This window comes from Bombina bombina, chromosome 7 (assembly GCF_027579735.1).
Source record: "Bombina bombina isolate aBomBom1 chromosome 7, aBomBom1.pri, whole genome shotgun sequence".
NCBI classification, from domain to species: Eukaryota; Metazoa; Chordata; class Amphibia; order Anura; family Bombinatoridae; genus Bombina; species Bombina bombina.
The window spans coordinates 289,875,189-289,947,277 of NC_069505.1; positions in this window are offsets into that span (position 1 = coordinate 289,875,189).

Below are 72,089 nucleotides of genomic sequence, written 5' to 3' on the forward strand. Positions count from 1 at the left end.
AGCGAGATTTACAGGGGAAAATGTGAAGAGAAATTTCAGCCCCTGTTCAGCCCACTGATCTTAATTGATTTAACAATAACAAAAACAATACGCTTTACCTTTTGTATTAGAAATACAATTTTCACAGGCATTTTTGGCAGTGCAAGGGTAGTTCTAGTTCAATTTTGACTGTGCAACTTAAATTGCTTTTTTTCCCCTGTGTAATTTCAATGTAAATTTTAATTTCTCTATAAAATGTGATTTTGTTACAATTTTTAGTCAAATTCTTTTATTAACATAGAAACTGTGAACGCTCCACATCTTTCCACACGGGAATCAGTAACATAAATAAGAACAATTTGCATGAACAATATCAGAGCATCGACACAAGTTCCAATTTTCAATGTGATAAGGAAGAACTAGATATGTCCAGAAAGAAAAAGGGTAGAGGAGAGAGAAAGGGGAGGGAAATCACAATAAAGCATAAATTATAGTAGCATCGAGTGTCCAGTCTCGGGGAAGCCACCCACCCCCAATCGAGTAGAAGGGACCCACAAACCCCAATAGTAAATAGTAGACGTAGCTAGAGTCATCATAGCACCCAGTTGCCTAGTGTGAAGTTTATGAAGTATTTAGGTAGTCATCCCAAACCGCTCGGATGGCTACGAAATTCTCTGTATTCCCTTTCTTATACTCAGAGAATTCCTCTAGTTCCAGTAATTCAGACACCCTGTCCCTCCACATTCTCAAGGAGGGGATATCTGTGGACCTCCAATTTTTGGCAACCAGTGTCTTAACACTATTTGTAAATATCCGAAATAGGGGGAGAAGAGATTTAAACGGCAATCTGACCGGTTTATTCAATAGCCATACGAGAGGGTCAGGGGGGATCTGAATATGTAATATGTTCTCGACTTCAGCTATAACTTTGTACCAGAAGTGGTTCAGTCTTGAGCACCACCACCACATGTGGCCCATGCCACTGCCCACATGGCCGCATCTCCAGCATTTATTATTTGTGTTTGGGTATAGCCGATGCAGTTTTCGAGGGGTAAGGTACCAACAGTGTAAGATTTTATAGTTAGTTTCAAGTATGGATGCTGAAATGGAGGATTTTTTAGTGTTTAGGTATATAGTAGCAGCCGTTTGTGGAAGGATAATTCTACCTAATTCCCTCTCCCACATCTCCATAGAATACGGCAGGTTGCCTGGTAATGGTTGGAGCAGGATTTTGTAGATGGCGGAGAGTGAGTGTCTCATCGGGGAGCTCGACAGGAACAGCTTCTCAAGGTTAGTGGGGGGACGGGTCATGTTATTTTTATGAGCGTGGGTGCTAATGTAGTTTTGGAGTCTTCTATAGGAAAACCAATTACGAGCCCATTCGTGGCCCGTGTCGATGAGCTGTTCCTGAGTACATAATCTTTCATTAGAGGTGACATTAAATACTTGTACGTTGTTGTCATTACAGGGAAGGGGACCACGGCTCCCGAGTGACTTTAAGGAAAATACGGGATTATGGGTCAAAGATGTCAGGGGGCTCGGGTTGGATGACAGGCAGAGGTTTTGCCGTATAGCTCGAACCCATACATCCGCTGTCTCCCGAGTGATCGGGAAAGATAGCATCTTAGTATTCTCGCGAAATGTAGGGCTCCAAAACAGGGTAGCCAACGACCGGTTAGGGTTAATATGTTCTTCTAAACGGACCCATCTCCTCTGTTCCCCCGCCACCCACCAGTCAAGGATCCTTTGCAAGTGTAGGGATGTTTTGTATTTATCTAAATCGGGGAGGCTAAGGCCTCCGTGCTCACGCAATAAGGACATGGTAACTTTGTTTATTCGCGGGGGTCTTTTTCTCCAGATGAAAGCACTAAATAAACTCTGTACCTGGTGTAGATATCTGGGGGGCAGGGGTATCGGGATAGCTCCCATTATATAGAGAAGCCTGGGAAAAATGTTCATCGTTATCGTGTTGATCCGTCCCCACCAAGAGAGCTTTTTCGAGCCCCAGGAGGATAAATTGCGCATAATTACGGTTTTAATGGGTATATAATTCTCCTGGAACAATCTGTCAAAAGTGTTAGGGAGGGAGATGCCAAGGTATCTAAGCGCCCCAGAGCACCACCTTAAGGGGCAGGTAAGTTTAATAGATGCTATCGAGCTCTCCGGGAGACCAATAGGCAGGATCTCCGACTTAGTATGGTTAACCAAGAAGTCAGTGAGGGACTGAAATCTTGCAAGTTCTGACAGAAGACTGGGTATCGAGGACTCGGGCCGGGTAAGGGAGAACAGGATGTCATCGGCAAAGAGCGACAGTTTGTACTCGTCGCCCTCCACCACGACACCCCGGACCCCTGGGGAGTCTCTAACTCTGGAGGCGAATGTCTTGATGAAGAGGGCAAATAGTAGGGGAGAAAGAGGGCAGCCCTGACGTGTTCCATTCCTGATATCTATGGGAGGGGAGAGGGATCCATTAACTATGATGCGGGCGCTGGGTGAGTTATATAAGGCGAATATTCGTTGTAGGGTAGTGTCTCCTATGCCGTATGCCCCTAGAGAGGCCCGGAGATAAGACCAGTTGACCCGGTCGAACGCCTTTTCGGCGTCTGTCGAGACAAAGGCAGTGGGGATGTGTTGATTATTGGCGTGCCAGATCAACATGACATTACGAACAGTGTTGTCCCTAGCCTCTCGGCCAGGGACAAAGCCCACCTGGTCATTATGTATGAGGGTGGGGAGAAAGCGGTTAAGACGGGTAGCTATTAACTTTGCATAGATTTTTAGGTCAGTGTTAATAAGGGAAATCGGGTGATAATTAGTGATTGAATCAGGGGCTTTATGGGGCTTAGGAATAACAGTAATGTGTGCATGTGGGCATGAACGACATGACCTATATTAGCAATCTACATATGTAGATTTTTATGTTATGGTAAATTTAAGGCTATAGCTGTATTCCTTAAGTAAGGTCATGATAGGAGGTTTATATGACTTTAATTTTGATTTAGGATAGACTCTTTTTTTTTTTTTTTTTTTCTTAAGTCATAATCCCTTTATCTAAGGTTAATTTTAGTTTGTCTCACACACATACGTTTTGTTATATGATTATTAAGAAAGGAAGAGGGTGGGTAAAGGATCAAGAAAAAGGAAAACATGATGTATTATAATGTTTTGTTGATTCATAACCTACCCTGTGTGGCAGGCTGAAATACTAAGTTTGCCCAACTATTATTGTTGTTCATTGTTGGATGTCTAATAAAAGATATTATAAAAAACAAACAAAAAAAAAACAGTAATGTGTGCTTGTAGAGATGACGGCGAAAAAGCTCCGGTGTCATATATGCTATTAAAATATCTAAGTAGGTAGGGAGATAGGATTCCCTTGAATTGTTTATAGTAAGAGTTACTGAACCCATCGGGGCCTGGAGCTTTCCCGGAAGGGAGAGATGACAGAGCTAGAAGGAGCTCTTCCTCTGAGAATGGGAAGTCTAATTCGCCCCTCTGGTCATCGATCAATTTAGGTAAAATTATGTCGCCTAAATAAGCAGCTATGTCTTCAGGGGCAGGGTCTGCTAGTCCTCGTCTAATGTTGTAGATTTTATCGTAAAAGTCTCTAAAGGTTTGTGTAATGTCTGTGGAGTTAGACTGCCATGTCCCCCTGGAATCCCTAATCCTCAATATGTATTGTTTGTTCGTTCTTTTTTTTAATTGTCGGGCCAGCATCCTACCTTGTTTGTTCGCGCCCTCGTAGTAGATTTTTTTGAGAAACAGGGCTTTATTCTTGGCTTCAATGCCAAGAAGTAGACGAAGTTGGTCTCTTTTATGTGTAAGGCTGTCAGTGAGGGATTTATCTGTGGGGTGTGCCAAGTGTAGGGTCTGAAGTTTGGCGATATCTCCCAAGAGGGCGTTGAGGTAAATGTGCTGTTGTTTACGTTTGGCCGTCCTGATTGCAATGAGCTCGCCTCTGAGAACACACTTATGTGCGCCCCAAATATCATGTATATCTGACTCAGGTATGTCATTTCTTTGGAAGTAGTCGAGTAAGGTCTTTTGTAATTGTACGATCATGTACAATCATTGTAATTGTAATTGTACGATCATGTACGACAATTGTACGATCATCGCCATGTAGACTGAGAAGGGTCTGTAGGGCGCCAGCCCAGCTGGCAGCTAATGATAGCATGGTGAGACCATGTTATGGGAAGGATATTTGTAGCAGTGATAGAGGATAAGCTAGGTACATCAGTGAAGAGATAGTCTATTCTCGTATATAACTGGTGGGGGTTGGAGAAAAAGGTAAATTCCCTATCATCGGGTGCTGGAGGCGCCATGTGTCATGTACGGCCAGGTGTGAGAGGGATTGTCTAACTTGTCGTAGCGTCTTACTGGATGTGGAGGAGGTGCCCGTTGAACAGTCAAGGGCAGGGTCAAGTGCTAGATTGAAGTCGCCCCCCAGAATCAAGCTACCCCTAGCAACCTCAAGGACTTTGTGACAGAGGTGGTGAGAAAATGGGACAGGATTCACATTGGGGGCATAGAGGTTCACCAGGGTGATGGGTTTGTGGTACAGGAATCCAACTAATATTATATAACGTCCTTCTTTGTCTCTTTGGGTAGAGGTCAGGGTGAAAGGTAAGTGTCCCATTCCTCTAAACCCCGTTGTGTTTAGAGGAATGGGAAGAGAAATAGCCAGTCCCAAATTTCCGGAAGCTAGCTTTGGGTTCAGAGCCCCTGCGAAAATGAGTCTCCTGGATAAAAAGAATGTCCCCCTTCTGTCTTTTGTAGTCTCTAAGGGCCATCAACCTCTTTTGGGGACTATTGAGGCCCTTGGTATTATGAGATAGGAATTTAATATGATGTAAGGTATTAGCCATGCGTCTGTGAGGAGAGGAGGGCATTAAGTCCACTAAGTACTGGGTCACCCTGGGTTAGATGAGAGGCAGGAGCCCGCCCCGATACCGGACAAAGAGATGAAATAAAAAGGAGATAATGAGGGAACAAAACAAGCACTGTAAACAATACATTTTGGAAAACATAAAACCAGAGGGAAACAATAACTTTTGTAAGAAGTGTATACATCATTCCGTTGTACACTTTACTAGGGGGGAAGAATATCGCCTTTTAAACTCTTAGGTTATAAGTAAATCAAGAAATTATCAGGGGTATATCAAATATAAATTTAGAATTAACCAATGCGGGGGCTGTAAAGGGATGTATGAAGTGCCATTTAATTGCGAGATAGTATTAGGTGGCAACTTGAATACCTCAACCGTGCCCAGCATCATGAGAGAAAGGCGCGTGGTTTGGGGGATGGCTCTACGGGGCAAGGGGGTTATCTTGTAAGTAGTATTAATGCTGATACATTACATGCCCAGGAATGACGCTCTGTTAATGGGTCGAGGCATATATAGAATAATAAACAAAAGGATCCAGCCACAGCGTCTACTTTTACTGATAATCATAATAATAAAAATAACCTGATTATCCGCCAGGCTAGGAATAAGGGGGGCCATGGGAATTAATGGTCTTCTAGGACTCCTCGAAATTTAATAAGGAATATTGGTAAAATATCTGGTCGCCACCCATTGTCATAGTCGAACGGGGAGGCATGGCCTTCGATGTAGGGGATAGATATATGGATTGAGGGGGGTTATCCGGGAGGTAGATCATGGGGATGTGACACTTCCCGCCTTGGGGACATAATATAAAGAGAAGATCATGAGGTATTAAGGGAACACAAATCATCCACAACAAGCTGCTGGAACAGTTGCATATGTCAAAAAGCCTCGTGAAAGGCAGGTAAAATTTTTTTTGCACGAAACAGTATAGAAGATTTTGTTACAATTTTTAATGAGATTAAACAAAACAATTTTTAATAATATTTTTTTAAAAAAATATTTTATTTATTCCATTCATTAGATTTTTTAATTATTTTTTTTTACTTAAAATCAAGTAACACCCATTTGTGATGCTCCCTGTAATAGAATTATAACATGGCTTCACAGTACTTATAGAATCTCACAAGCTCAGAGAGCTTTATAGACTTTCACAAGCCCAGAGAGCTTTATAGAATCTCACAAGCCCAGAGAGCTTTATAGAATCTCACAAGGCCAGAGAGCTTTATAGAATCTCATAAACCCAGAGAGATTTATATAATCTCACAAGCCCTGAGAGCTTTATAGAATCTCACAAGCCCCAAGAGCTTTATAAAATCTCACAAGACCAGGGAGCTTTATAGAATCTCACAAGCCCAGAGAGCTTTATAAAATCTCACAAGCCCAGAGAGCTTTATAGAGTCTCACAAGCCCAGATAGCTTTATAGACTCTCACAAGCCCAGAGAGCATTATAAAATCTCACAAGCCCAGAGAGTTTTATAGAGTCTCACAAGTCCAGAGAGCTTTATAGACTCTCACAAGCCCAGAGAGCTTTATAAAATCTCACAAGCCCAGAGATCTTTATAGAATCTCACAAGCCCAGAGAGCTTTATAGGATCTCCCAAGCCCAGAGAGCTTTACAGAATCTCACAAGCCCAGAGAGCTTTATAAAATCTCACATACCCAGTGAGCTTTATATAATCTCACAAGCCCAGAGAGCTTTATAGAATCTCACAAGCCCCGCAAGTTTTATAAAATCTCACAAGCCCAGAGAGCTTTATAGAATCTCACAAGCCCAGAGAGCTTTAAAAAATCTCACAAGCCCAGAGAGCTTTATAGAATCTCACAAGCCCAGAGAGCTTAACAGAATCTCACATACCCAGAGAGCTTTATTGAATTTCACAAGCACAGAGAGCTTAACATAACCTCACAAGCCCAGAGAGTTTTATAGAAAATCACAAGCTCAGAGAGCTTTATATAATCTCACAAGCCCAGAAAGCTTTATTGAATCTCACAAGCCCAGAACACTTTATAGAACCTCACAAACCCAGATAGCTTTATATAATCCACAACCCTAGAGAGCTTTATAGAATCTCACAATCCCAGAACACTTTATAGAACCTCACAAGCTGAGAGAGCTTTATAAAATCTCCCAAGACCAGAGAGCTTTAACCCCTTAAGGACCCGCAACGTACCCTGTATGTCACTGGCCTTTTTTTGGGACTTGATTGTTTTATAGCGTGGTCTTGCCACCAGCGTTGAGACTGCTCTATTCCACAAAGTCTGCTGGAGGGAGGGCATTAATACAGTGTTCTTGCTAGACCTGTGTTATTATGTCCTGAAAATAACCTTATTGACCAGTGACATACATGGTACTCAAGGGGTTAAAGAATCTCACAAGCCCAGAGAGCTTTATATAATCTCACAAACCCAGAGAGCTTTATAGAATCTCACAAGCCCAGAGAGCTTTATAGAATCTCACAAACCCAGAGAGCTTTATAGAATCTCACAAGCCCAGAGAGCTTTATAAAATCTCACAAGCCCAGAGAGTTTTATAGAGTCTCACAAGCCCAGATAGCTTTATAGACTCTCACAAGCCCAGAGAGCTTTATAAAATCTCACAAGCCCAGAGATCTTTATAGAATCTCACAAGCCCAGAGAGCTTTATAGGATCTCCCAAGCCCAGAGAGCTTTACAGAATCTCACAAGCCCAGAGAGCTTTATAAAATCTCACATACCCAGTGAGCTTTATATAATCTCACAAGCCCAGAGAGCTTTATAGAATCTCACAAGCCCCGCAAGTTTTATAAAATCTCACAAGCCCAGAGAGCGTTATAGAATCTCACAAGCCCAGAGAGCTTTAAAAAATCTCACAAGCCCAGAGAGCTTTATAGAATCTCACAAGCCCAGAGAGCTTAACAGAATCTCACATGCCCAGAGAGCTTTATTGAATTTCACAAGCACAGAGAGCTTAACATAACCTCACAAGCCCAGAGAGTTTTATAGAAAATCACAAGCTCAGAGAGCTTTATATAATCTCACAAGCCCAGAAAGCTTTATTGAATCTCACAAGCCCAGAACACTTTATAGAACCTCACAAACCCAGATAGCTTTATATAATCCACAACCCTAGAGAGCTTTATAGAATCTCACAATCCCAGAACACTTTATAGAACCTCACAAGCTGAGAGAGCTTTATAAAATCTCCCAAGACCAGAGAGCTTTAACCCCTTAAGGACCCGCAACGTACCCTGTATGTCACTGGCCTTTTTTTGGGACTTGATTGTTTTATAGCGTGGTCTTGCCACCAGCGTTGAGACTGCTCTATTCCACAAAGTCTGCTGGAGGGAGGGCATTAATACAGTGTTCTTGCTAGACCTGTGTTATTATGTCCTGAAAATACCCTTATTGACCAGTGACATACATGGTACTCAAGGGGTTAAAGAATTTCACAAGCCCAGAGAGCTTTATATAATCTCACAAACCCAGAGAGCTTTATAGAATCTCACAAGCCCAGAGAGCTTTATAGAATCTCACAAACCCAGAGAGCTTTATAGAATCTCACAAGCCCAGAGAGCTTTAAAGAATCTCACAAGCCCAGATATCTTTATATAATCTCACAACCCTAGAGAGCTTTATAGAATCTCACAATCCCAGAACACTTTATAGAACCTTACGAGCTCAGAGAGCTTATAAAATCTCCCAAGACCAGAGAGCTTTATATAACCTCACAAACCCAGAGCGCTTAAAAAAAATCTCACAAGCCCAGAGCTTTATAAAATCTCACAAGCCCAGAGAGATTAACAGAATCTCACATGCCCAGAGAGCTTTATAGAATCTCACAAGCCCAGAGAGTTTTATAGAAAATCACAAGCTCAGAGAGTTTTATATAATCTCACAAGCCCAGAAAGCTTTATAGAATCTCACAATCTCAGAACACTTTATAGAACCTCACAAGCCCAGATAGCTTTATATAATCTCACAACCCTAGAGAGCTTTATAGAATCTCACAATCCCAGAACACTTTATAGAGCCTCACGAGCTCAGAGAGCTTTATAAAATCTCCCAAGACAGAGAGCTTTATAGAATCTCACAAGCCCAGAGAGCTTTATATTATCTCACAAACCCAGAGAGCTTTATAGAATCTCAGAAGCACAGAGAACTTTATAGAATCTCACAAACCCAGAGAGCTTTATAGAATCTCACAAGCCCAGAGAGCTTTATAGAATCTCACAAGCCCAGAAAGCTTTATAGAATCTCACAAGCCCAGAACACTTTATAGAACCTCACAAGCCCAGATAGCTTTATATAATCTCACAACCCTAGGGAGCTTTATATAATCTCACAATCCCAGAACACTTTATAGATCCTTACGAGCTCAGAGAGCTTTATAAAATCTCCCAAGACCAGAGAGCTTTATATAATCTCACAAACCCAGAGAGCTTTAAAACATCTCACAAGCCCAGAGCTTTATAGAATCTCACATGCCCAGAGAGCTTTATAGAATCTCACAAGCACAGAGAGCTTAAGAGAACCTCACAAGTCCAGAGAGTTTTATAGAAAATCACAAGCTCAGAGAGCTTTATATAATCTCACAAGCCCAGAAAGCTTTATAGAATCTCACAAGCCCAGAACACTTTATAGAACCTCACAAGCCCAGATAGCTTGATATGATCTCACAACCCTAGAGAGCTTTATAGAATCTCACAATCCCAGAACACTTTATAGAACCTCACGAGCTCAGAGAGCTTTATAAAATCTCCCAAGACCAGAGAGCTTTATAGAATCTCACAAGCCCAGAGAGCTTTATAGAATCTCACAAACCCAGAGAGCTTTATAGAATCTCACAAGCCCAGAGAGCTTTATAGAATCTCAGGGCTCAATGATTTAAACTTTGCCAGCACAAACCTACTTTTCTCACTGACTCTCACAGGACTGCCCCGGTGGAATGATCATAAAAAAGGGGCAGTCCCTGCAAGTGACGATATGGCTCCTATTAAAAGTATTATAGCTTGCTGGATAGGGACTCTTTGCTCCTTAGAGGCCTATTTTCAAGCCGTCAACTATGCTGCATTCGCCTGCACCAAAACGCTCGCCTAACATCGTGGCCGCGGACCTGAATACACTCACCTTATTTATTAAAAAAGCTGTCAAAAACCCAAGCACCAAGTATGAGGCGATTAGCATCGGACTGTTGTTAACTAACAGTCATCGATCTCGCTGCTATTCGGCTTTTTACCAACTTTATTTATACCCTGTCACTAAACACCGCCACTATACTAAAATGTTTAATCCCTATTCCGCCGCTCCCGGACCCGCTGCAACTTTAATAAAGGTATTAACCCCTATCCCGCCACTCCCTTACCCCACCGCAACTCAAATAAAGTTATTAACCCCTATCCCGTCGCTCCTGGACCCCACCGCAACTCTAATAAATGTATTAACCCCTATCCCACCGCTCCCGGAGCCCACCACAACTCTAATAAAGTTATTAACTCCAATCCTGCCGCTCCCGGACCCCACCACAACTCTAATAAAGTTATTAACCCCTATCCCGCCGCTTCCGGAGCCCACCACAACTAAATAAATGTATTAACCCCTAAACCCCTGGCCTCCCACATCACTACCACTTACTAAACCTATTAACCCCTAAACTGCCAGCCCCCCACATCGCCATACACTAAAATAAGCTATTAACCCCTAAACCTAACAACCCGCTAACTTTACATTAAATATTAACTCATCCCTATCTTATAATAAATTTAAACTTACCTTTAGAATTAAAATAAACTATATTAAACTATTAATTAACCTATCCTAGCTATTATCCTACAATTACATTAAATTATATTAAACTATTAATTAACCTACCGTAACTATTATACTAAAATTACATTAAACTACAAATTAAATTAACTATATTATATATTTAAAAACCTAAGCCTACTCAAGTTATTTAAATGTTATTTAAATAACAACTAAGTTACACAAAATAAAAAATAAATTATCAAATATTTAAACTAATTATACCTAATCTAATAGCCCTATCAAAATAAAAAAAGCCCCCCAAAATAAAAATGCCCTAGCCTACAATAAACTACCAATGACCCTTAAAAGGGCCTTTTGAACAAAGAAATCAGGTCTTTAACCTGTATAATAAAATACAAACACTCCCCCAACAGTAAAACCCACCTCCCACACAACCAACCCCCCCAAATAAAATCCTAACTAAAAAACCTAAGCTCCCCATTGCCCTGAAAATTGCATTTGTATGGGCATTGCCCTTAAAAGGGCATTTAGCGCTTCTCCACCCAAAGTCCCTAACCTAAAATTAAAACCCACCCAATAAACCCTTAAAAAAACCTAACACTAATCCCCGAAGATCCACTTACAGTTTTTGAAGACCCGACATCCGTCTGGATGAAGGCTTCTGATCGGTTGGATAAAGACTTCGGTCCAGTGGTGTCACTGGGGGGGTGCGGGCCGCACCCGGGTGACACCCTCCAGTGGGTGACACCAACAGAAAACTTTATTGAAATTCAAAGAAATGCAATGTAGAGATGCATAGATTTTTTATTAGAGGGGCCAGCATTTGTGAACATTAGTGGGACTGGGGAAGTTGTAGACACTTAGGCCTAGATTTGGAGTTCGGCGGTAGCCGTCAAAACCAGCGTTAGAGGCTCCTAACGCTGGTTTTGGCCGCCCGCTGGTATTTGGAGTCAGTGATTAAAGGGTCTAACGCTCACTTTACAGCCGCGACTTTTCCATACCGCAGATCCCCCTACGCCATTTGCGTAGCCTATATTTTCAATGGGATCTTTCTAACGCTGGTATTTAGAGTCGTTTCTGAAGTGAGCGTTAGAGCTCTAACGACAAAATTCCAGCCGCCTGAAAATAGCAGGAGTTAAGAGCTTTCTGGCTAACGCCGGTTCATAAAGCTCTTAACTACTGTACCCTAAAGTACACTAACACCCATAAACTACCTATGTACCCCTAAACCGAGGTCCCCCCACACCGCCGCCACTTGATTAAAATTTTTAACCCCTAATCTGCCGACCGCCACCTACGTTATATTTATGTACCCCTAATCTGCTGCCCCTAACCCCGCCGACCCCTGTATTATATTTATTAACCCCTAACTTGCCCCCCACAACGTCGCCGCCAGCTACTTAAAATAATTAACCCCTAATCTTCCGACCGCAAATCGCCGCCACCTACGTTATCCCTATGTACCCCTAATCTGCTGCCCCTAACATCGCCGACCCCTATATTATATTTATTAACCCCTAATCTGCCCCCCTCAACGTCGCCGACACCTGCCTACACTTATTAACCCCTAATCTGCCGTGCGGACCTGAGCGCTACTATAATAAATGTATTAACCCCTAATCCGCCTCACTAACCCTATCATAAATAGTATTAAACCCTAATCTGCCCTCCCTAACATCGCCGACACCTAACTTCAATTATTAACCCCTAATCTGCCGACCGGAGCTCACCGCTATTCTAATAAATGTATTAACCCCTAAAGCTAAGTCTAACCCTAACACTAACACCCCCCTAAGTTAAATATAATTTTTATCTAACGAAATAAATTAACTCTTATTAAATAACTTATTCCTATTTAAAGCTAAATACTTACCTGTAAAATAAATCCTAATATAGCTACAATATAAATTATAATTATATTATAGCTATTTTAGGATTAATATTTATTTTACAGGCAACTTTGTAATTATTTTAACCAGGTACAATAGCTATTAAATAGTTAAGAACTATTTAATAGTTACCTAGTTAAAATAATAACAAATTTACCTGTAAAATAAATCCTAACCTAAGTTATAATTAAACCTAACACTACCCTATCAATAAAATAATTAAATAAACTACCTACAATTACCTACAATTAACCTAACACTACACTATCAATAAATTAATTAAACACAATTCCTACAAATAAATACAATTAAATAAACTAGCTAAAGTACAAAAAATAAAAAAGAACTAAGTTACAGAAAATAAAAAAATATTTACAAACATAAGAAAAATATTACAACAATTTTAAACTAATTACACCTACTCTAAGCCCCCTAATAAAATAACAAAGCCCCCCAAAATAAAAAATTCCCTACCCTATTCTAAATTAAAAAAGTTACAAGCTCTTTTACCTTACCAGCCCTGAACAGGGCCCTTTGCGGGGCATGCCCCAAGAATTTCAGCTCTTTTGCCGGTAAAAAAAAACATACAATACCCCCCCCCAACATTACAAACCACCACCCACATACCCCTAATCTAACCCAAACCCCCCTTAAATAAACCTAACACTAAGCCCCTGAAGATCTTCCTACCTTGTCTTCACCATCCAGGTATCACCGATCCGTCCTGGCTCCAAGATCTTCATCCAACCCAAGCGGGGGTTGGCGATCCATAATCCGGTCCAGAAGAGGCTCCAAAGTCTTCCTCCTATCCGGCAAGAAGAGGACATCCGGACCGGCAAACATCTTCTCCAAGCGGCATCTTCGATCTTCTTCCATCCGGAGCGAAGCGGCAGGATCCTGAAGACATCCAGCGCGGAACATCCATCCGGACCGACGACTGAACGACGAATGACTGTTCCTTTAAGGGACGTCATCCAAGATGGCGTCCCTCGAATTCCGATTGGCTGATAGGATTCTATCAGCCAATCGGAATTAAGGTAGGAAATTTCTGATTGGCTGATGGAATCAGCCAATCAGATTCAAGTTCAATCCGATTGGCTGATCCAATCAGCCAATCAGATTGAGCTCGCATTCTATTGGCTGATCGGATCAGCCAATAGAATGCGAGCTCAATCTGATTGGCTGATTGGATCAGCCAATCGGATTGAACTTGAATCTGATTGGCTGATTCCATCAGCCAATCAGAATTTTCCTACCTTAATTCCGATTGGCTGATAGAATCCTATCAGCCAATCGGAATTCGAGGGACGCCATCTTGGATGACGTCCCTTAAAGGAACAGTCATTCGTCGTTCAGTCGTCGGTCCGGATGGATGTTCCGCGCTGGATGTCTTCAGGATCCTGCCGCTTCGCTCCGGATGGAAGAAGATCGAAGATGCCGCTTGGAGAAGATGTTTGCCGGTCCGGATGTCCTCTTCTTGCCGGATAGGAGGAAGACTTTGGAGCCTCTTCTGGACCGGATTATGGATCGCCAACCCCCGCTTGGGTTGGATGAAGATCTTGGAGCCAGGACGGATCGGTGATACCTGGATGGTGAAGACAAGGTAGGAAGATCTTCAGGGGCTTAGTGTTAGGTTTATTTAAGGGGGGTTTGGGTTAGATTAGGGGTATGTGGGTGGTGGGTTGTAATGTTGGGGGGGGTATTGTATGTTTTTTTTTACAGGCAAAAGAGCTGAAATTCTTGGGGCATGCCCCGCAAAGGGCCCTGTTCAGGGCTGGTAAGGTAAAAGAGCTTGTAACTTTTTTAATTTAGAATAGGGTAAGGAATTTTTTATTTTGGGGGGCTTTGTTATTTTATTAGGGGGCTTAGAGTAGGTGTAATTAGTTTAAAATTGTTGTAATATTTTTCTTATGTTTGTAAATATTTTTTTATTTTCTGTAACTTAGTTCTTTTTTATTTTTTGTACTTTAGCTAGTTTATTTAATTGTATTTATTTGTAGCAATTGTGTTTAATTAATTTATTGATAGTGTAGTGTTAGGTTAATTGTAGGTAATTGTAGGTAGTTTATTTAATTATTTTATTGATAGGGTAGTGTTAGGTTTAATTATAACTTAGGTTAGGATTTATTTTACAGGTAAATTTGTTATTATTTTAACTAGGTAACTATTAAATAGTTCTTAACTATTAAATAGCTATTGTACCTGGTTAAAATAAATACAAAGTTACCTGTAAAATAAATATTAATCCTAAAATAGCTATAATATAATTATAATTTATATTGTAGCTATATTAGGGTTTATTTTACAGGTAAGTATTTAGCTTTAAATAGAAATAAGTTATTTAATAAGAGTTAATTTATTTCGTTAGATAAATATTATATTTAACTTAGGGGGGTGTTAGTGTTAGGGTTAGACTTAGCTTTAGGGGTTAATCCATTTATTAGAATAGCGGTGAGCTCCGATCGGAAGATTAGGGGTTAATAATTGAAGTTAGGTGTCGGCGATGTTAGGGAGGGCAGATTAGGGGTTAATACTATTTATGATAGGGTTAGTGAGGCGGATTAGGGGTTAATAACTTTATTATAGTAGCGCTCAGGTCCGCTCGGCAGATTAGGGGTTTAATAAGTGTAGGCAGGTGTCGGCGACGTTGTGGGGGGCAGGTTAGGGGTTAATAAATATAATATAGGGGTCGGCGGTGTTAGGGGTAGCAGATTAGGGGTACATACGGATAACGTAGGTGGCGGCGGTTTACGGAGCGGCAGATTAGGGGTTTAAAAAAATATGCAGGGGTCAGCGATAGCGGGGGCGGCAGATTAGGGGTTAATAAGTGTAAGGCTAGGGGTGTTTAGACTCGGGGTACATGTTAGAGTGTTAGGTGCAGACGTAGGAAGTGTTTCCCCATAGGAAACAATGGGGCTGCGTTAGGAGCTGAACGCTGCTTTTTTGCAGGTGTTAGGTTTTTTTCAGCTCAAACAGCCCCATTGTTTCCTATGGGGGAATCGTGCACGAGCACGTTTTTGAGGCCGGCCGCGTCCGTAAGCAACTCTGGTATCGAGAGTTGTATTTGCGGTAAAAATGCTCTACGCTCCTTTTTTGGAGCCTAACGCAGCATTTGTTTGAACTCTCGATACCAGAGTTAATTTTATGGTGCGGCCAGAAAAAAGCCCGCGGAGCGTTAACAGCCCTTTTACCGCCGAACTCCAAATCTAGGCCTTAATTTTTTTGCCCCTTGAGCCAGCGCTGCAATTTCCACAAATAGTTTTCCTGGCTGCTTTTGCTTGTTTGTACTGTGTTCCTCCCCTGCCCATTTTCACTGTAAATGTTGTGAGCATGCCGTGGGGCTTGCAAAGTTGCGCTGCTAGCCTAAACCTGCCTGCCTATCTGTGCTCACTGCTCAGTGATGTGTGGAGCAGTGGAGTCACTCACTGCTGTGCTGTCTCTCTAAACGGGAACCGGGAAATCATGAGGGGGATGCCTGGCACCTGACCGCATGACTGTCTGACACTGTCTCTAAAATGAAGGAGCCACGTATGATGCCCACCAGACCAGTACAGTTACAGTACACTAAGTGCACACTGAAGTGGTAGGAGGGGAGGGCGGGGGTCTGGGGGTGGGCAGAGTGCAGAGGTGATTGGCCATAAGAAGCGGTAGGCACGCGGCCCAGGGCTGTGCACTGACAGACTTGGAACAGAGTCAGAGAGCAGAATTTTCATAGTTTGCGCGCCTAAACCTTTTCTTTAGTGATTTATTTTAGAGTGCTCTGTTTATCTTTCATTTGATGTTCTGCTGAGCCAGGAAGCAGCTCTAGGCATGAGCTTCATAATTAATGCAGTGTAGTTTACATATTTTGTTTGTGTGTGTGTCTGAGTTTTTGTGTGTGCATGACTGAGTTTTTGTGTGTTTGTCTGAGTGTTTTTGTGTGTGTGAGTGTTTTTGTGTGTGTGTGTCTGAGTGTTTTTTTGTGTGTGTATGTGTCTAAGTGTTTGTGTGTGTGCCTGAGTGTTTTTGTGTGTGTGTGTCAGAGTGTTTTTCTGTGTGTGTCTGAATGTGTTTCCGAGAGTTTGTGTGTGCATCTGAGTGTGTTTTTAAGTGTGTCTGAGTGTTTTTTTTGTGTGTGTGTGTGTCTGAGTGTTTTTGTGTGTGTGTGTGTTTCTGTCAGGACCTCTTTTTCCTTTTTTCTGCCCCTATACCTTTAAGTTGTTAATTAGCCACACAAACATATTTAAGCTAATCAGTACCAGCATACCTTGCTGGATTATTGTATTGCCTGCCTAATCAGTAGGTGTGTCACAAACCTATCCTCACTATTGCCTATCGCGCAACTCACTAGTTGCTGACACCCTCAATGGAGATCCAGTTTCCCTGCTGCAGTTCTCATGCTCCAGTCTCCTGATCTCTATGTAGCGAGTCTCTGTCTGCTCGCTTACGTCATCAGCTGCAACCGGAGTTTCTCCCTGAACTTCCGCTCACCGGACTTCGGCATTACCCGCCTTCCAAGCCTCACAGCTGCTCAGCCTGCTTCACAGAGCCATCCCTGCACCATCCGGCAGCTGCAACATAGCCAGGTCGAATAAAGGCGTACTTACCTTTCAATATTGTTATAATACATTTTGCCTGATCAATCTATTTCTTGCTCAGTGTTAATGCGTGACTGCTTGCTGGATTTTATTTCTATGCTGACACACTTAGCACTGCATTATGAGTTACACTTCCACTTGCCTGGCAGATCTCTGTGCAGCTTCTTCTCAGTTAACTCAACACCTATCTCTGGGCTATAGGAAGACAGTAGGGATAATCTAAAACTATTTCAGATAGTTGTTATCCTCACTGTCACATTATACTAATTGTTACTTACCAAGTTAAGTGTAATTAGCTAAGCACTATCCTTACATTCTGCAGTCTATTTGAACAGAAAGTACTCATACAGATGTACACTCAGTATAGTTTTGACATAATACTGACAGTGTCTCAGTGTTTTTGTGTGTGTGTGTCTGAGTGTTTTTGTGTGTGTGCCTGAGTGTTTTTGTGTGTGTCTAAGTGTTTGTGTGTGTGCCTGAGTGTTTTTGTGTGTGTGTGTCAGAGTGTTGCAGGGGCGAAACTACAGGGGGTGCAGAGGTCACAATTGCGATTGGGCGCCCAACGGTGGGGGCCCAGCTTAAAAAAAAAAAAAATTCTTTTTTTTACAATAAAAAAATGTTGACCTACCACTGCCTGCACTGATATCATGTGAGTGTGACATGATGCTTCACTAGTGTCTCTGACTACAGTGGTTAGTGTTTCTGTTTTACCCATTGGTGTTTATGTGTGTGAGTGTGTATGTATGTATGTATGCGGAACCAGCAAATTACAGACCTTGTTACTACAGCAGGGGGTAAACAGTGTCACTATAAAGTACCACTATAAACAGAAGGGGGGGGGGCTGGACCATGTCACAGACTACTGTGGTCACTTTATAAAGTACTGGGGCGGGTAGGGTCAGGCCAGCCATCTCACCGGCAGATTACAGACTGTGTCACTGACTCACTATATACAGTACTGGTGGGTTAAACAGTGTCAATATATACAGTAATAGGGGGTCAGACCATCTCACAGACTGTGAGCACAGGGTACCTCATTTTGCAGACATGTAATCTGATTCACATTTTTTTTCTGTGTTAAATGTAAAAAAAAAAAAAAAGAGATGTATCAAATTCACTTTTTTGGAGGGGTGGGGGGGCATTCTTAGATTCTTGCACCTGAGCCCTGTGGTTTCTAGTTACGCCTCTGTGTGTGTTTCTGAGTGTTTGTGTGTGCATCTGAGTGTGTTTTTAAGTGTGTTTGTGTGTGTGTGTGTCTCAGTGTTTGTGTGTGTGTGTCTCAGTGTTTGTGTGTGTGTGTCTCAGTGTTTGTGTGTGTGTGTCTCAGTGTTTGTGTGTGTGTCTCAGTGTTTGTGTGTGTGTCTCAGTGTTTTTGTGTGTGTGTGTGTGTGTGTTTGTGTGTCTAAGTGTTTGTGTGTGTGTGTGCTTGAGTGTTTTTGTGTGTGTGTGAGTGTGTTTCCGAGTGTTTGTGTGTGCATCTGAGTGTGTCTGAGTGTTTGTATGTGTGTGTGCCTGTGTTTTTGTGTGTGTCTGCTTTCTGGGGGGGGGTGACACCATAACTTACCGCACCGGGTGACACCAACCCTAGTGACGCCACTGCTGTAAAGTTAGTGGGTTGTTAGGTTTAGGGGTTAATAGCTAAATTTAGTTTATGGTGATGTGGGGGGCTGGCAGTTTAGGGGTTAATAGGTTTAGTAAGTGGTAGTGATGTGGGAGGCCAGGGGTTTAGAGGCTAATACATTTATTTAGTTTCGGATGGGTCCGGGAGCGGCAGGATAGGGATTAATACATATACGGCTAGTTAATGAGTTTTGCGGTAAGAGCGGCTCGGTACTAACTTGCAAGTTATTTCCACCGCTCACCTCCCTACAGCGCTGCTATTACAGGTTTTCATAAACCCGGCGTTAGCAGGCAATATTGCAGCGTTGAACAAAATTGAGCTCCATACCGCACTCAAATACCAGCGCTGCTGTGAGCTGGTTTTACGTGCTAGTGCACGATTTACCCATAGACATCAATGGGGAGAGCCAGCTAAAATAAAGCCTAACACCTGCAATAAAGGAGCGTAAAGCTCCGTAACGCAGCCCCATTGATTCCTATGGGGAAACAAAAGTTATGTTTACACCTAACACCCTAACATAAACCCCGAGTCTAAACACCCCTAATTTGCTGCCCCCGACATCGCCGACACCTACATTATACTTATTAACCCCTAATCTGCCGCCCCCGACATCTCCGCCACCTACCTACACTTATTAACCCCTAATATGCTGCCCCCAATGTCGCCGCCACCTACCTACACTTATTAACCCCTAATCTGCCCCCCTAACATCACCGCCACTATACTAAAGTTATTCACCCCTAAACCTAATCCTAAATCTAACCCTAACACCCCTAACTTTAATATAATTAAAATAAATATAATTAAAAATTCCTATAATTAACTAAATCATATTTAAAACTAAATACTTAACTTTAAAAATAAACCCTAAGCTAGCTGCAATATAACTAATAGTTACATTGTATCTATCTTAGGTTTTATTTTTATTTTACAGGTAAGTTTGTATTTATTTTAGCTAGGTAGACTAGTTAGTAAATAGTCTACCTAGTTAAAATAAATACAAACTTACCTGTAAAATAAAAATAAAACCTAAGATAGATACAATGTAACTATTAGTTTAGGGTATTAACTATTTACTAACTACCTAGTTAAAATAAATACAAATGTACCTGCAAAATAAAACCTAACCTGAGTTACACTAACACCTAACCTTACACTACAATTAAATAAATTACATTAATTAAATAAATTTAACTAAATTACAAAAAAAACAAACGCTAAATTACACAAAATAAAAAATTAATTATCAAATATTTAAACTAATTACACCTAATCTAATAGCTCTATCAAAATAAAAAGCCCCCCCCCCCAAAAAAAAAAAACCCTAGCCTACAATAAACTACCAATGGCCCTTAAAAGGGCCTTTTGCAGGGCATTGCCACAAAGAAATCAGCTCTTTTACCTGTAAAATAAATACAAACAACCCCCCAACAGTAAAACCCACCACCCACACAACCAACCCCCCAAATAAAATCCTATCTAAAAAAGCCTAAGCTCCCCATTGTCCTGAAAATGGCATTTGGATGGGCATTGCCCTTAAAGGGGCATTTAGCTCTTTTTCTGCCCAAACCCTAATCTAAAAATAAAACCCACCTAATAAACCCTTAAAAAAACCTAACACTAACCCCCGAAGATCCACTTACAGTTTTTGAAGACCGGACATCCATTCTCAACGAAGTGGCAGAAGTCTTCATCCAAGCCGGCAGAAGTCTTCATCCAAGCGGGCCGAAGTCTTCATCCAAGCGGGCAGAAGTCTTCATCCAGACAGCATTTTCTATCTTCATCCATCCAGCGTGGAGCGGCTCCATCTTCAAGACATACGGCGCAGAGCATCCTCTTCTTTCCACGGCTAACGAAGAATGAAGGTTCCTTTAAGGGACGTCATCCAAGATGCCGTACCTTGAATTCCGATTGGCTGATAGAATTCTATCAACCAATCGGAATTAAAGGTGAAAAAATCCTATTGGCTGATGCAATCAGCCAATAGGATTGAGCTTCAATCCTATTGGCTGATCCAATCAGCCAATAGGATTGAGCTCGCAATCTATTGGCTGTTCCAATCAGCCAATAGAATGCGCGCTCAATCCTATTTGCTGATCCTATTGGCCATAATACCCAAATGTTGAAACACTTGAAAGTGATGCAGTATAGCTGTAAAAAGCTGACTAGAAAATATCACCTGAACATCTCTATGTAAAAAAAAAAGATATTTTACCTCAAAAGTTCCTCAGTAGCCACATCCCATTGTAAAGGACTTATAAGCAGCAAATCAGTATATCTGTCCCGGGACAGCTTATGGGTTGAGCCTATTCAGTTTAAAGGAAGTTTACTATGAAATCTCATGAAAATTAAGTGAAATGTCATGAGATCACAGTAAAAGAGTTCATGACCTCAGCACTGTTGATGCTGATTGGCTGCAGTTCATTTCTTCATATATATTTTTTTTTTAACTGCAGCTGAGAGCAGCTGAGTATAACTTTTTACACAGAATTTACTCTGCTGAGCTGAGGAAATTGTGAGGTAAAATATCTTCCTTCTTTACATAGTGATACTCAGGTGATATTTTCCTGTCAGCTTTTTACAGTTATACTGCATCAGTTTCAAGTGATTTAGCATATGAGTATTATGTCCCTTTAATGATAGTAATTTTTATTTAGATTTGTTTTAATTATATTAAAGTTAGTGGTGTTAGGGTTAGACTTAGGTTTAGGGGTTAATAACTTTAGTCTAGTGGCGGTGGTGACGTTGGGGGTGGCAGATTAGGGGTTAATAATATTTAACTAGTGTTTACAATGCTGGAGTGCGGTGTTTTAGGGGTTAATAAGTGTATGTAGGTGGCGACGAGATTGGGGCAGCAGATTAGGGGTTAATAATATTTAACTAGTGTTTGCGATGCAGGAGTGTGGCGGTTTAGGGGTTATTATGTTTATTATAGTGGCGGCAATGTCCGAAGCGGCAGATTAGGGGTTAATAATTTTATTTTAGTGTTTGCAATGCAGGGGGGCCTCTGTTTAGGGGTTAATAGGTATTTTATGGGTGTTAGTGTACTTTTTAGCATTTTACAGCGTTTACAGCGTTGTAACAAAAAAACCCCATAACTACTGACCATCAGTTTACGGTATGGATCTTGACGGTATAGGCTGTACCGCTCACTTTTTGGCTGGACAGGCAAACTCATAATACCGGCGCTGTGGAAGTCCAATTGAAAAAGGACGTTTTAAAAGCTGCGGTAGTTACGTTGCGTTCCGGCCAAAAAAGTGTGCAGGACAGCTATACCTGCAAGACTCGTAATACCAGCGTCATAACTATGCTTTTTCTCTCATACCGTAAAACTCATAATCTAGCCATTAGTTCATTGCGGTGGGGTCCGGGAGCGGCAGAATAGGGGTTAAAGAGACAGTCAACACCAGAATTTTTGTTGTTTAAAAAGAAAGATAATCCCTTTATTACCCATTCCCCAGTTTTGCATAACCAACACAGTTATAATAATACACATTTTACCTCTGTAATTATCTTGTATCTAAGCTTCTGCTGACTGCCCCCTTATTTCAGTTCTTTTGACAGACAAGTAGTTTAGCCAATCAGTGCTCACTCCTAGGTCACTTTACGTGCATGAGCTCAATGTTATCTATATGAAACATGTGAACTAATGCCCTCTAGTGGTCAAAATGTATTCAGATTAGAGGCAGTCTTCAAGGTCTAAGAAATTAGCATATGAACCTCCTAGTTTTAGCTTTCAACTAAGAATACCAAGAGAACAAAGCAAAATTGGTGATAAAAGTAAATTGGGAAGATGTTTAAAATTGCATGCCCTATTTAAAACATGAGAGGTTTTTTTGGACTTGTCTGTCCCTTTAATATATTTATTTAGTTGCAGCGGGGTCCGGGAGTGGCGGGATAGGGGTTAATAACATTATGTAGGTGGCGGCGATGTCAGGGGCGGCAGATTAGTGGTGTTTAGACTCTGGGCTTATGTTAGGGTGTTAGGTGTAAACGTAACTTTTATTCTTCCATAGAAATCAATGGGATATCGGACAGCAGCTAAACATAGCTTTCGCTGCTTTCAGACTCCCATTGATTCCTATGGCATCCGTGGCCTCCAGGGTGGCGGATTGAAGAGCAGGTACGCTGGGCCGGAATAGTGGCGAGCATACCTGTTAGAAGTTTGATAATTAGCAAAGGTTGTCAGCTAGTGCCGAATTTGTATTCGGAACATCTGTAATGACGTAAGCATTGATCTGTGTCAGACTGAGACCGGCGGATCGTATGTTATGCCACAGATTTCAACTTTTGCCGGCCTGTAGGCTTTGATAAATATGTTGAATCAGGCTCGCCACAATTATGCTGCGGAATTCCAGCGTATTTGCGGTTTTACGGCTTGATAAATAGGCCTCTTAGTGTGAAGTTCACAGGGAGCAGGGGAGCGATTTAAAATGAAAATCCTGCAGCCAATATAAATCACATTATGCTGCTTTCTGCATAGAGCATCTTTCATTCGCCTATATTTTCGTATGCATTTGTTTTACTGTTAGGGTTATAAGTATATTGAGCGTTTTGAGAAAAGCTTGCCACGTTTTAGTTGGCGAGAAAAAATGTGAGATCTGCAGTGCGAAAATCTTTATAGATTTACGCTGGGATTAGAGAGACATTTTCATATACGTCCATGTTCAGCCTATTTCATGGAAAAACAACAATTACACTTTGTATTTTGTATTTATAAGTACACATTTCTGTGTTTTTATGCACATCCAGTGTACTACAACTACGATTTACGCTGTGCATATTTAATTTGATTTATTCCTGTGTAAATTACATACAAATATTACTTTTTTGTTAAAATATGATTTTTGGTGAAGAATTTTGTTACGATTTTTGATGCATATTAAAGGGACATAAAACAAGTTTGGATAGAAACAAAATATAATAATATGTACTTTAATTACTTTACCTGCAAATTTATACTGCAGCTTCTCGCCATTAACCCTTTCTTTTTAGTTTCTGAATTGTAAAGCTTTAACTCCCCCCACACAATTCCTTCTATGGCTGTATCTATATCTATTGTTGTTTTGGTAGAATGAAAGTGAATAGGGATTATCTGCTGGAGCATGCCTAGGAGCTGTGAACTCGGTTGAAATACAATGCCTGTGTCACTCTAAACACTGATAAGGGGGGGGGGGGTGGAGTTGGCTTTCTCCAGGCTTATTTTTGGAAATTATTTTGAAATAGTCGCCAGCAATTTTTAAACAATTTTTTAATGCAAACTATTTTTAATTAATTAACCCTTTTAAGATATGCACAGATTTCAACCTGTTCTATGTTCCTTTAACAATACAAATGGTCCCTGCTTATTTTTGTGTGAATGGCTCAAATTTTTGTTTTGTTTGTTTAAAATACTAATTTTATTGTGCACATTTCATATAAAAATGCAGTATACGCCGCTTAGTGAGTCGCCCTGTTTTCAAAAAGTGGCTTTAGATCATTCCTCCAGGGTAATAGAAGGACTGGTGAGAGTTCTTTAATAATCTCTCCAGCCCAAAGAGCTTTCATTCATCGAGTCCTCACAAACCCAGAGAACTTAATAGAACTTCACAAGCCCAGAGAATTGTATAGAATCTCACAAACCCAGAGAACTTAATAGAACTTCACAAGCCCAGAGAATTGTATAGAATCTCACAAGACCAGAGAGCTTTATAGAATCTCACAAGCACACAGCAGATCATCTGACTCCTTGTCTCTAGTCATTTGCTCTTTTAATGTGGATTATTGCCCCAGTTATTCCTATGATGTGTCACAATCCTGCCCCTTCCATTACAGCCTAGCTCAAACTACCACCCACAAATTCTCTAACTTCTGCATTGCAGAAAATGTTGTGAAGTGTGATGTAGTCATCGAGGCCGAATTATCAAATGTCTGTCGGACCTGATCCGACAGTGCGGATCAGGTCCGACAGACATCGCTGAATGCGGAGAGCAATACGCTCTCCGTATTCAGCATTGCACCAGCAGCTCACAAGAGCTGCTTGTGCAACGCCGCCCCCTACAGATTCACGGCCAATCAGCCGCCAACAGGGGGTGTCAATCAACCCGATAGTACTCGATCGGGGTGAATTGTGGCGATTCCTGTCCGCCTCATCAGAGCAGGCGGACAGGGTTATGGAGCAGCGGTCTTTAGACCGCTGCTTCATAACTGGTGTTTCTGGCGAGCCTGCAGACTCGCCAGAAACACAGGCCCTCAAGCTCCGTACGGAGCTTGATAAATGGGCCTCATCTTGTAGAATCCTCTGAGGAGCTACACACGGATCTAGCGTGTCCCTTTACTCACAATAGGAGGGCTTTTTACCTTTTTATACAACTCACACAATTTACATAGCACAGCGCAGCTGTACATCACCTTTCAGCAAGGTTACAGAACAGGTAACGTCACTCATTAAACACCACTACAATAGCTCCTGTGATTGATCAGTTTAATGAATCCCTCTCTGTGAAGGATAAATGTCAGAGGAAGAGTTATTTAGTGCCCTAGTAATGTGCGTTCCCATTTATAGTATTGTTTTATCGTTCTGCAACTGACGCGGTCCCTCCTGCTTCTGATCTTCATGTTCCACCATCTGTCAGACATCATTTGTTTTATTTCTAATTGTTTTTTAATTTGAAAATAAAGTAGCTTTTTTATTAAGAAAGAAATCTCCAGCATGTCACTTGCAGAACATATTCCAGATTTACTGTTGGTCTAGGACACTCTGGGTCTGTATAATCGCAGTCAGTTATGATTATTTTTTAATCTATTACAGGAGAATCACATACAAAACTGAATATAAAATGTGTGTGTTTGCTTAGAACCAACATAGGTTTATTTTAGTGAACTATTATCTGTTTAATTCAGTGCTTCAGCTTGTAAATAGGCAGCAATGTCTCCAGAGCCAAATATAGCAGTGTACAGGGTTCCACGTACAAACAGAGGTGCCACTAAACACTGCCAACGCCAAAAACAGGGGCAGAACTACTATTGGTGCAGCAGGTGTGGTAGCACCAGGGACCAATTACAGGAGGCGAGAATTGCAGTCTATACATCGATGTGTGCAGAATGTGTACAATCTTAAGGCATGGGAGAGTTTTATCTATCTTTCTATCTATCATCTATCTATCATCTATCTAGCTAGCTATCATCTATCTATCTAGCTAGCTATCATCTATCTATCTATCTATCTATCTATATTCCATCTATCTATCTATCTATCTATCTATCTATCTAGCTATCATCTATCTAGCTATCATCTATCTAGCTATCATCTATCTAGCTATCATCTATCTAGCTATCATCTATCTATCTATCTATCTATCTATCTATCTATCTATCTATCATTCTATCTACCTATCCATCTATCATCTATCTACCTATCTATCTATCTATCTATCTATCTAATCTGTCAATCTATCTATCATCTATCTATTTATCCTCAAAAGCATTACACAGAGCAGCATGTATATTATTACTATTACTTACTACTGAGTTACCTTTGAGGGCGTAATAATAACTGTGCACCAGAGACCACTGTTGAGTAGGTCCGCTACTGGCCAAACACCTAATAATGGCTAGATTACGAGTGGAGCACTTTTCACTCAAGCTTAAACTGCACTAGTTGGAAGCTTTTTGCCCGTGTCGGGTAGCGAGCATATTACAAGATGAAAGTAAAAGGTTTGTGATTGTGCGTGTGCGAAATCCGCCGCACGCTAACCAAATATCGCTACCGCTTTAATAACGTATACACCCCATAGAAGTCAATGGAGAGCACAAAAGAAAGAAATTAACACCTATCGCTTGTGCGGTAACCCAACAGGAGTTATGAATATTTCACTTATCCAATGTTCTGCACATACAGAAAAAAGAAATTATTATTGTAAATATAAATGACTTTATATATCTAAATATACCTGTACCTGTATATTTATTCCTAGAAATATACAGAAATATAGATTTAATTATAAAAATCTGCGTACGTACAAATTTCTGGAGTTGCCAGTGACTTACGGCACTTTAGAAACTGCCGGTGCCTACAAAACCTGACTAAGTTATAAAATCTCCTGTACTGTCTAACACGCCTCCCAAACATAGCCCGACACGTATACCCCTCTATCCGCTATCCCCCCTCACTCTCCTAATAATAAAAAATGTATTAACCCGTAAACTGCCGCTCCCGGACCCCGCCGCACCTAATAAAGTTATTAACCCCTAAACCGCCGCTCCCGGACCCCGCCGCCACCCACATTAACTACCCCCATAAAATGAGCTCCTACCCCGCCGCCAGCTATATTAAAATTATTAACCCCTAATCTAATCCCCCTACCCCACCGCCAGCTATATTAAAATTATTAACCCCTAATTTAAATCCCCCTACCCCGCCACCAGCTATATTAAATTAATTAACCCCTAATCTAAATCCCCCTACACTGCCGCCACCTATATTACATTTATTAACCCCTAATCTAATCCCCCTATACCGCCACCACCTATATTAAATTAATTAACCCTTAATCTAATCCCCCTATACCGCTGCCACCTATATTAAATTAATTAACATGTAAAATACTAAACTATCCCTACCACTAAACCTAAGTCTAACTCTACAAATAGCCCTGAAAAGGGCTTTTTGCGTGGCATTACCCCAAAGTAAACAGCTCTATTGCCAGCCCTTAAAAGGGCTTTTTGCGGGGCTTTGTCACAAAGTAATCAGCTCTTTTGCCTATAATCTAAATCCCCCTACACCGTCGCCACCTATAATAAATGTATTACCCCCTAATCTAATTCCCCTACACCGCCCCCACCTATATTAACTATATTAACCCTAATTATATTAGGGTTAATATAGTTTATATAGTTATTATATTATATATATTAACTATATTAACCCTAATTATATTAGGGTTAATATAGTTAATATAGTTATTATATTATATATATATTAAGTATAATAACCCTATCTAACTCTAACACCCCTAACTAAATTCTTATTAAAATAAATCTAATTAATATTAATATTATTAATTAAAATATTCCTATTTAAATCTATAGATACAATATTATTAATAATTACATTGTAGCTATTTTAGGATTTATATTTATTTTACAGGTAACTTGGTATTTATTTTAACTAGGTAAAATAGCTATTAAATAGTTAATAACTATTTAATAGCTACCTAGTTAAAATAATTACCAATTTACCTGGTAGGATTTACCTGATAAATCCTAACCTAAGTTACAAATACACCTACACTATAAATAAATTAAATAAACTACAAATCTCTAAACTAAATACAATTAAATACACTAAACTAAATTACAAAAACAAACAAACACTAAATTACAAAAAATAAAAAAGATTACAAGAATTTTAAGCTAATAACACCTATTCTAAGCCCCCTAATAAAATAATAAAGCCCCCCAAAATAAAAAAAAAATAAAAAATGCCCTACCCTATTCTAAATTAAAAATTAACCAGCTCTTTTACCAGCCCTTAAAAGGGCTTTTTGCGGGGCATGCCCCAAAGTAAACAGCTCTTTTGCCTGTAAAAAAAACACAATACCACCCCCCAACATTAAAACCCACCACCCACATACCCCTACTCTAAACCCTGATTGAATCAGCCAATCAGATTTTCTTACCTTAATTCCGATTGGCTGATAGGATTCTATCAGCCAATCGGAATTCGACGGACGCCATCTTGGATGACATCATTTAAAGGAAACTTCATTCGTCGTTCAGTCGTCGGGCCAGCTGGATGTTCCGCGTCGGAGGGCTGAAGAAAGAAGATTGAAGATGCCGCTTGGAGGAAAACTTCACCCCGATGGAGGACCTCTTCTTTGCCGCTTGGATGAAGACATCGCCGGGATGGAAGACTTCTTCTTTGCCGCTTGGATGAAGACAACGCCGGAGGGAAGACTTCTTCTTTGCCGCTTGGATGAAGACATCGCACGGATTGGATGAAGAGTTCGGCCCGGCTGGGTGAAGACGACTCAAGGTAGAAAGATCTTCTGGGGCTTAGTGTTAGGTTTTTTTTAAGGGGGGTTTGGGTGGGTTTAGAGTAGGGGTATGTGGGTGGTGGGTTTTAATGTTGGGGGGCTGTATTGTGTTTTTTTTTACAGGCAAAAGAGCTGTTTACTTTGGGGCATGCCCCGCAAAAAGCCCTTTTAAGGGCTGGTAAAAGAGTTGGTTAATTTTTAATTTAGAATAGGGTAGGGCATTTTTTTATTTTGGGGGGCTTTATTATTTTATTAGGGGGCTTAGAATAGGTGTAATTAGCTTAAAATTCTTGTAATCTTTTTTATTTTTTGTAATGTAGTGTTTGTTTTTTTTGTAATTTACTTTAGTGTATTTAATTGTATTTTAGTTTAGAGATTTGTAGTTTATTTAATTTATTTATAGTGTAGGTGTATTTGTAACTTAGGTTAGGATTTATTTTACAGGTAAATTGGTAATTATTTTAACTAGGTAGCTATTAAATAGTTATTAACAATTTAATAGCTATTGTACCTAGTTAAAATAAATACCAAGTTACTGGTGAAATAAATATAAACCCTAAAATAGCTACAATGTAATTATTAATTATATTGTAGCTATCTTAGGGTTTATTTTATAGGTAAGTATTTAGATTTAAATAGGAATATTTTAATTAATAATATTAATATTAATTAGATTTATTTTAATAAGAATTTAGTTAGGGGTGTTAGAGTTAGATAGGGTTATTATTATACTTAATATATATATAATATAATAACTATATTAACTATATTAACCCTAATATAATTAGGGTTTATATAGTTAATATATATAATATAATAACTATATTATTTATATTAACCCTAATATAATTAGGGTTAATATAGTTAATATAGGTGGCGCCGATGTAGGGGGATTAGATTAGGGGTTAATGTATTTAATATAGGTGGCGGCGGTGTAGGAGGATTAGATTAGGGTTAATACATTTATTATAGGTGGCGGCAGTGTAGGGGGATTTAGATTATAGGCAAAAGAGCTGTTTACTTTGTGACAATGCCCCACCAAAAGCCCTTTTAAGGGCTGGTAAAAGAGCTGATTAAAAAGCCCCGCAAAAAGACCTTTTAAGGGCTGGCAATAGAGCTGTTTACTTTGGGGTAATGCCACGCAAAAAGCCCTTTTCAGGGCTATTTGTAAGGTTAGACTTAGGTTTAGTGGTAGGGATAGTTTAGTATTTTAGGGGTTAATTAATTTAATATAGGTGGCGGCGGTATAGGGGGATTAGATTAGGGGTTAATGTTAATATAGCTAGCGGCGGTATAGGGGGATTAGATTAGGGGTTAATAATTTAATATAGGTGGCGGCGGTATAGGGGGATTAGATTAGGGGTTAATAATTTTAATATAGCTGGCGGCGGGGTAGGATCTCACATTAGGGGGTAGGTAATGTAGGTGGCGGCGGTGTAAGGGGCTCACATTAGGGGGTAGGTAATGTAGGTGGCGGCGGTGTAAGGGGATCTTAGGGGGTAGGTAATGTAGGTGGCGGCGGTGTAAGGGGCTCACATTAGGGGGTAGGTAATGTAGATGGCGGCGGGGTAGGGGCTCACATTAGGGGGTAGGTAATGTAGATGGCGGCGGGGTAGGGGCTCACATTAGGGGGTAGGTAATGTAGATGGCGGCGGGGTAGGGGCTCACATTAGGGGGTAGGTAATGTAGATGGCGGTGGTGTAGGGGCTCACATTAGGGGGTTATATATTTAATGTAGGTGGCTGCGGGGCCCGGGAGCGGCGGTTTAGGGGTTAAATACTTTATTAGGGATTGCGGCGGGAGATCGCGGTTGACAGGTAGATAGACATTGCCCATGCGTTAGGTGTTAGGTTTTATTTTGCAGGTAGTTTAGGGAGTTACGGGGCTCCAATAGACAGCGTAAGGCTTACTACGCCTGCAATTTGTGGCGAGGTGAAAATGGAGTAAGATTTCTCCATTTTTGCCACGTAAGTCCTTACGAGGTATATTGGATACCAAACTGCGCTGGTTTGGTATACCTGTCTATGGGCCAAAGAACTACGGCCGAAGGCAGAAATATACGAGCGTAACTTCCAGCTTAGCTAAATTTGGCGTCGCCGGCTTTTGCGGGCGACGCTGCATATCGGATCGAGGCCAAGGTTATTAAAATAATTTGTATATAATGAATTGTAAGTCACTTTCAATACAACTTATGGAAACTTATGGAATTGAGAAATCAAACGTCCCACACACTGTACTTTAATTGCATGTATGTATATGTATGCATGTGTGTATATCTAATATGACTAGGGTTGCCACCTCAGCCATGTTTTCCTGGACGCTTATGAGTTACACATGCTGCAGGGTGTGCAGGGAGGAACATGTATTGTGTTTCTGGACAGCACTATTTATATTCCTCCCTGCACACCCTGCAGCATGTGTAACTTATAAGTGTTCTGTATTTTAAGGGACGGGTGGCAACCCTAAATATGACTGTCTGTGCTTGTGTGTGTAATGTGTCTGTGCGCTTGTGTGTGCTTGTGTGTATAATGTGTGTGATTGTGTGTATAGTGTGCGTTTGTAAGGTTCCTGTGCGCTTGTGTGTAATTTGTGTGTGTAATGTGTGTGCTTGTGTGTATAATGTGTGTGCTTGTGTGTGTAGTGTGTGTGTGTAAGGTGCCTGTGCGCTTGTGTGTGTAATGTGCTTGCGTGTGTAATTTGTGTGTGCTTGTGTGTGTCTGTGTGTGCTTGTGTGTGTAATGTGTGTGTGTAATGTGTGTGTGTGTCTGTGTGCTTGTGTGTGTAATGTGTGTGTGTGCTTGTGTGTGTGGATAAGTGTGTACTTGAGTTTAAGGTCAGAGTATTTAGAGTTTATGCTTTAAAGAACGGTAAGCGATTGCAAGAGAGCAATGTTTACACTTTTTTCACAGTATTACAACAAACAGCTTTAGTTTTTATCACTGGGAGGGGATGTGAAATCACTCTGTAATGGGCCAAAAATTACCTTGTTCTAATTAACCTTGTGACAATCAAGAATTAGATTTTTTTTTTTTTTAACCTTTCATTTTCCACTCACTACAGTTTGGAAAATCAATCATTATTAACGATAGTGATAAAAATAATAATAGTATTTAATTGATTACTGCTCAGTTAATTAAACATAGGTGAGATAGTCCCAGATAAACACAAAACTAGTGTTTATATCAGTTGTTACATAGCCCCATGAGGACCTTTACAATTATTCTTTGAAGGGATATGAAAGGCAAAATTACTGGTGACATTTGCATTGTTTTGCATCCTGGGGACACACCCTTAATTCTGTCTAACTTGCATTTTTTACTGTAGCTAACTAGTGACATATATCAATCAGCAACTGCACTAATTAAACTGTTTCTGTAAAGCATTAGGCAAGGTGTGTTTCAGAATCCTGCAGTATACATTACAGCCTCTCTGGGATAGTAAAAAAAAAACACACTTATAAGAGGAAAACTACAGAAAAAGTAAGCAAACTAACTAATGATTGCACAATGCAAATTTATTTTACTAAACATAATAAAACATTTTTATAAGAATTACATTTTTAGTGTAATGATTATCTTTTTGGCATTTAACAGAAAAACAAATATTGCAATAACAAGAAAAAAAATGCAAAAAACATTTAATTTTTCAATTAAATAAGAATTACAAAATCATCAGATGCAGAGGCTGTTTTAGGCTTCTGCGTAACAAACCACAGAATTATTTTCTGCATCATCTTTGGCAACACACAGAATAACCAACGCAGTGAATATTAGTTTGCAATATCCATTAATAAACAGGATATAAAATAAGGTTTTATATAAATTAATAAGAGCAGTAAATGCGCCAGTGGTTAATGACAGAGTGGTGTAATGATGCTTCGTAAGTTTTTATAATACGCACTTCTTGCACTGCAGTTCTGCTCAGGCACTAGATAGATTATTCTTAAATACTATAATGAATCACAAATGCTTTGCAGTATTTACAAATATAATCATTTTAATAAATTTGTGTATTTAATATCACATTTAAGAATTTCTATGATCTCACAGTTTTCCTAATCCTTTTAATGTTACACTAATGCTTGTGTTGTGAGTTCATCAACTCCTTATAGAAGTCTAGTGACTCTAGTACACATCACATTACAGGAGCACTAATTACTTACATACATATTGTACAGACAGACAGACAGATGCCTCATCACCTCCTTATAGAAGTCTAGTGACTCTAGTACACATCACATTACAGGAGCACCCGTTACTTACATACATATTGTACAGACAGACAGACAGATGCCTCATCACCTCCTTATAGAAGTCTAGTGACTCTAGTACACATCAGATTACAGGAGCACTCATTACTTACTTACATATTGTACAGACAGACAGATGCCTCATCACCTCCTTATAGAAGTCTAGTGACTCTAGTACACATCACATTACAGGAGCACTAATTACTTACATACATATTGTACAGACAGACAGATGCCTCATCACCTCCTTATAGAAGTCTAGTGACTCTAGTACACATCACATTACAGGAGCACTCATTACTTACATACATATTGTACAGACAGACAGACAGATGCCTCATCACCTCCTTACAGAAGTCTAGTGACTCTAGTACACATCACATTACAGGAGCACCCGTTACTTACATACATATTGTACAGACAGACAGACAGAAAGATGCCTCATCACCTCCTTATAGAAGTCTAGTGACTCTAGTGCACATCACACCACAGAAGAACTCATTACTTACATACATATTGTACAGACAGACAGACAGATGCCTCATCACCTCCTTATAGAAGTCTAGTGACTCTAGTACACATCACATTACAGGAGCACTAATTACTTACATACATATTGTACAGACAGACAGACAGATGCCTCATCACCTCCTTATAGAAGTCTAGTGACTCTAGTACACATCAAATTACAGAAGAACTCATTACTTACATACATATTGTACAGACAGACAGATGCCTCATCACCTCCTTATAGAAGTCTAGTAACTCTAGTACACATCACATTACAGAAGCACTCATTACTTACGTACATATTGTACAGACAGACAGACAGATGCCTCATCACCTCCTTATAGAAGTCTAGTGACTCTAGTGCATATCACATTACAGGAGCACTCGTTACTTACATACATATTGTACAGACAGACAGACAGATGCCTCATCACCTCCTTATAGAAGTCTAGTGACTCTAGTACACATCACATTACAGGAGCACTAATTACTTACATACATATTGTACAGACAGATGCCTCATCACCTCCTTATAGAAGTCTAGTGACTCTAGTACACATCACATTACAGGAGCACTAATTACTTACATACATATTGTACAGACAGACAGACAGATGCCTCATCACCTCCGTATAGAAGTCTAGTGACTCTAGTGCACATCACACCACAGAAGAACTCATTACTTACATACATATTGTACAGACAGACAGACAGATGCCTCATCCCCTCCTTATAGAAGTCTAGTGACTCTAGTACACATCACATTACAGAAGAACTCATTACTTACATACATATTGTACAGACAGACAGATGCCTCATCACCTCCTTATAGAAGTCTAGTGACTCTAGTACACATCACATTACAGGAGCACTAATTACTTACATACATATTGTACAGACAGACAGACAGATGCCTCAACCCCTCCTTATAGAAGTCTAGTGACTCTAGTACACATCACATTACAGGAGCACTAATTACTTACATACATATTGTACAGACAGACAGACAGATGATTCATATCCTCCGTATAGAAGTCTAGTGACTCTAGTGCACATCACATTACAGGAACACTAATTACTTACATACATATTGTACAGACAGACAGACAGATGCCTCATCACCTCCTTATAGAAGTCTAGTGACTCTAGTACACATCACATTACAGGAGCACTCATTACTTACATACATATTGTACAGACAGACAGACAGACAGATGCCTCATCACCTCCTTATAGAAGTCTAGTGACTCTAGTGCACATCACATTACAGGAGCACTCATTACTTACATACATATTGTACAGACAGACAGACAGACAGATGCCTCATGACCTCCTTATAGAAGTCTAGTGACTCTTGTACACATCACATTACAGGAGCACTAATTACTTACATACATATTGTACAGACAGATGCCTCATGACCTCCGTATAGAAGTCTAGTGACTCTAGTGCACATCACATTACAGGAGCACTCATTACTTACATACATATTGTACAGACAGACAGATGCTTCATCACCTCCTTATAGAAGTCTAGTGACTCTAGTACACATCACATTACAGAAGCACTCATTACTTACATACATATTGTACAGACAGACAGATGCCTCATCACCTCCTTATAGAAGTCTAGTGACTCTAGTACACATCACACCACAGAAGCACTCATTACTTACATAAATATTGTACAGAAAGACATTCCTCATCACCTCCGTATAGAAGTCTATTGAATCTAGTACACATCACATTACAGGAGCACTAATTACTTACATACATATTGTACAGACAGACAGACGGATGCCTCATGACCTCCTTATAGAAGTCTAGTGACCCTAGTACACATCAAATTACAGGAGCACTCATTACTTACGTACATATTGTACAGACAGACAGACAGATGCTTCATCACCACCTTATAGAAGTCTAGTGACTCTAGTACACATCACATTACAGGAACACTCATTACTTACATACATATTGTACAGACAGACAGATGCCTAATCACCTCCTTATAGAAGTCTAGTGACTCTAGTACACATCACATTACAGAAGCACTCATTAATTACATACATATTGTACAGACAGACAGATGCCTCATCACCTCCTTATAGAAGTCTAGTGACTCTAGTACACATCACATTGCAGGAGCACTCATTACTTACATACATATTGTACAGACAGACAGACAGATGCCTCGTCACCTCCTTATAGAAGTCTAGTGACTCTAGTGCACATCAAATTACAAAAGCACTCATTACTTACATACATATTGTACAGACAGACAGATGCCTCATTACCTCCTTATAGAAGTCTAGTGACTCTAGTACACATCACATTACAGGAGCACTAATTACTTACATACATATTGTACAGACAGACAGATGCCTCATCACCTCCTTATAGAAGTCTAGTGACTCTAGTGCACATCACACCACAGAAGCACTCATTACTTACATACATATTGTACAGACAGACAGATGCCTCATTACCTCCTTATAGAAGTCTAGTGACTCTAGTACACATCACATTACAGGAACACTCATTACTTACATACATATTGTACAGACAGACAGATGCCTCATCACCTCCTTATAGAGGTCTAGTGACTCTAGTACACATCACATTACAGGAACACTAATTACTTACATACATATTGTACAGACAGACAGACAGATGCCTCATCACCTCCTTATAGAAGTCTAGTGACTCTAGTACACATCACATTACAGGAGCACTCATTACTTACATACATATTGTACAGACAGACAGACAGATGCTTCATCACCTCCTTATAGAAGTCTAGTGACTCTAGTACATATCACATTACAGGAGCACTCAATACTTACATACATATTGTACAGACAGACAGACAGATGCCTCATCACCTCCTTATAGAAGTCTAGTGACTCTAGTACACATCACATTAGAGAAGCACTCATTACTTACATACATATTGTACAGACAGACAGACAGACAGATGCCTCATGACCTCCTTATAGAAGTCTAGTGACTCTAGTACACATCACATTAGAGAAGCACTCACTACTTACATACATATTGTACAGACAGACAGACAGATCCTTCATCGCCTACTTATAGAAGTCTAGTGACTCTAGTACACATCACATTACAGAAGCACTCATTACTTACGTACATATTGTACAGACAGACAGACAGATGCCTCATCACCTCCTTATATAAGTCTAGTGACTCTAGTACACATCACATTACAGAAATGTTAATTACTTACAGATTGTACAGACAGACAGACAGATGCCTCATCACCTCCTTATAGAAGTCTAGTGACTCTAGTACACATCTCATTACAGGAGCACTCATTACTTACATAAATATTGTACAGACAGACAGGTGCCTCATCACCTCCTTATAGAAGTCTAGTAACTCTAGTACACATCTCATTACAGGAGCACTCATTACTTACATACATATTGTACAGACAGACAGACGGATGCCTCATGACCTCCTTATAGAAGTCTAGTGACTCTAGTACACATCACATTACAGGAGCACTCATTACTTACGTACATATTGTACAGACAGACAGATGCCTCATCACCTCCTTATATAAGTCTAGTGACTCTAGTACACATCACATTACAGAAGCACTCATTACTTACGTACATATTGTACAGACAGACAGACAGATGCCTCATCACCTCCTTATATAAGTCTAGTGACTCTAGTACACATCACATTACAGAAATGTTAATTACTTACAGATTGTACAGACAGACAGACAGATGCCTCATCACCTCCTTATAGAAGTCTAGTGACTCTAGTACACATCACATTCAGTGTTCCCTCTAAGGCCAGTTTTGTGTGCGGCCCAGCAGTGAAACAGTTAATTAAGTAACCACACCCTGCAATTAGCAAACACTGCACAATGCAGAGGGCAAGGTATGGTTCTCTTGTTAACTGTTTCACTGCTGGGCTGCACACAAAACTGTCCTTAGAGGGAACACTGATTTCACATTACAGAAGCACTCATTACTTACATGCATATTGTACAGACAGACAGACAGACAGATGCCTCATCACCTCCTTATAGAAGTCTAGTGACTCTAGTACACATCAAATTACAAAAGCACTCATTACTTACATACATATTGTACAGACAGACAGACAGATGCTTCATCACCTCCTTATAGAAGTCTAGTGACTCTAGTGCACATCACACCACAGAAGAACTCATTACTTACATACATATTGTACAGACAGACAGATGCCTCATCACTTCCTTATAGAAGTCTAGTGACTCTAGTACACATCACATTACAGGAGCACTCATTACTTACATACATATTGTACAGAAAGACAGATGCCTCATCACCTCCTTATAGAAGTCTAGTGACTCTAGTGCACATCACACCACAGAAGAACTCATTACTTACATACATATTGTACAGACAGACAGATGCCTCATCACTTCCTTATAGAAGTCTAGTGACACTAGTACACATCACATTACAGAAGAACTCATTACTTACATACATATTGTACAGACAGACAGATGCCTCATCACCTCCTTATAGAAGTCTAGTGACTCTAGTACACATCACATTACAGAAGCACTCATTACTTACATACATATTGGACAGACAGACAGACAGATTCCTCATCACCTCCTTATAGAAGTCTAGTGACTCTAGTACACATCACATTGCAGGAGCACTCATTACTTACATACATATTGTACAGACAGACAGACAGATGCCTCATCACCTCCTTATAGAAGTCTAGTGACTCTAGTGCACATCACACCACAGAAGCACTCATTACTTACATACATATTGTACAGACAGACAGACAGATGCCTTATTACCTCCTTATAGAAGTCAAGTGACTCTAGTACACATCACATTACAGGAGCACCCATTACTTACATACATATTGTACAGACAGACAGACAGATGCCTCATCACCTCCTTATAGAAGTCTAGTGACTCTGGTACACATCACATTACAGGAGCACTCATTACTTACATACATATTGTACAGACAGACAGACAGATGCTTCATGACCTACTTATAGAATTCTAGTGACTCTAGTACACATCACATTACAGAAATGTTAATTACTTACAGATTGTACAGACAGACAGACAGATGCATCATCACCTCCTTATAGAAGTCTAGTGACTCTAGTACACATCACATTACAGGAGCACTAATTACTTACATACATATTGTACAGACAGACAGATGCCTCATGACCTCCTTATAGAGGTCTAGTGACTCTGGTACACATCACATTACAGAAGCACTCATTACTTACATACATATTGTACAGACAGACAGACAAACTGATGCCTCATTGCCTCCTTATAGAGGTCTAGTGACTCTAGTACACATCACATTACAGGAGCACTCATTACTTACATACATATTGTACAGACAGACAGACAGACAGATCCTTCATCGCCTACTTATAGAAGTCTAGTGACTCTAGTACACATCTCATTACAGGAGCACTCATTACTTACATACATATTGTACAGACAGACACACAGACACACAGATGCATCATCACCTCCTTATATAAGTCTAGTGACTCTAGTACACATCACATTACAGGAGCACTCATTACTTACATACATATTGTACAGACAGACAGACAGATGCCTCATCACCTCCTTATATAAGTCTAGTGACTCTAGTACACATCACATTACAGGAGCACTCATTACTTACATACATATTGTAAAGACAGACAGACAGACAGATGCCTCATCACCTCCTTATAGAAATCTAGTAACTCTAGTACACATCACTTTACCGAAGCACTCATTACTTACATACATATTGTACAGACAGACAGATGCCTCATGACCTCCTTATAGAGGTCTAGTGACTCTGGTACACATCACATTACAGAAGCACTCATTACTTACATACATATTGTACAGACAGACAGACAAACTGATGCCTCATTGCCTCCTTATAGAAGTCTAGTGACTCTAGTACACATCACATTACAGCCTTAGGAGCACTCATTACTTACATAATCATTGTACAGACAGACATGCCTCATCACCTCCGTATAGAAGTCTAGTGACTCTAGTACACATCACATTACAGGAGCACTAATTACTTACATACATATTGTACAGACAGACAGACAGATGCCTCATGACCTCCTTATAGAAGTCTAGTGACTCTAGTACACATCACATTACAGGAGCACTCATTACTTACGTACATATTGTACAGACAGACAGACAGATCCTTCATCGTCTACTTATAGAAGTCTAGTGACTCTAGTACACATCTCATTACAAGAGCACTCATTACTTACATATATATTGTACAGACAGATGCCTCATCACCTCCTTATATAAGTCTAGTGACTCTAGTACACATCACATTACAGGAGCACTAATTACTTACATACATATTGTACAGACAGACAGATGCCTCATCGCCTCCATATAGAAGTTTAGTAACTCTAGTACACATCACATTACAGCCTTAGGAGCACTCATTACTTACATAATCATTGTACAGACAGACATTCCTCATCACCTCCGTATAGAAGTCTAGTGACTCTAGTACACATCTCATTACAGGAGCACTCATTACTTACATACATATTGTACAGACAGACAGACAGATGCCTCATCACCTCCGTATAGAAGTCTAGTGACTCTAGTACACATCACATAACAGGAGCACTCATTACTTACATTCATATTGTACAGACAGACAGACAGACAGACAGATGCCTCATCCCCTCCTTATAGAAGTCTAGTGACTCTAGTACATATCACATTACAGGAGCACTAATTACTTACGTACATATTGTACGGACAGACAGACAGATGCCTCATCACCTCCTTATAGAAGTCTAGTGACTCTAGTACACATCACATTACAGAAGCACTCATTACTTACGTACATATTGTACAGACAGACAGACAGATACCTCATCACCTCCTTATAGAAGTCTATTGACTCTAGTACACATCACACAACAGAAGAACTCATTACTTACATACATATTGTACAGACAGACAGATGCCTCATCACCTCCTTATTGAAGGCTAGTGACTCTAGTACACATCACATTACAGAAGCACTCATTACTTACATACATATTGTACAGACAGACAGACAAACTGATGCCTCATTGCCTCCTTATAGAGGTCTAGTGACTCTAGTACACATCACATTACAGGAGCACTCATTACTTACATACATATTGTACAGACAGACAGACAGACAGATCCTTCATCGCCTACTTATAGAAGTCTAGTGACTCTAGTACACATCTCATTACAGGAGCACTCATTACTTACATACATATTGTACAGACAGACACACAGACACACAGATGCATCATCACCTCCTTATATAAGTCTAGTGACTCTAGTACACATCACATTACAGGAGCACTCATTACTTACATACATATTGTACAGACAGACAGACAGATGCCTCATCACCTCCTTATATAAGTCTAGTGACTCTAGTACACATCACATTACAGGAGCACTCATTACTTACATACATATTGTAAAGACAGACAGACAGACAGATGCCTCATCACCTCCTTATAGAAATCTAGTAACTCTAGTACACATCACTTTACCGAAGCACTCATTACTTACATACATATTGTACAGACAGACAGATGCCTCATGACCTCCTTATAGAGGTCTAGTGACTCTGGTACACATCACATTACAGAAGCACTCATTACTTACATACATATTGTACAGACAGACAGACAAACTGATGCCTCATTGCCTCCTTATAGAAGTCTAGTGACTCTAGTACACATCACATTACAGCCTTAGGAGCACTCATTACTTACATAATCATTGTACAGACAGACATGCCTCATCACCTCCGTATAGAAGTCTAGTGATTCTAGTACACATCACATTACAGGAGCACTAATTACTTACATACATATTGTACAGACAGACAGACGGATGCCTTATGACCTCCTTATAGAAGTCTAGTGACTCTAGTACACATCACATTACAGGAGCACTCATTACTTACGTACATATTGTACAGACAGACAGACAGCTGCCTCATCACCTCCTTATAGAAGTCTAGTGACTCTAGTAAACATCACATTACAGAAGCACTCATTACTTACATTCAAATTGTACAGACAGACAGATGCCTTATCCCCTCCATATAGAAGTCTAGTGACTCTAGTACACATCACATTACAGGAGCACTAATAACTTACATACATATTGGACAGACAGACAGATGCCTCATGACCTCCTTATAGAAGTCTAGTGACTCTAGTGCACATCACATTACAGGAGCACTAATTACTTACATACATATTGTACAGACAGACAGACAGATGCCTCATCACCTCCGTATAGAAGTCTAGTGACTCTAGTGCACATCACATTACAGAAGCACTCATTACTTACATACATGTTGTACAGACAGACAGATGCCTCATCACCTCCTTATAGAAGTCTAGTGACTCTAGTACACATCACATTACAGAAGAACTCATTACTTACATACATGTTGTACAGACAGACAGATGCCTCATCACCTCCTTATAGAAGTCTAGTGACTCTAGTACACATCACATTACAGAAGAACTCATTACTTACATACATATTGTACAGACAGACAGACAGATGCTTCATCACCTCCTTATAGAAGTCTAGTGACTCTAGTACACATCACACAACAGAAGCACTAATTACTTACATACATATTGTACAGACAGACAGACAGATGCCTAATCACCTCCTTATAGAAGTCTAGTGACTCTAGTACACATCACATTACAGAAGAACTCATTACTTACATACATATTGTACAGACAGACAGACAGATGCTTCATCACCTCCTTATAGAAGTCTAGTGACTCTAGTACACATCACACAACAGAAGCACTAATTACTTACATACATATTGTACAGACAGACAGACAGATGCCTCATCACCTCCTTATAGAAGTCTAGTGACTCTAGTACACATCACATTACAGGAGCACTCATTACTTACATACATATTGTACAGACAAACAGATGCTTCATCACCTCCGTATAGAAGTCTAGTGACTCTAGTACACATCACATTACAGAAGCACTCATTACTTACATTCAAATTGTACAGACAGACAGATGCCTTATCCCCTCCATATAGAAGTCTAGTGACTCTAGTACACATCACATTACAGGAGCACTAATAACTTACATACATATTGGACAGACAGACAGATGCCTCATGACCTCCTTATAGAAGTCTAGTGACTCTAGTACACATCACATTACAGAAGCACTCATTACTTACATACATGTTGTACAGACAGACAGATGCCTCATCACCTCCTTATAGAAGTCTAGTGACTCTAGTACACATCACATTACAGGAGCACTCATTACTTACATACATATTGTACAGACAGACAGATGCCTCATCACCTCCTTATAGAAGTCTAGTGACTCTAGTACACATCACATTACAGGAGCACACATTACTTACATAAATATTGTACAGACAGACAGACAGATGCCTCATCACCTCCTTATAGAAGTCTAGTGACTCTAGTACACATCACATTACAGAAGCACTAATTACTTACATACATATTGTACAGACAGACAGACAGATGCCTCATCACCTCCTTATAGAAGTCTAGTGACTCTATTACACATCACATTACAGGAGCACACATTACTTACATAAATATTGTACAGACAGACAGACAGATGCCTCATCACCTCCTTATAGAAGTCTAGTGACTCTAGTACACATCACACAACAGAAGCACTAATTACTTACATACATATTGTACAGACAGACAGACAGATGCCTCATCTCCTCCTTATAGAAGTCTAGTGACTCTAGTACACATCACATTACAGGAGCACTCATTACTTACTTACATATTGTACAGACAGACAGACAGATGCCTCATCACCTCCTTATAGAAGTCTAGTGACTCTAGTACACATCACATTACAGAAGAACTCATTACTTACCTACATATTGTACAGACAGACAGATGCCTCATCACCTCCTTATAGAAGTCTAGTAACTCTAGTACACATCACATTACAGCCTTAGGAGCACTCATTACTTACATAAATATTGTACAGACAAACAGACAGATGCTTCATCACCTCCTTATTGAAGACTAGTGACTCTAGTACACATCACATTACAGGAGCACTCATTACTTACATAGATATTGCACAGACAGACAGACAGATGCCTCATCACCTCCTTATTGAAGACTAGTGACTCTAGTACACATCACATTACAGGAGCACTCATTACTTACATACATATTGTACAGACAGACAGACAGATGCCTCATGACCTCCTTATAGAAGTCTAGTGACCCTAGTACACATCCAATTACAGGAGCACTCATTACTTACGTACATATTGTACAGACAGACAGACAGATGCTTCATCGCCTACTTATAGAAGTCTAGTGACTCTAGTACACATCACATTACAGCCTTAGGAGCACTCATTACTTACATAATTATTGTACAGACAGACATGCCTCATCACCTCTGTATAGAAGTCTAGTGACTCTTGTACACATCACATTACAGGAGCACTCATTACTTACGTACATATTGTACAGACAGACAGACAGATGCCTCATGACCTCCTTATAGAAGTCTAGTGACTCTAGTACACATCACATTACAGGAGCACTCATTACTTACATACATATTGTACAGACAGTCAGACAGATGCCTCATGACCTCCTTATAGAAGTCTAGTGACCCTAGTACACATCCAATTACAGGAGCACTCATTAATTACGTACATATTGTACAGACAGACAGACAGATGCTTCATCGCCTACTTATAGGGGTCTAGTGACTCTAGTACACATCTCATTACAGGAGCACTCATTACTTACATACATGTTGTACAGACAGACAGACAGATGCCTCATCACCTCCTTATAGAAGTCTAGTGACTCTAGTACACATCACATTACAGCCTTAGGAGCACTCATTACTTACATAATTATTGTACAGACAGACATGCCTCATCACCTCTGTATAGAAGTCTAGTGACTCTAGTACACATCACATTACAGGAGCACTCATTACTTACATTCAAATTGTACAGACAGACAGATGCCTCATCCCCTCCTTATAGAAGTCTATTGACTCTAGTACACATCACATTACAGCCTTAGGAGTATTCATTACTTACATAATTATTGTAGAGACAGACATGCCTCATCACCTCCGTATAGAAGTCTAGTGACTCTAGTACACATCACATTACAGGAGCACTAATTACTTACATACATATTGTACAGACAGACAGACAGATGCCTCATGACCTCCTTATAGAAGTCTAGTGACTCTAGTACACATCACATTACAGGAGCACTCATTACTTACGTACATATTGTACAGACAGACAGACAGATCCTTCATCGTCTACTTATAGAAGTCTAGTGACTCTAGTACACATCTCATTACAAGAGCACTCATTACTTACATATATATTGTACAGACAGATGCCTCATCACCTCCTTATATAAGTCTAGTGACTCTAGTACACATCACATTACAGGAGCACTAATTACTTACATACATATTGTACAGACAGACAGATGCCTCATCGCCTCCATATAGAAGTTTAGTAACTCTAGTACACATCACATTACAGCCTTAGGAGCACTCATTACTTACATAATCATTGTACAGACAGACATTCCTCATCACCTCCGTATAGAAGTCTAGTGACTCTAGTACACATCTCATTACAGGAGCACTCATTACTTACATACATATTGTACAGACAGACAGACAGATGCCTCATCACCTCCGTATAGAAGTCTAGTGACTCTAGTACACATCACATAACAGGAGCACTCATTACTTACATTCATATTGTACAGACAGACAGACAGACAGACAGACAGATGCCTCATCCCCTCCTTATAGAAGTCTAGTGACTCTAGTACATATCACATTACAGGAGCACTAATTACTTACGTACATATTGTACGGACAGACAGACAGATGCCTCATCACCTCCTTATAGAAGTCTAGTGACTCTAGTACACATCACATTACAGAAGCACTCATTACTTACGTACATATTGTACAGACAGACAGACAGATACCTCATCACCTCCTTATAGAAGTCTATTGACTCTAGTACACATCACACAACAGAAGAACTCATTACTTACATACATATTGTACAGACAGACAGATGCCTCATCACCTCCTTATTGAAGGCTAGTGACTCTAGTACACATCACATTACAGGAGCACCCATTACTTACATACATATTGTACAGACAGACAGACAGATGCCTCATCACCTCCTTATAGAAGTCTAGTGACTCTAGTACACATCTCATTACAGGAGCACTCATTACTTACATACATGTTGTACAGACAGACAGATGCCTCATCACCTCCTTATAAAAGTCTAGTGACTCTAGTACACATCACATTACAGGAGCACTAATTACTTACATACATATTGTACAGACAGACAGACAGATGCCTCATGACCTCCTTATAAAAGTCTAGTGACTCTAGTACACATCACATTACAGGAGCACTAATTACTTACATACATATTGTACAGACAGACAGACAGATGCCTCATGACCTCCTTATAGAAGTCTAGTGACTCTAGTACACATCTCATTACAAGAGCACTCATTACTTACATATATATTGTACAGACAGATGCCTCATCACCTCCTTATATAAGTCTAGTGACTCTAGTACACATCACATTACAGGAGCACTAATTACTTACATACATATTGTACAGACAGACAGATGCCTCATCGCCTCCTTATAGAAGTTTAGTAACTCTAGTACACATCACATTACAGCCTTAGGAGCACTCATTACTTACATAATCATTGTACAGACAGACATTCCTCATCACCTCCGTATAGAAGTCTAGTGACTCTAGTACACATCTCATTACAGGAGCACTCATTACCTACATACATATTGTACAGACAGACAGACAGATGCCTCATCACCTCCGTATAGAAGTCTAGTGACTCTAGTACACATCACATTACAGAAGCACTCATTACTTACGTACATATTGTACAGACAGACAGACAGATGCCTCATCACCTCCTTATAGAAGTCTAGTGACTCTAGTACACATCACACAAAAGAAGCACTCATTACTTACATACATATTGGACAGACAGACAGACAGATGCCTCATCACCTCCTTATAGAAGTCTAGTGACTCTAGTACACATCACGTTACAGGAGCACTCATTACTTACATACATATTGTACAGACAGACAGACAGATGCCTCATCACCTCCTTATAGAAGTCTAGTGACTCTACTACACATCACTTTACCGAAGCACTCATTACTTACATACATATTGTACAGACAGACAGACAGATCCTTCATCGCCTACTTATAGAAGTCTAGTGACTCTAGTACACATCTCATTACAGGAGCACTCATTACTTACATAAATATTGTACAGACAGACAGGTGCCTCATCACCTCCTTATAGAAGTCTAGTGACTCTAGTACACATCTCATTACAGGAGCACTCATTACTTACATACATATTGTACAGACAGACAGACGGATGCCTCATGACCTCCTTATAGAAGTCTAGTGACTCTAGTACACATCACATTACAGGAGCACTCATTACTTACATACATATTGTACAGACAGACAGACAGATGCCTCATCACCTCCTTATAGAAGTCTAGTGACTCTAGTACACATCACTTTACCGAAGCACTCATTACTTACATACATATTGTACAGACAGACAGACAGATCCTTCATCGCCTACTTATAGAAGTCTAGTGACTCTAGTACACATCTCATTACAGGAGCACTCATTACTTACATACATATTGTACAGACAGACAGACGGATGCCTCATGACCTCCTTATAGAAGTCTAGTGACTCTAGTACACATCACATTAGAGAAGCACTCATTACTTACGTACATATTGTACAGACAGACAGATCCTTCATCGCCTACTTATAGAAGTCTAGTGACTCTAGTACACATCTCATTACAGGAGCACTCATTACTTACATAAATATTGTACAGACAGATGCCTCATCACCTCCTTATATAAGTCTAGTGACTCTAGTACACATCACATTACAGGAACACTAATTACTTACATACATATTGTACAGACAGACAGACAGATGCCTCATTACCTCCTTATAGAAAACTAGTGACTCTAGTACACATCACATTACAGGAGCACTAATTACTTACATACATATTGTACAGACAGACAGACAGATGCCTCAACACCTCCTTATAGAAAAATAGTGACTCTAGTACACATCAAATTACATAAGCACTCATTACTTACATACATATTGTACAGACAGACATACAGATGCTTCATCACCTCCTTATAGAAGTCTAGTGACTCTAGTGCACATCACATTACAGGAGCACTCATTACTTACATACATATTGTACAGACAGACAGACAGATGCCTCATCTCCTCCTTATAGAAGTCTAGTGACTCTAGTACACATCACATTACAGGAGCACTCATTACTTACATACATATTGTACAGACAGACAGATGCCTCATCGCCTCCTTATAGAAGTCTAGTGACTCTAGTGCACATCACATTACAGGAGCACTCATTACTTACATACATATTGTACAGACAGACAGATGCCTCATGACCTCCTTATAGAAGACTAGTGACTCTAGTACACATCAAATTACAAAAGCACTCATTACTTACATACATGTTGTACAGACAGACAGACAGATGCCTCATCACCTCCTTATAGAAGTCTAGTGACTCTAGTACACATCACATTACAGCCTTAGGAGCACTCATTACTTACATAATTATTGTACAGACAGACATGCCTCATCACCTCTGTATAGAAGTCTAGTGACTCTAGTACACATCACATTACAGGAGCACTCATTACTTACATTCAAATTGTACAGACAGACAGATGCCTCATCCCCTCCTTATAGAAGTCTATTGACTCTAGTACACATCACATTACAGCCTTAGGAGTATTCATTACTTACATAATTATTGTAGAGACAGACATGCCTCATCACCTCCGTATAGAAGTCTAGTGACTCTAGTACACATCACATTACAGGAGCACTAATTACTTACATACATATTGTACAGACAGACAGACAGATGCCTCATGACCTCCTTATAGAAGTCTAGTGACTCTAGTACACATCACATTACAGGAGCACTCATTACTTACGTACATATTGTACAGACAGACAGACAGATCCTTCATCGTCTACTTATAGAAGTCTAGTGACTCTAGTACACATCTCATTACAAGAGCACTCATTACTTACATATATATTGTACAGACAGATGCCTCATCACCTCCTTATATAAGTCTAGTGACTCTAGTACACATCACATTACAGGAGCACTAATTACTTACATACATATTGTACAGACAGACAGATGCCTCATCGCCTCCATATAGAAGTTTAGTAACTCTAGTACACATGACATTACAGCCTTAGGAGCACTCATTACTTACATAATCATTGTACAGACAGACATTCCTCATCACCTCCGTATAGAAGTCTAGTGACTCTAGTACACATCTCATTACAGGAGCACTCATTACTTACATACATATTGTACAGACAGACAGACAGATGCCTCATCACCTCCGTATAGAAGTCTAGTGACTCTAGTACACATCACATAACAGGAGCACTCATTACTTACATTCATATTGTACAGACAGACAGACAGACAGACAGATGCCTCATCCCCTCCTTATAGAAGTCTAGTGACTCTAGTACATATCACATTACAGGAGCACTAATTACTTACGTACATATTGTACGGACAGACAGACAGATGCCTCATCACCTCCTTATAGAAGTCTAGTGACTCTAGTACACATCACATTACAGAAGCACTCATTACTTACGTACATATTGTACAGACAGACAGACAGATACCTCATCACCTCCTTATAGAAGTCTATTGACTCTAGTACACATCACACAACAGAAGAACTCATTACTTACATACATATTGTACAGACAGACAGATGCCTCATCACCTCCTTATTGAAGGCTAGTGACTCTAGTACACATCACATTACAGGAGCACCCATTACTTACATACATATTGTACAGACAGACAGACAGATGCCTCATCACCTCCTTATAGAAGTCTAGTGACTCTAGTACACATCTCATTACAGGAGCACTCATTACTTACATACATGTTGTACAGACAGACAGATGCCTCATCACCTCCTTATAAAAGTCTAGTGACTCTAGTACACATCACATTACAGGAGCACTAATTACTTACATACATATTGTACAGACAGACAGACAGATGCCTCATGACCTCCTTATAAAAGTCTAGTGACTCTAGTACACATCACATTACAGGAGCACTAATTACTTACATACATATTGTACAGACAGACAGACAGATGCCTCATGACCTCCTTATAGAAGTCTAGTGACTCTAGTACACATCTCATTACAAGAGCACTCATTACTTACATATATATTGTACAGACAGATGCCTCATCACCTCCTTATATAAGTCTAGTGACTCTAGTACACATCACATTACAGGAGCACTAATTACTTACATACATATTGTACAGACAGACAGATGCCTCATCGCCTCCTTATAGAAGTTTAGTAACTCTAGTACACATCACATTACAGCCTTAGGAGCACTCATTACTTACATAATCATTGTACAGACAGACATTCCTCATCACCTCCGTATAGAAGTCTAGTGACTCTAGTACACATCTCATTACAGGAGCACTCATTACTTACATACATATTGTACAGACAGACAGACAGATGCCTCATCACCTCCGTATAGAAGTCTAGTGACTCTAGTACACATCACATTACAGAAGCACTCATTACTTACGTACATATTGTACAGACAGACAGACAGATGCCTCATCACCTCCTTATAGAAGTCTAGTGACTCTAGTACACATCACACAAAAGAAGCACTCATTACTTACATACATATTGGACAGACAGACAGACAGATGCCTCATCACCTCCTTATAGAAGTCTAGTGACTCTAGTACACATCACGTTACAGGAGCACTCATTACTTACATACATATTGTACAGACAGACAGACAGATGCCTCATCACCTCCTTATAGAAGTCTAGTGACTCTACTACACATCACTTTACCGAAGCACTCATTACTTACATACATATTGTACAGACAGACAGACAGATCCTTCATCGCCTACTTATAGAAGTCTAGTGACTCTAGTACACATCTCATTACAGGAGCACTCATTACTTACATAAATATTGTACAGACAGACAGGTGCCTCATCACCTCCTTATAGAAGTCTAGTGACTCTAGTACACATCTCATTACAGGAGCACTCATTACTTACATACATATTGTACAGACAGACAGACGGATGCCTCATGACCTCCTTATAGAAGTCTAGTGACTCTAGTACACATCACATTACAGGAGCACTCATTACTTACATACATATTGTACAGACAGACAGACAGATGCCTCATCACCTCCTTATAGAAGTCTAGTGACTCTAGTACACATCACTTTACCGAAGCACTCATTACTTACATACATATTGTACAGACAGACAGACAGATCCTTCATCGCCTACTTATAGAAGTCTAGTGACTCTAGTACACATCTCATTACAGGAGCACTCATTACTTACATACATATTGTACAGACAGACAGACGGATGCCTCATGACCTCCTTATAGAAGTCTAGTGACTCTAGTACACATCACATTAGAGAAGCACTCATTACTTACGTACATATTGTACAGACAGACAGATCCTTCATCGCCTACTTATAGAAGTCTAGTGACTCTAGTACACATCTCATTACAGGAGCACTCATTACTTACATAAATATTGTACAGACAGATGCCTCATCACCTCCTTATATAAGTCTAGTGACTCTAGTACACATCACATTACAGGAACACTAATTACTTACATACATATTGTACAGACAGACAGACAGATGCCTCATTACCTCCTTATAGAAAACTAGTGACTCTAGTACACATCACATTACAGGAGCACTAATTACTTACATACATATTGTACAGACAGACAGACAGATGCCTCAACACCTCCTTATAGAAAAATAGTGACTCTAGTACACATCAAATTACATAAGCACTCATTACTTACATACATATTGTACAGACAGACAGACAGATGCTTCATCACCTCCTTATAGAAGTCTAGTGACTCTAGTGCACATCACATTACAGGAGCACTCATTACTTACATACATATTGTACAGACAGACAGACAGATGCCTCATCTCCTCCTTATAGAAGTCTAGTGACTCTAGTACACATCACATTACAGGAGCACTCATTACTTACATACATATTGTACAGACAGACAGATGCCTCATCGCCTCCTTATAGAAGTCTAGTGACTCTAGTGCACATCACATTACAGGAGCACTCATTACTTACATACATATTGTACAGACAGACAGATGCCTCATGACCTCCTTATAGAAGACTAGTGACTCTAGTACACATCAAATTACAAAAGCACTCATTACTTACATACATATTGTACAGACAGACAGACAGATGCTTCATCAACTCCTTATAGAAAACTAGTGACTCTAGTACACATCACATTACAGAAGCACTCGTTACTTACTTACATATTGTACAGACAGACAGAGAGATGCCTCATCACCTCCTTATAGAAGTCTAGTGACTCTAGTACACATCACATTAGAGGAGCACTCATTACTTACACACATGTTGTACAGACAGGCAGATGCCTCATCACCTCCTTATAGAAGTCTAGCGACTCTAGTACACATCACATTACAGGAGCACCCATTACTTACATACATATTGTACAGACAGACAGATGCCTCATCACCTCCTTATAGAAGTCTAGTAACTCTAGTACACATCACATTACAGAAGCACTCATTACTTACATACATATTGTACAGACAGACAGACAGATGCTTCATCACCACCTTATAGAAGTCTAGTGACTCTAGTACACATCACATTACAGGAGCACTCATTACTTACATACATATTGTACAGACAGACAGACAGATGCCTCATCACCTCCTTATAGAAGTCTAGTGACTCTAGTACACATCACATTACAGAAGCACTCTTTATTTAAACACTTATTGTACAGACAGACAGACAGATGCCCCATCGCCTCCTTATAGAAGTCTAGTGACTCTGGTACACATCACATTACAGAAGAACTCATTACTTACATACATATTGTACAGACAGACAGATGCCTCATCACCTCCTTATAGAAGTCTAGTGACTCTAGTACACATTACATTACAGAAGCACTTTTTACTTACATACATATTGTACAGACAGACAGATGCCTCATCACCTCCTTATAGAAGTCTAGTGACTCTAGTACACATCACATTACAGAAGCACTCATTACTTACATACATATTGTATAGACAGACAGATGCCTCATCACGTCCTTATAGAAGTCTAGTGACTCTAGTACACATCAAATTACAAAAGCACTCATTACTTACATACATATTGTACAGACAGACAGACACTCAGACAGATGCCTCATCACCTCCTTATAGAAGTCTAGTGACTCTAGTACACATCACACAACAGAAGCACTCATTACTTACATACATATTGTACAGACAGACAGACAGATGCCTCATCACCTCCTTATAGAAGTCTAGTGAATCTAGTACACATCACATTACAGGAGCACTCATTACTTACATACATATTGTACAGACAGACAGATGCCTCATCACCTCCTTATTGAAGACTAGTGACTCTAGTACACATCACATTACAGGAGCACTAATTACTTACATACATATTGTACAGACAGACAGACAGACAGATGCCTCAACCCCTCCTTATAGAAGTCTTTTGACTCTAGTACACATCACATTACAGGAGCACTAATTACTTACATACATATTGTACAGACAGACAGACAGACAGATGCCTCATGACTTCCTTACAGAAGTCTAGTGACCCTAGTACACATCACTTTACAGGAGCACTCATTACTTACGTACATATTGTACAGACAGACAGACAGATGCCTCATCACCTCCTTATAGAAGTCTAGTGACTCTAGTACACATCACATTACAGCCTTAGGAGCATTCATTACTTAAATAATTATTGTAGAGACAGACAGACAGATGCCTCATCACGTCCGTACAGAAGTCTAGTGACTCTAGTACACATCACATTACAGGAGCACTCATTACTTACATACATATTGTACAGACAGACAGACAGATCTTTCATCGCCTACTTATAGAAGTCTAGTGACTCTAGTACATATCACATTACAGGAGCACTAATTACTTACATACATATTGTACAGACAGACAGATGCCTCATCGCCTCCTTATAGAAGTCTAGTAACTCTAGTACACATCACAATACAGCCTTAGGAGCACTCATTACTTACATAATCATTGTACAGACAGACATATGCCTCATCACCTCCGTATAGAAGTCTAGTGACTCAGTACACATCACATTACAGGAGCACTAATTACTTACATACATATTGTACAGACAGACAGACGGATGCCTCATGACCTCCTTATAGAAGTCTAGTGACTCTAGTACACATCACATTACAGGAGCACTCATTACTTACGTACATATTGTACAGACAGACAGACAGATGCCTCATCACCTCCTTATAGAAGTCTAGTGACTCTAGTACACATCACATTACAGAAGCACTCATTACTTACGTACATATTGTACAGACAGACAGACAGATGCCTCATCACCTCCTTATAGAAGTCTAGTGACTCTAGTACACATCACAGAAAAGAAGCACTCATTACTTACATACATATTAGACAGACAGATGCCTCATCACCTCCTTATAGAAGTCTAGTGACTCTAGTACACATCACGTTACAGGAGCACTCATTACTTACATACATATTGTACAGACAGACAGACAGACAGATGCCTCATCACCTCCTTATAGAAGTCTAGTGACTCTACTACACATCACTTTACTGAAGCACTCATTACTTACATACATATTGTACAGACAGACAGACAGATCCTTCATCGCCTACTTATAGAAGTCTAGTGACTCTAGTACACATCTCATTACAGGAGCACTCATTACTTACATACATATTGTACAGACAGACAGACGGATGCCTCATGACCTCCTTATAGAAGTCTAGTGACTCTAGTACACAACACATTAGAGAAGCACTCATTACTTACATACATATTAGACAGACAGACAGATCCTTCATCGCCTACTTATAGAAGTCTAGTGACTCTAGTACACATCTCATTACAGGAGCACTCATTACTTACATAAATATTGTACAGACAGACAGGTGCCTCATCACCTCCTTATAGAAGTCTAGTGACTCTAGTACACATCTCATTACAGGAGCACTCATTACTTACATACATATTGTACAGACAGACAGACGGATGCCTCATGACCTCCTTATAGAAGTCTAGTGACTCTAGTACACATCACATTACAGGAGCACTCATTACTTACATACATATTGTACAGACAGACAGACAGATCCTTCATCGCCTACTTATAGAAGTCTAGTGACTCTAGTACACATCTCATTACAGGAGCACTCATTACTTACATACATATTGTACAGACAGACAGACGGATGCCTCATGACCTCCTTATAGAAGTCTAGTGACTCTAGTACACATCACATTAGAGAAGCACTCATTACTTACATACATATTGTACAGACAGACAGACAGACAGATCCTTCATCGCCTACTTATAGAAGTCTAGTGACTCTAGTACACATCTCATTACAGGAGCACTCATTACTTACATAAATATTGTACAGACAGATGCCTCATCACCTCCTTATATAAGTCTAGTGACTCTAGTACACATCACATTACAGGAACACTAATTACTTACATACATATTGTACAGACAGACAGACAGATGCCTCATTACCTCCTTATAGAAAACTAGTGACTCTAGTACACATCACATTACAGGAGCACTAATTACTTACATACATATTGTACAGACAGACAGACAGATGCTTCATCACCTCCTTATAGAAGTCTAGTGACTCTAGTGCACATCACATTACAGGAGCACTCATTACTTACATACATATTGTACAGACAGACAGACAGATGCCTCATCTCCTCCTTATAGAAGTCTAGTGACTCTAGTACACATCACATTACAGGAGCACTAATTACTTACATACATATTGTACAGACAGACAGATGCCTCATCGCCTCCTTATAGAAGTCTAGTGACTCTAGTGCACATCACATTACAGGAGCACTCATTACTTACATACATATTGTACAGACAGACAGATGCCTCATCACCTCCTTATAGAAGACTAGTGACTCTAGTACACATCAAATTACAAAAGCACTCATTACTTACATACATATTGTACAGACAGACAGACAGATGCTTCATCGCCTCCTTATAGAAGTCTAGTGACTCTAGTACACATCACATTACAGGAGCACTAATTACTTACATACATATTGTACAGACAGACAGATGCCTCATCACCTCCTTATAGAAAACTAGTGACTCTAGTACACATAACACCACAGAAGCACTCATTACTTACATACATATTGTACAGACAGACAGATGCTTCATCAACTCCTTATAGAAAACTAGTGACTCTAGTACACATCACATTACAGGAGCACCCATTACTTACATACATATTGTACAGACAGACAGACAGATGCCTCATCACCTCCTTATAGAAGTCTAGTGACTCTAGTACACATCACATTACAGAAGCACTTATTACTTACATACATATTGGACAGACAGACAGACAGACAGACAGATGCCTCATCACCTCCTTATAGAAGTCTAGTGACGCTAGTACACATCACATTACAGAAGCACTCATTACTTAGAAACATAGGGGCATATTTATCAAGCTCCGTACGGAGCTTGATGCCCATGTTTTCCCTGTGTTTATAAAGACCGCTGCTCCATTACCTGTCCACCTGCTCTGAGGCAGCGGACAGTAATCAACCCGATCGAATACGATCAGGTTGATTGACACTCCCTGCTAGCATCCGCAAATCTGCAGGGGGCTGCATTGCACCAGCAGTTCACAAGAACTGCTGGTGCAATGATAAATCGGATCATGTCCGCTCGCACCATAGTAAATAGGCCCCATATTGTAAAGACAGACAGACAGGTGCTTCTTCGCCTCCTTATCGCCTCCAACTCTAGTACACATCAAATTACAGAAACACTCATTACTTACATACATATTGTATAGACAGATAGACAGACAGATGATTCATCACCTCCTTATAGAACTTACAACCAACCCCCCAAATAAAATCCTATCTAAAAATCCTAAGCTCCCCATTGCTCTGACAAAGGCATTTGGATGGGCATTGCCCTTAAAAGGGCATTTAGCTCTTTTCCGTTGCCCAAACCCTAAGATAAAAATAAAACCCACCCAATAAACCCTTAAAAAAACCTAACACTAACCCCGAAGATCCACTTACAGTTTTTGAAGACCGGACATTCATCCTCCTCAAGCCGGGAGAAGTCTTCATCCAAGCGAGAAGTCCTCAACGAAGGCCGGGAGAAGTCTTCATCCAAGCGGCAAAAAGTGGTCCTCCAGGAGGGCAGAAGTCTTCATCCAGACGGCATCTTCTATCTTCATCCTTCTGATGTGGAGTGGCTCCATCTTCAAGACATCCGGCGCGGAGCATCCTCTTCTGTCAACGGCTATTGAAGAATGAACGTTCCTTTAAGGGGCGTCATCCAAGATGGTGTCCCTTGAGTTCCGATTGGCTGATAGAATTCTATCAGCCAATAGGAATTAAAGTTGAAAAAATCCTACAGGCTGATGCAATCGAAGCGAAAGAAGAGGATGCTCTGAGCCGGATGTCTTGAAGATGGAGCCACTCAACGTCGGAAGGATGAAGATAGAAGATGCCGTCTGGATGAAGACTTCTGTCCGCCTGGAGGACCACTTCTTGCCACTTGGATGAAGACTTCTCCCGGCTTAGTTGAGGACTTCTGCCCACTTGGATGAAGACGTCTCCCGGCTTGATGAGGATGGATGTCCGGTCTTCAAAAACTGTAAGTGGATCTTCGGGGGTTAGTGTTAGGTTTTTCTAAGGGTTTATTCGGTGGGTTTTATTTTAAGCTTAGGGTTTGGGCAATGGAAAAGAGCTAAATGCCCTTTTAAGGGCAATGCCCATCCAAATGCCCTTTTCAGGGCAATGGGGAGCTTAGGTTTTTTAGATAGGATTTTATTTGGGGTTTGGTTGTGTGGGTGGTGGGTTTTACTGTTGGGGGGTTGTTTGTATTTTTTTTTACAGGTAAAAGAGCTGATTTCTTTGGGGCAATGTCCTGCAAAAGGCCCTTTTAAGGGCTATTGGCAGTTTAGTTTAGGCTAGGAGGGGTTTTATTTTGGGGGGGGCTTTTTTATTTTGATAGGGCTATTAGATGTATTTAATAATCAGCTAGATTACGAGTTTTGCAGTATGAGTGAAAAAGCAGCATTAAGGCTCTTTTTCACTACCGCTGGTATTACGAGTTTTGCAGGTTTGGATGTACCGCACACTTTTTTGGCCGTAACGCAACGTAACTACCGCAGCTTTTAAAAAGTCATTTTTCAATGGGACTTCCTTTGCGCAGGTATTACGAGTTTGCCTGTCTGGCCAAAAAGTGAGAGGTAGAGCCTAAAACTACAAGATTCATACCGTAAACTGAAAGTCAGTAGTTATGAGTAGTTAAAGCCGTACCATAAAACTCATAACTAAAGTTCTAAAAGTACAATAACACCCATGAACTACCTATTAACCCCTAAACTGAGGCCCTCCCGCATCGCAAATAATAAAATAAAATTATTAACCCCTAATCTGCCGCTCCGGACATCGCCGCCACTATAATAAACATATTAACCCCTAAACCGCCACACTCCCACATTGGAAACACTAGTTAAATATTATTAACCCCTAATCTGCCTCCCCTGACCTTGCCGCCACCTACATTACAGTTATTAACCCCTAACCTGCCGCCCCCAATGTCGCCGACACCTACCTACATTTATTAACCCCTAATCTCCACTATACTAAAGTTATTAACCCCTAACCCTAAGTCTAACCCTAACCCTAACACCCACTAACTTTAATGTAATTAAAATAAATCTAAATAAAACCTACTATTAATAACTAAATAATTTCCTATTTAAAACTAAATACTTACCTGTAAAATAAACCCTAAGCTAGCTACTATATAACTAATAGTTACATTGTATCTATCTTAGGTTTTATTTTTATTTCACAGGCAAGTTTATTTATTTTAACTAGGTAGACTAGTTAGTAAATAGTGATTAACTATTTACTAACTACCTAGCTAAAATAAATACAAATTTACCTGTAAAATAAAACCTAACCTGAGTTACACTAACACCTAACCTTACACTAAAATTAAATAAATTACATTTATTAAATACAATTAACTAAATTACAAAAAAATCCCACTAATTTACACAAAATAAAAAAGAAATTATCAAATATTTAAACTAATTACACCTAATCTAATAGCCCTATTAAAATAAAAAAGACCCCCCAAAATAAAGAAAACCCTAGCCTAAACTAAACTGCCAATAGCCCTTAAAAGGGCAGTTTGCGGGGAATTGCCCCAAAGAAATCAGCTCTTTTACCTGTAAAAGAAAAATACAAACACCCCCCCAACAGTAAAACCCACCAACCACACAAAACCCTGCAAACAAAATCCTAACTAAAAAAACCTAAGCTCCCCATTGCCCTGAAAAGGGCATTTGTATGGGCATTGCCCTTAAAAGGGCATTTAGCTCTTTTTCTGCCCAAACCCTAAGCTAAAAATAAAACCCACCCAATAAACCCTTAAAAAAACCTAACACTAACCCCTGAAGATCCACTTACAGTTTTTGAAGACCCGACAAACATCCTCAACAAATCCGGGAGAAGTCTTCATCCAAGCGGCAAGAAGTCCTCAACGAAGCTGGGAGAAGTCTTCATCCAAGCGGCAAGAAGTAGTCCTCCAGACGGGCAAAATTCTTCATCCAGACGGTATCTTCTATCTTCATCGATCCGGCGCAGAGCGGCTCAATCTTCAAGAAATCTGGCACGGAGCATCCCCTTCAATCGAAGAATGAAGGTTCCTTTAAGGGACGTCATCCAAGATGGCGTCCCTTGAATTCCGATTGGCTGATAGAATTCTATCAGCCAATCGGAATTAAAGGTGAAAAAATTCTATTGGCTGATGCAATCAGCCAATCAGCCAATAGGATTGAGCTTGCATTCTATTGGCTTATTGGAACACATTCTATTGCCTGCTAATGCCGGGTTTTTGCAAACCAGTAATAGCAGCGCTATACGGAGGTGAGCGGTGACAATAACTTGCAAGTTAGCACCGAGCCACTCATAACACAAAACTCTGGCTGATTGTATAGACAGACGGATGCTTAGGTTGTAAAAGAGACATCAAAACTGATATTTTATGGATCAGTCAGAACAGGAATTCTAGAGACTTTTCCTTTTCTTCTATAGTAATGTACATTTACATGTTCCTCATCACTACACATGACCTCTCTAGTAATGTACATTTACATGTTCCTCATCACTACACATGACCTCTCTAGTAATGTACATTTACATGTTCCTCATCACTACAGATGACCTCTCTAGTAATATACATTTACATGTTCCTCATCACTACACATGACCTCTCTAGTATTGTACATTTACGTGTTCCTCATCACTACACATGGATTCTCTAGTAATGTACTTTTACAGGCCTGTATTACTACACATGACCTCTCTAGTAATGTACATTTACATGATCCTCATCACTATACATGACCTCTCTAGTAATAATGTACATTTACATGTTCCTCATCACTACACATGACCTCTCTAGTAATGTACATTTACATGTTCCTCATCACTACACATGACCTCTCTAGTAATGTACATTTATATGTTCCTTATTACTACACATGACCTCTCTAGTAATGTACATTTACATGTTCCTCATCACTACAGATGATCTCTCTAGTAATATACATTTACATGTTCCTCATCACTACACATGACCTCTCTAGTATTGTACATTTACGTGTTCCTCATCACTACACATGGATTCTCTAGTAATGTACATTTACATGATCCTCATCACTATACATGACCTCTCTAGTAATAATGTACATTTACATGTTCCTCATCACTACACATGACCTCTCTAGTAATGTACATTTACATGTTCCTCATCCCTACACATGACCTCTCTAGTAATGTACATTTACATGTTCCTCATCACTACACATGACCTCTCTAGTAATGTACTTTTACAGGCCTGTATTACTACACATGACCTCTCTAGTAATGTACATTTACATGATCCTCATCACTATACATGACCTCTCTAGTAATAATGTACATTTACATGTTCCTCATCACTACACATGACCTCTCTAGTAATGTACATTTACATGTTCCTCATCACTACACATGACCTCTCTAGTAATGTACATTTACATGTTCCTCATCACTACACATGACCTCTCTAGTAATGTACATTTATATGTTCCTTATTACTACACATGACCTCTCTAGTAATGTACATTTACATGTTCCTCATCACTACAGATGACCTCTCTAGTAATTTACATTTACATGTTCCTCATCACTACACATGACCTCTCTAGTAATGTACATTTACATGTTCCTCATCACTACACATGACCTCTCTAGTAATGTACATTTACATGTTCCTCACCACTACAGATGACCTCTCTAGTAATGTACATTTACATGTTCCTCATCACTACACATGACCTCCTAGTAATGTACATTTACGTGTTCCTCATCACTACACATGACCTCTCTAGTATTGTTCATTTACATGTTCCTCATCACTATACATGACCTCTCTAGTAATGTACATTTACATGTTCCTCATCACTACACATGACCTCTCTAGTAATGTACATTTACATGATCCTCATCACTACACATGACCTCTCTAGTAATGTACTTTTACATGTTCCTCATCATTACATATGACCTCTCTAGTATTGTTCATTTACATGTTCCTCATCACTACACATGACCTCTCTAGTAATGTACATTTACATGATCCTCATCACTACACATGACCTCTCTAGTAATGTACTTTTACATGTTCCTCATCATTACATATGACCTCTCTAGTAATGTACATTTACAGGCCCTTTATTACTACATATGAATTTATTTTTTTCGCTGGCTACTACGTTGTGTCACTGTGTTTTAGATGTTAGGGGATAAGACTGACGAATCAGGAAATTTTGCGGCGATGAAGTTCAGGACATTGTCAGCAGCAGGAAATGAAAGGTTGGGGGACACAAAATGAAGATTTATGAAGAGGTCTCAAGTGCATTATATGCATTATTGATTTAAGATGACAGCAACGCCAGAGTCCAAATAGGTTTTAGTTGTTGGGCCCATACCTGACAAGTCTTCATCCAAGCGGCAAGAAGTAGTCCTCCAGACGGGCAAAATTCTTCATCCAGACGGTATCTTCTATCTTCATCGATCCGGCGCAGAGCGGCTCAATCTTCAAGAAATCTGGCACGGAGCATCCCCTTCAATCGAAGAATGAAGGTTCCTTTAAGGGACGTCATCCAAGATGGCGTCCCTTGAATAGAATTCTATCAGCCAATCGGAATTAAAGGTGAAAAAATTCTATTGGCTGATGCAATCAGCCAATCAGCCAATAGGATTGAGCTTGCATTCTATTGGCTTATTGGAACACATTCTATTGCCTGCTAATGCCGGGTTTTTGCAAACCAGTAATAGCAGCGCTATACGGAGGTGAGCGGTGACAATAACTTGCAAGTTAGCACCGAGCCACTCATAACACAAAACTCTGGCTGATTGTATAGACAGACGGATGCTTAGGTTGTAAAAGAGACATCAAAACTGATATTTTATGGATCAGTCAGAACAGGAATTCTAGAGACTTTTCCTTTTCTTCTATAGTAATGTACATTTACATGTTCCTCATCACTACACATGACCTCTCTAGTAATGTACATTTACATGTTCCTCATCACTACACATGACCTCTCTAGTAATGTACATTTACATGTTCCTCATCACTACAGATGACCTCTCTAGTAATATACATTTACATGTTCCTCATCACTACACATGACCTCTCTAGTATTGTACATTTACGTGTTCCTCATCACTACACATGGATTCTCTAGTAATGTACTTTTACAGGCCTGTATTACTACACATGACCTCTCTAGTAATGTACATTTACATGATCCTCATCACTATACATGACCTCTCTAGTAATAATGTACATTTACATGTTCCTCATCACTACACATGACCTCTCTAGTAATGTACATTTACATGTTCCTCATCACTACACATGACCTCTCTAGTAATGTACATTTATATGTTCCTTATTACTACACATGACCTCTCTAGTAATGTACATTTACATGTTCCTCATCACTACAGATGATCTCTCTAGTAATATACATTTACATGTTCCTCATCACTACACATGACCTCTCTAGTATTGTACATTTACGTGTTCCTCATCACTACACATGGATTCTCTAGTAATGTACATTTACATGATCCTCATCACTATACATGACCTCTCTAGTAATAATGTACATTTACATGTTCCTCATCACTACACATGACCTCTCTAGTAATGTACATTTACATGTTCCTCATCCCTACACATGACCTCTCTAGTAATGTACATTTACATGTTCCTCATCACTACACATGACCTCTCTAGTAATGTACTTTTACAGGCCTGTATTACTACACATGACCTCTCTAGTAATGTACATTTACATGATCCTCATCACTATACATGACCTCTCTAGTAATAATGTACATTTACATGTTCCTCATCACTACACATGACCTCTCTAGTAATGTACATTTACATGTTCCTCATCACTACACATGACCTCTCTAGTAATGTACATTTACATGTTCCTCATCACTATACATGACCTCTCTAGTAATGTACATTTATATGTTCCTTATTACTACACATGACCTCTCTAGTAATGTACATTTACATGTTCCTCATCACTACAGATGACCTCTCTAGTAATTTACATTTACATGTTCCTCATCACTACACATGACCTCTCTAGTAATGTACATTTACATGTTCCTCATCACTACACATGACCTCTCTAGTAATGTACATTTACATGTTCCTCACCACTACAGATGACCTCTCTAGTAATGTACATTTACATGTTCCTCATCACTACACATGACCTCCTAGTAATGTACATTTACGTGTTCCTCATCACTACACATGACCTCTCTAGTATTGTTCATTTACATGTTCCTCATCACTATACATGACCTCTCTAGTAATGTACATTTACATGTTCCTCATCACTACACATGACCTCTCTAGTAATGTACATTTACATGATCCTCATCACTACACATGACCTCTCTAGTAATGTACTTTTACATGTTCCTCATCATTACATATGACCTCTCTAGTATTGTTCATTTACATGTTCCTCATCACTACACATGACCTCTCTAGTAATGTACATTTACATGATCCTCATCACTACACATGACCTCTCTAGTAATGTACTTTTACATGTTCCTCATCATTACATATGACCTCTCTAGTAATGTACATTTACAGGCCCTTTATTACTACATATGAATTTATTTTTTTCGCTGGCTACTACGTTGTGTCACTGTGTTTTAGATGTTAGGGGATAAGACTGACGAATCAGGAAATTTTGCGGCGATGAAGTTCAGGACATTGTCAGCAGCAGGAAATGAAAGGTTGGGGGACACAAAATGAAGATTTATGAAGAGGTCTCAAGTGCATTATATGCATTATTGATTTAAGATGACAGCAACGCCAGAGTCCAAATAGGTTTTAGTTGTTGGGCCCATACCTGACAAAATCGCTTTTTCATCTGTTGTCAGGTGCCGTTACTATGGAAACCCAGAGCACAGACTAAAGCGAGATAGTCTGTGATATGAAAAGAAGAATCTTATCAGCAGAGGATTTAACCAAGTTCACTGATGGTTTCACTCTCATTTCCCCTCAGTTATGTTCCAAGTGTTTTTGTAATATGCTTAGCGTGTTATCTGTCATTCCAGGAAATTATGTGTCTTTAATCGCTTGTATTGTATAGTGTCACCCTAACCACATACTTATTGACTGTGTGTTGTATTCTTTGTGTGTGTATGTAGTATGTGTATGTATGTTTATGTAGTGTGTGTGTGTGCATGTATGTGTATGTAGTGTATGTGTATGTAGTGTGTGTGTATGTGTGTTTGTATGTATGTGAGTGTATATATGTGAGTGTTTGTATGTGTTTCTGTGTGTATGTGTGTATGTAGTGTGTATGTATGTGTGTATATATGTGTATGTAGTGTGTGTGTATATATGTGAGTGTTTGTATGTGTTTCTGTGTGTATGTGTGTATGTATGTGTGTATATGTGTGTATGTATGTAGTGTGTGTATGTATGTGTGTATATGTGTATGTAGTGTGTGTATGTATGTGTTTGTGTGTGTATGTATGTAGTGTGTGTGTATATATGTATGTGTGTATGTAGTTTGTGTGTATGTATGTAGTGTGTGTGTGTATGTAGTGTTTGTATGTAGTATGTGTATGTATGTGTGTATATGTGTATGTTTATATGTGGGTGTGTATGTAGTGAGTGTGTATGTATGTGTTTATGTGTGTGTATATATGTAGTGTGTGTGTGTGTGTGTATATGTGTGTATGTATTTGTGTATGTGTGTATATGTAGTGTGTATGTATGTCTGTATGTGTGTATTTATTGGTCTATTAAAGGGATACTAAACCAAAAAATGTCTTTCATTATTCGGATAGAGCATCAATTTTAAGCAACTCTAATTTATTCATATTATCACATTTTCTTCTTTCTATTGCTATCTTTATTTGAAAAAGCAAGAATGTAAAGCTTATGAGCTGGCCCATTTTTGGTTCAGCACCTAGATTGTGCTTGCTTATTGGTGGCTAAATGTAGCCACCAATCATCAAACACTATCCAGAGTGCTGAACTAAAAATAGGCCGGCTCCTTAGCTTCGATTTTTAAAAGAAAGATTGATAGAGAATGAAGAAACCTTCGGCTAGATTGCGAGTCTTAATTTAGGGTTAAAAGCAGCGTTGAGAGGTCCCAACGCTGCTTTTTAACGCCCGTTGGTATTACGAGTCTTGCAGGTACAGGTGTACCGCTCACTTTTTTCCGCGACTCGAACATACCACAAATCCACTTACATCAATTGCGTATCCCATATTTTCAATGGGACTTGCATAACACCGGTATTACGAGTTTTTGAGCGGTAGACCCTCTCCTGTCAAGACTCGTACCGCATTTAAAAGTCAGTAGTTAAGAGTTTTATGGGCTAACGCTGTAACATAAAACTTTTAACTAAAGTGCTAAAAAGTACACTAACACCCATAAACTACCTATTAACCCCTAAACCGACCCCCCCCCCCACATCGCAAACACTTAAATAAAAATTTTAACCCCTAATCTGCAGACCGGACATCGCCGCCACTTTAATAAATATATTAACCCCTAAACCGCCACACTCCCGCCTCGCAAACATTAGTTAAATTTTATTAACCCCTAATCTGCCATCCCTAACATCGCCAACACCTACCTACATTTATTAACCCCTAATCTGCCGCCCCCAACATCGCCGCCACTATATTAAATGTATTAACCCCTAAACCTAAGTCTAAACCTAACCCTAACACCCCCCTAACTTAAATATAATTTAAAAATGTCTAAATAGAATAACTTTAATTAACTAAATTATTCCTATTTAAAACTAAATACTTACAGGTATACCCCACTCATACAGCGGGTTAGGGACCGGAGTGAAAACCGCCTTAAAGTGAAACAAGGCAGTTTTAGCTTTTTATTCACTTGCCAGTGTGTTTAAAGACTTTAAAAAATGTTTGAACTAACATATTTTAAGGGTGCATTAGTGCTACGTTTAGTTTAAAACCAGCAGAGCACAGTATTCAATTAGTATTCAATAAATACTGTACCTGTAAAATAGTGACAATTACTGTAGTAAAATTTGCCAGGCTATAACACTGAGACACAGATTGTACTGTAATGCTGTAAACAGAGTGAACTAAGCATAACAAAATGGTGCCAGTCACTTTTTTTGCAATCTCACAATGATTACAGCACTGTTTCAAAATACTTGGCGGCTGAACCTCAGCTCCACAGAGCGCTGTATTAGCGAATCGCTGTAAAGTGAAGTGCTGTAAAGTTAGGTATACCTGTACCTATAAAATAAACCCTAAGCTAGCTACAATATAACTAATAGTTGCATTGTAGCTAGCTTAGGGTTTATTTTTATTTTACAGGCAACTTTGTATTTATTTTAACTAGGTACAATAGTTATTAAATAGTTATTAACTATTTACTAGCTACCTAGCTAAAATAAATACAAATTTACCTGTATAATAAAAATAAACCTAAGTTACAATTACACCTAACACTACAATATAATTAAATTAATTCCCTAAACTAACTACAATTAAATACAATTATCTAAATTACGGAAAAACCCCCCACTAAATTACAGAAAATAATAAAATAATTAAAAAAAATTTAAACTAATTACACCTAATCTAATCCCCCTAATACAATAAAAAAGCCCCCCAAAATAATAAAAATCCCTACCCTATACTAAATTACAAATAGCCCTTAAAAGGGCTTTTTGCGGGGCATTGCCCCAAAGTAATCAGCTCTTTTACCTGTAAAAAAAAAATACAATACCCCCCAACATTAAAACCCACCACCCACACACCCAACCCTACTCTAAAACCCACCCAATCCCCCCTTAAAAAAACCTAACACTAACCCCTTGAAGATCACCCTACCTTGAGACGTCTTCACCCAACCAGGCAGAAGGGGCCCACCAGATGGCCAGAAGTCTTCATCCTATCCGGGCAGAAGAGGTCCTCCAGATGGCATCTTCTATCTTCATCCATCCGGAGCGGAGCAGGTCCATCTTCAAAACATCCGACGTGGAGCATCCTCTTCCTTCCAATGACTAACACTAAATGACAGTACCTTTAAGTGACGTCATCCAAAATGGAATTAAGGTAGAAAAAATCCTATTGGCTGATTGGATCAGCCAATAGGATTGAAGTTCAATCCTATTGGCTGATTGGATCAGCCAATAGGATTGAGCTCGCATTCTATTGGCTGATTGGAACAGCCAATAGAATGCAAGCTCAATCCTATTGGCTGATTGGATCAGCCAATAGGATTTTTTCTACCTTAATTCCGATTGGCTGATAGAATTCTATCAGCCAATCGGAATTAAAGGGACGCCATCTTGGATGACATCACTTAAAGGTACCGTCATTTAGTGTTAGTTGTCGGAAGGAAGAGGATGCTCTGCATCGGATGTCTTGAAGATGGACCCGCTCCGCTTCCAGATGGATGAAGATAGAAGATGCCGTCTGGATGAAGACTTCTGCCTGTCTGGAGGACCACTTCTGCCCGGTTGGGTGAAGACGTCTCAAGGTAGGGTGATCTTCAAGGGGTTAGTGTTAGGTTTTTTTTAAGGGGGGATTGGGTGGGTTTTAGAGTGGGGTTGAGTGTGTGGGTGGTGGGTTTTAATGTTGGGAGGGTATTGTATTTTTTTTTTACACGTAAAAGAGCTGATTACTTTGGGGCAATGCCCTGCAAAAATTTAATATAGGGTAGGGATTTTTATTATTTTGGGGGGCTTTTTTATGTTATTAGGGGATTAGATTAGGTGTAATTAGTTTAAAAAAATTGTAATTATTTTATTATTTTCTGTAATTTAGTGTTTGTTTTTTTTCATAATTTAGATAATTGTATTTAATTGAATTTAATTGTAGTTAGTTTAGGGAATTAATTTAATTATAGTGTAGTGTTAGGTGTAATTGTAACTTAGGTTTATTTTTATTTTACAGGTAAATTTGTATTTATTTTAGCTAGGTAGCTATTAAATAGTTAATAACTATTTAATAACTATTGTACCTAGTTAAAATAAATACAAAGTTGCCTGTAAAATAAAAAAAAACCCTAAGCTAGCTACAATGTAACTATTAGTTATATTGTAGCTAGTTTAGGGTTTATTTTATAGGTAAGTATTTAGTTTTAAATAGGAATAATTTAGTTAATTAAAGTAATTTTATTTAGATTATTTTAAATTATATTTAAGTTAGGGGGGTGTTAGGGTTAGGGTTAGACTTAGGTTTAGGGGTTAATATATTTATTATAGTGGCGGCAGATTAGGGGTTAAGTGTAGTTAGGTGGCGGCGACATTGGGGGCGGAAGAGTAGAGGTTAATAAATAAAATGTAGGGTTCGGCAATGTTGGGGGCAGCAGATTAGGGGTTCATAAGTATAATGTTGGTGGCGGCGGTGTCCAGAGCGGCAGATTAGGGGTTAATAATATAAAGCAGGTGTCGACGATGTCTGGGACGGCAGATTAGGGGTTAATAAGTGTAAGATTAGGGGTGTTTAGACTCGGGGGTTCATGTTAGGGTGTTAGGTGTAGACATAAATTTTATTTCCCCATAGGAATCAATGGGGCTGCGTTAGGAGCTGAACGCTGCTTTTTTGCAGGTGTTAGGTTTTTTTTCAGTCGGATCTGCCCCATTGATTCCTATGGGGAAATCGTGCACAAGCACGTTTAGCCAGCTCACCACTACCGTAAGCAGCGCTGGTATTGAGGTGAGATGTGGAGCAAAATTTTGCTCTTCGCTCACTTTTTTGCGGCTAACGCCGGGTTTGTAAAAACCCGTAATACCAGCAGTGTCTGTAGGTGAGCGGTGAGCTGAAACTGCTCGTAAGCCCCGCAAGCCTTACCGACAAAAACTCGTAATCTAGCCCCTTGATAACAAGGGTAAATTAGGAATTTTCTTTGAATTGCTACGCTATCTAAATCATGAAAGAAAAGATTTGGGTTTAGTATCCCTTTAAAGGGACAGTTTACCCAAAAACTTTATCTCCTTTAATTTGTTCACAATGATCCATTTTACCTGCTGGAGTATATTACATTGTTTACAAATAGCTCATTTGCCTTTTTATTTGCATTTGAAACAGCTGATTTAACCTGTAGTATCCCTACCTATACTGAAGTTTTTATAACTAGGTATAGGCTTTTGAGAAACTATCGGCTAGATTACGAGTTTTGCGGTAAGAGCTGCTCGGTTATAACTTGCAAGTTATTGCCACCGCTCACTTACCTACAGCGCTGGTATTACAGGTTTCCAAAAACCCGGCGTTAGCAGGCAATATTGCAGTGAAAAGCAAAATCGAGCTCCATACCGTACTCCAATACCAGCGCTGTGGTGTGCTGCGGAGAACTGGTTTTACATGCTCGTGCACGATTTCCCCATAGACATCAATGGGGAGAGCCGGCTGAAAAAAAAGCTTAACACTTGCAATACAGGAGTGTAAAGATCCGTAACGCAACCCCATTGAATCCTATGGGGAAATAAAAAGTTATGTTTACACCTAACACCCTAACATGAACCCCCGAGTCTAAACACCCCTAATCTGCCGCCCCCGACATCGCCGACACCTACATTACATTTATTATCACCTAAGCTGCCACCCCCGACACCGCTGACACCTACCTACACTTATTAACCCCTAATCTGCCATGCCTAACATCACCCCCACCTACCTACATTTATTAACCCCTAATCTTCTGCCCGCAATGTCGCCGCTACTATACTAAAGTTATTAACCCCTAACCCTAAGTCTAACCCTAACCCTAATACCCACTAACTTTAATATAATTAAAATAAATCTAAACAAAAATTACTATCATTAACTAAATAATTCCTATTTAAAACTAAATACTTACCTGCAAAATAAACCCTAAGCTAGCTACAATATAACTAATAGTTACATTGTATCTAGCTTAGGTTTTATTTTTATTTCACAGGTAAGTTTGTATTTATTTTAACTAGGTAGGCTAGTTAGTAAATAGTTATTAACTATTTACTAACTACCTAGCTAAAATAAATACAAATGTACCTGTAAAATAAAAACTAACCTGAGTTACATTAACACCTAACCTTACACTACAATTTAATAAATTACATTTATTACATACAATTAACTAAATTACAAAAAAAACCCCACTAAATTACAGAAAATAAAAAAGAAATTATCAAATATTATTTAAACTAATTATACCTAATCTAATAGCCCTATCAAAATAAAAAATCCCCCCCAAAAAAAAAAAACCCAGCCTAAACTAAACTGCCAATAGCCCTTAAATGGGCCTTTTGCGGGGCATTGCCCCAAAGAAATCAACTCCTTTAACTGTAAAAAAAAAGATACAAACACCCCCCAACAGTAAAACCCACCACCCACACAACAAAACCCCCAAATAAAATCCTAACTAAAAAACCTAAGCTCCCCATTGCCCTGAAAGGGGAATTGTATGGGCATTGAGATTAAAAGGGCATTTAGCTATTTTTCCACCTATACCCTAAACTAAAAATAAACCCCCCCCCCCAATAAACCCTTAAAAAAAGGGTACACTAATCCCTGAAGATCCACTAACAGTTTTTGAAGACCCAACATCCATCCTCAACGAATCCGGGAGAAGTCTTCATCCAAGCGGCAACAAGTCCTCAGCGAAGCCGGGAGAAGTCTACATCCAAGCGGCAAGAAGTGGTCCTCCAGATAGCATCTTCTATCTTCATCCAGCGACTCCATCTTCAAGACATCCAGCACGGAGCATCCTCTTCTTTCCACGGCTCGAATGAAGGTTCATTTAATTGACGTCATCCAAGATGGCGTCCCTTGAATTCCGATTGACTGATAGAATCAGTTAATCGGAATTAAAGGTGAAAAAAGCTTGCATTCTATTGGCTGTTCCAGTCAGGGAATTGTAATTCCTGTAACTCATACACCTACATCATATCTTCCCCATAATCCCCTGGAATGCTCAGATAACTCCCACAGAACGCCAACACCTATGTCATCTCTTCCCTATATTCCCCTTGAACACCCAGCTAATTCTCACAGACCTTCTACACCTATGTCATGTCTTCCCTATAATCCCCTGGAACACCCAGCTAATTCCCACAGACCATCTACACCTACGTCATGTCTTCCCTATAATCCCCTGGAATGCTCAGCTAATTCCCACAGACCGCCTACACCTATGTCATGTTTTACCTATAATCCACAGGAATGCCCAGCTAATTCCCACAGACCGCCCACCTACACCTATGTCATGTCTTCCCTATAATTCCCTGGAACGCCCAGCTAACTCCCACAGACCACCTACACCATGTCTTCCCTATAATCCCCTGGAACACCCAGATAATTCCCACAGAAGCATACACCTACGTCATGTCTTCCCTATAATCCCCTGGATGCCCAGATATTCCCACAGAAACCTAAACATACGTCATGTCTTCCCTATAATCCCCTGTAACACCCAGCTAACTCCCACAGAACACCTACACC